This window comes from Protopterus annectens, chromosome 2.part0 (assembly GCF_019279795.1).
Source record: "Protopterus annectens isolate FY-2018-M chromosome 2.part0, PAN1.0, whole genome shotgun sequence".
NCBI lineage: Eukaryota > Metazoa > Chordata > Ceratodontiformes > Protopteridae > Protopterus > Protopterus annectens.
Genome location: NC_056728.1, coordinates 680,703,231 through 680,775,319, shown reverse-complemented (window position 1 = coordinate 680,775,319; position 72,089 = coordinate 680,703,231). Strand labels below are relative to the sequence as shown.

General features: G+C 37.4%; 1 protein-coding gene across 3 annotated transcripts; it reads right to left on the bottom strand.

Annotated features, from left to right (window-relative positions):
* Positions 1-35,624: 35,624 nt before the first annotated feature.
* On the bottom strand, positions 35,625-48,755 carry LOC122793187 (Krueppel-like factor 4). 3 transcript variants are annotated; one of them, XM_044061012.1, is made up of 5 exons: positions 48,444-48,753; positions 48,216-48,333; positions 46,567-47,362; positions 46,312-46,476; positions 35,625-36,235 (listed from the first exon to the last, which is right to left on the bottom strand). In XM_044061012.1, the coding sequence occupies exons 1-5, from the start codon at positions 48,446-48,448 to the stop codon at positions 36,060-36,062; spliced, it is 1,260 nt and encodes a 419-aa protein (XP_043916947.1). In that variant the 5' UTR covers positions 48,449-48,753; the 3' UTR covers positions 35,625-36,059. The 3 variants fall into 3 exon arrangements, with proteins under 3 accessions (XP_043916947.1, XP_043916945.1, XP_043916946.1); XM_044061010.1 differs by having other exon boundaries at positions 46,312-47,362; positions 48,444-48,755; XM_044061011.1 differs by having other exon boundaries at positions 46,312-47,362; positions 48,216-48,755.
* Positions 48,756-72,089: the final 23,334 nt, after the last annotated feature.

Genomic DNA, 72,089 nt, shown 5'->3' with positions numbered 1-72,089 from the left:
TGGAGAGTATGCATGCTGGTATTGTGTAAACATTTATTAGTACGTACAGCTTTTCTATGTATGCTTGTTCTTATTCCAGCATCATTTAGCTCCAGATCAACATCTAGAAAGTGTATGGCTTGTCTAGATAATGTAATTTCAAACTTCAAAAAATCAGTAGTTTGGATTAAATAGGTGATAAAATCATGAAGTTCATTCTCAGATCCCTTCCGAACTAAAAATACATCATCAACAAAATGTTTAAAAAATATGACTTTATTTTTAAAAGGCTCAAGGCCATTATAGACATATTTATCCTCCCACATACACAAAGTAAGATTAGCAATGGGAGTACCTGTTGCTACACCAGCAACCTTGTGGTAAAAATGTCCATCAGACATGAAAATATTATTAGTTAGAACAAGATCTAGCAATTCACAAACTGTTTTAATTTCTTTTGCTCTAAAATCACCCTGCATGCATAAAAATTCCCTGATGGCATCTATTCCATACTGATTAGGAATTGCAGTAAACATATATTTTATATCCAAAGTAACAAAAAAAATCATAATTGTGACAAAAAATCCCCAGTGTTCTTGATAAAACTTTTTACATAAATGAAATATTTACCTAATATGACCTGTAAATATAAAGATATTGATTCTGTGGCCCAACCCCTACCAGATATGATAGGTCGCATTGGGGGGTTGGATAAGAATTTATGGATTTTGGGTAAACCATGCAGAACCATAATGACAGGACAAGAAACAATAAAATAATTAAAAGCCTCCAAAGAAATGTCATTCATAATCTGGAGATCATAGATGCACATATTAATATTGTAAACAAATTTAGGGACATCACAATTATTAATGTGTTGAAAAGCTTTGTCGCTCACCAACAATTCATTCATAGCACACAATAATCATCCCTATTCATAATGACTATCTCTCCCCCTTTATCAGTTTCCTTAATAATAATAATAATAATATTATTTTTCTGAAGATTAAGATAAGCATCATATTCATTCTTAGACAGATTGTGCATCTTTTTAAAATTATTGTCCTCATAAAGAGTACAAATCTGCTTCTCACAAAAATTATAGAATGTCGTAACTATCAGATTACTAAAAGGAACAAAGGTACTAGATTTCTTACATACCTGGGTAGTAAGAGAAAGGGATTCATTAAAAATTAACTTCAGGTTCAGATTACAAGTAAAAAGTTTCAAATTAGTCAATGCAATAAACACATCATCTTGAGCAAAAGGAATAAACTTCAAACCATGTCTGAGAAGAGAAATATCGGCCGTGGTAAATTCCTAAGAAGATAAATTAATCACATTATTATTTAATGTTGCTAATAGTTAGATGTGCTGCGAGTTTGTGGGCTGTCATTAGTTCATCTTCCTTCTCTTCTTCTTTGGGACAGCCCCCTACACTGTTCTTGTCTGTGATTAGGCAATCTCTCCGGTTGATGAGGTTAAATTGGTAGAGGGTCAATCAATAAAAACCTATGTGATGCCATTATTGGAATTATTAGAGGTAATTCTTTGCATAAAAGATATGACAGTATTTGCTGACATATTATTATGTGAAGAGACAGAGACATTAATTGTCATTATACAACAACCCCCCACTAATATTCAAAAACGTGCACGCTGCTTGGTTAGTGTGCACGTTGTAAATCTGAGTTATAGTAATGGAAAAATGTCCGGTCGCCCAGACTTTTTCCATTACTATAACTCTTTTTTTACAGCAACACTGTCTTGCTATGTTAAACGAGTTTAACATAGTGAGGCAGCTTTAAAAAAAGCAACAGAGATTCTCTGTTGCTTTTTTTAAAGCTGTCTCGCTATGTTAAACTCCTTTAACATAGCGAGACAGTTTGTAAAAAGCAACGGAGATCTTGCTTTCTCCGTTGCTTTTTTCAAAACTGTCTTGCTATGATAAATGGGTTTAACATAGCGAGACAGCTTTAAAATAAGCAACGGAGATTCTCCATTGCTTTTTTTAAAGCTGTCTCGCTATGTTAAACCCATTTAACATAGCAAAATAGTTTGTAAAAAGCAACGGAGATCTTGCTTTCTCCATTGCTTTTGCCCACAGCTCTGATGTACTGCATAGGCATATGCATGAGCAGTACATCAGAACTGCCGCGGAATACCAGACAGCTGTGGAAGGACAGCAAAGAGGCATTATACAATGTCATTATTTAAGAAAAGTAATTTTTTTCCCCTTAAATAATATTGTATAATAGCAATAACCCACTTCTGGGTGTGGGTAATGCTGGATTTACCAACGGTTGGCTTTGTTTGGCCACTCGGGCTTCGCCCTCGTGACCAAACCAGACCAACCGTGGGTAAATCCAGCATTACCCACAGTGTGGGTTATTGCTATAATATATTATCTTGTTGCTGCACATTTCGATTGGAACTGGAATTAACAATATGAGATTGTGGCATCATGATTTCATCTAGATCATACATAAAGGTTCATTGTATCCCCATTCATTCATTGTGTCTCACAGATCGATGCATGAGACTGGGATTGGGATTTCTTAGGCCAAGAAAATAAATTGATTTAAAGTCCTTTACATCCCTCATTAATTTGTACTTTTTAAGATTCTCCAACTTATGATCAAACAGATGCAACCACTCAGGCATTTGCTCATATGGTGTAACATGATCTTGAAAGGAAGGTAACATGGAAATTTTACCTTCCGATTTCAAAATTTCTTCTTCTAGATCTAACTCAGTATTATGAAAAAAAATTCATTTATCAAAGTCATGTAATCAATACCCAATTTAAGATTAAGTTGTTGCCACTTCTTAAGAAGTTCAGGATAATGGTTCCCATTCAAGGGCATTTTTTAAATCCTAAGCCCTCATGGGATGGCACCAAGTTCAATGCAAGCAGAAAAACTAAAACGTTGCCAGTGCAGTTTTTTAAAAGTCCATACCTTATATTCCAAAGCTTGAATTAAGCGAAGGCAATTATTATCACTCGAAGTAGCAACTTCCGTCTCTATACTAGCAGAGTTCATATGGGTAAGCAAAGGATTGTTTTGTATTTGTAAAAGTTAATTAACAGAACAATTGGACTTAACCTGATTAATTCCTTGTGTGGAGGGCTGCGTCATTTCACAAAATAAGACAACGTCCATGATAGTCTAACAGAATAACAAAATAATAAATTAATTAATGGTAAGATTTTATTGATTGAGCTGTGTGGCTTTTACTAGTTAGAGTATGCTTTTGCATTTTACTTTGTAACACTGATCATGATGAAGGATTTTATCTGGAAGCTTTCTTCAAATAGAAGTTCTTAGACAATGTTGCAGAGTCCTCCTTTTTCCTTGCTGTTTTGAACTTTTGGATTTGGACTCGGCTTTGCCACAATTTTTGCCCTGTTTTGCTTTGAATATATAAGTTTGTATTATCCATTGATTCTCTGCAATTTATATGAACTGTAAGGTGAAAAAGTGCCTTTTATTGTTTCTTTAAGCATCTCTCAAATTAAGCAAGTAAAGTTAAATGATTTGATATGTCTCCTAGTAGTAGCTTGAATGTCAAGCTGCCAAAATGTCCAGCTAAGTCTGACCTTGCTCCTCACTTCCCTGGCTGACCTCTTCAAACATACAGTCAATGTTGAGATTTTTAGCAGGTCTTTTATCAGATTTTGTGAGGTTCTAAATATCATAATTTTATTTTGGAGGAATTTTGGAGTACCTTATGGTTGTTTAGTCAAGAACTAAGGGAGTGAAGGATAGATTGAAGCTGCATTTGAATAGCTGAATATGAGGGATTAATTGAAGGATAATCCTGAGAGTTATTCCTTATTTTCAGTTGAAAACAAAAATCACTGTGGGACATTGGTTGTTGGTTTCTTAACGATTAGATAAAATAGATAAATTAATAGGTAACAAGGCTTCATTAGCATTTAGCTAAATGTAGCTTATTGTAGGGGTAAAGTAGATGGGAGATTAGACACTTTGTGTCATGCTGCATATAAAATTTAGAGACTTGATGTTATACTTGGCCTATATATTTCTGCTTGTATAACACCTGTTTTGTATTGAAACACTACTCCTGAAATCTGCTAAAAATGGATTTCATCTTGTTAGGCATTCTGATAATCATAATAGCAATGAACAATTTTCTGTCATAACTTCTTTGGAATTTTTCAAGTTTCTAGTCTTAAATCTTTCTTAATATTTTTTATTTATTTTAGATTTATTCTTTTGTTGGCCGGGTTAGTTCCACTAGGCTAGTAGCATTTGTTTTCTAGTGAGACCTAAGCTGATATTGATACTACTAATGAAAATTTGGCAAGGGGATTAGGGAACTTCCCCTACTCTTTGCAGTAGGGAGGAAGAGATTATGTGTTACACAGCCTGACTTCCTATTTCATCTCCAGGCATGGGGGTAGCTAAGAGGAACAGGGAGAAACATGGCTACTGAGAGCCAATGCAATTTGGGAGTCAAATGTGTTGAAAATGAAGGAAAAAATGATAGAATCCCTACCAGAAATTATTTCAGGTGATGTGGGAACAGAGAAAATGTTTGCTGATGGTGATGAGATTGGGAAGGAGATGGAGGTAAATGCAGTGGTGCAGATGGATTCATAAGAAATTTTCCAGAAAAAGCTGTTTGATGCAGTAAAATCAGCAGAAAAATGTATTTAACCCCTCCAGTTGGGAGGTTTGCAGGATGAGTATCTGGATGAGCTAGTTAACCAGAGTGAACCAGAAAGTTGAACTGCTGTAGTTTGGAGTAACATTATGGAAAAAATAGAAGAAGGAGAAAAAGAGAAGAAAAAAGAGCCAGAGAAGATTCCAGAAGAAAATTCCTATGCTCAAACAGTGAAAAAAGGAGACAAGGAGAAGATAGATATGAAATAAGTAAAAAAATATATATATGTTATTCAGATGAACAGTAAAAATGAAAAAAGCCTGGACAGAGGTATGGGACACTGTTATTGCACCTCTGGGAGTAAAAGCTGAAAAGCTAAGAGCTTTTGTTTTAATTGACAAAGAAACATTTTTTGACTTGCTTTTTGAAACTGGCCAGGCTACGGAAAACTTTTTGGGGGCCTATGAAAAAAAGAAAGCAGACTTTCCATGGTCAAAATATCTCCAAAGAGATTATTCCCCATGGCTACAACATCCATCGACTTGACCGCACTATAAAAAAAAGGTGGTGGGGTAGCAATCCTCTATAAATCAGGGATGCAAATCACTGCCTTACAGGATAAACCTCCTTTTGAAAGTAATGCTGAAATCCTTATATCCAAACTCCAAATTAATGCCTACAAATCCATCTATATAATCTGCATATACCTGCCCCCAGGCAACAACAGTAGTACCTTAGAAGAAATCCTTAGCTGGCTGGCCATACACTTTCCACAAGAAACAATAGTCCTTGGGTATGTCAATATAGACTAGAATACCTGCTCTTTAGCTAACCCTTCCACCCTCTTAAATCTTCATGGTTTTTCACAAACTATTCTCTCCCCTACCAGAACAAATAAACCTAGCAACAAAGAAAGCATTTTAGCCTGGATCCTGGTAAATAGCCATCCCCAAACATATACAGTAGGTACACTGCCTGAGGATATAAGTGACCATGCCCTTACTTACTTAATTAGACATAAAACTGATACCCCTAATTTAACTAAATACAACATGGTTAGAACAACAAAAATTTTAACCCTGATAGATTTGAAGCAGAACTTAGGTCCTGCAATTGGTCTCCTCTTAAACACCTCCCACTGGATGATGCCGTGACATATTTTAACTCTAAATTCTTATCTATTCTTGATACACATGCTCCCACAAGGTCCATCAGACTTTCCTCAAGAGCCGCCCCTTGGCTAACAAAGGACACAAGACAAAATATTATTTTGAAAAATAAACTCTGGTCTAAATACTGCAGTACTAAAGATCCCACTGACCAACTCAACTTTAGACAAATAAGAAACATTACAAAAAAAGCAGTAATTCTGGATAAAAGAAACTACTACTGCCATTTGCAACAGGCTAACCTGCATAACCCACAAAAGTTCTGGGCAGGAATAAATAATCTCATGAAGCCTGGCCAATCAGACACTCCAAGCCCAGCAGGCACCTCCCAAGATAACCCCAAACAGACTGCCAATGCCTTTAACACCTTCTTTACTGAAACTGTCCAGTCTCTTTCCAATCAACTCTCCCCTGATATCTCCTGTCTTTCCTCCTCCTCTAACACTTCCATTCCCACATTTCAACTTCAACCTGTTCCCTCTTCACTCATTCGTTCTCTGCTACATAAACTTAAGCCATCCTCTCCATCTGCTGACCATCTACCTGCTCTGTATCTAAAAGTTGCTGCTAATGCACTGACCTATCCCATCACCATCCTGATTAACAGAACCATTGAAGAAGACTACATTCCTTCTCTCTGGAAAATATCTCATATTATTCCCCTTCATAAAGGAGGAAAGTCAACTGAACTTTCTAACTACCGACCCATAGCCTTGCTCTCTCCTCTTGCTAAAATCATGGAAAAATGTGTCCAGAAGCAACTTCTGAAACACCTGTTAACTAACAATCTGCTAGCTAATTGTCAACATGGTTGTAGCCCCTACCATAGCACCACCTCTGCCCTCCTCTCCTTCACAGACTGCATCAATAAAAATAGGAACAATAATACCCTTAGCTCTGCTATATTTATTGACCTATCCAAAGCCTTTGATATGGTTAATCACGAAATATTGTTATACTTACTTAAATCATTTGCACTTGACACAAGCTCAATTAAATGTTTCCACTCTTACCTGCACAACAGAAAACAGGCAGTGAGGTGGCAAAATAACTTATCCAACCAACTCACCATCACTCTAGGAGTCCCCCAGGGCTCAATTCTTGGCCCTCTCCTCTTTTCAATTTTCATTAATGATCTTCATACTCATATTTCTCCTGCCACCTGTATACAATATGCAGATGATTCTACTTTAATCTGTACTGTCTCATCTCCCACTGTACTGCACTCTCTCACCCAAAAGACTTTTGAAACCGTAGAAATTTGGTTCCTCAAACGATGCTTAATTTTGAACCCAGAAAAAAACAAATTATTACTCTTCTCACCAACCCGAAAATCCTCTCCACTGAATTTCTGTGTCACATCAAATAATGACACGAACATATCACCCGATCAAACTACCAAACTCCTCGGAGTTGAAATAGACAACAATCTGACCTTTGACACACACATCAGCAATACGATAAAATTAGTTAACAGAAAACTAGGCTCTCTCTATAGAATTAAACCATTCCTTACTCCACTTGCCAGAACTTCCATTGCTCAGACCCATCTTATCTCCACTCTCCTCTATGCCTCTCCCATCTACACTTTAGTGTCCAAAGCTAACCTCAGCAAACTGTCTGCTGCCTACAACAATATTGCCAGATTTGCCACTAATTCTACTTTTAGAACTCATCACTGCCAAAACTTGACAACTACAATGGCTCAAACTACAAAACCAAATTCTATTTCACCAGATCTCCTTAGCCCACAAAATCCTTTACAAACCCACAAACGCTCCCATTCTCACTTCACTTATCACTCCTTACTGCAATCTTAAAAGCCTTTGTTCCTCCGACAAACTACTTATATCGACTAGTAAACCCAATAACTCAGCTGGCAAATCCTTGTTCTCCAACACAGTAGGAAAAACCTGGAACACACTTCCTCACAATTTCACAGCAATCTCCTCTCTTCCCTGCTTCAAATTCCAACTCAAAACACACCTCAAAATCCACTGGCTCTGCCCCTGTAGCAACCCTGACTAGTCTACCTTGGATATCTAGGTACTCTCAACTTTTCTGCTGTAAATAACTAGCTTTCTTCGTGTATCTAGGTACTCGCAAAATTTTTTTTCTTTTTTTAGCTTTAAGAAACTCTTAACAAAATACACTCTCTATTTCTCAACTTCTGCTTTTTACTTAATATCTAATGATTTTTGACATATATATTATAACCATGCTTAATGTTTTACCTGTTATTACAAATGCTTACATGTGGAGCTTTTCTCCCCGGGCCTCTGCTGAAAATGGACATATATCCAGTTGGACTAGCCCGGTCAACAAATGTAAAATAAAAAATAAATAAAAAATTGTGCAGACCTTGTTCAGGCAAACAAACAAACAAAAAATAGTAATCTTGATTCAGTTTAGAACTGAAGTGGGAGCAAATGAATTGAAAGAATATTTGTTGACAATATGTAAAGAAGTGGTGGACACTACTAAAATCTTTGATGAAAGAGGATTATGGACTGGAGGTTGGGAATGTGGAATAATTTTAAAAATGAAAAATGACAATGTGATATACATACCTAGTAGTATTAATGTGCATGGTAACAGAGGTTTTCTGAGATACAGAGGACAGTCAAAGACTTGTTAATTTTCTGGAAAAAGTGATCATTTAATTTATGAATGTGACAAAAAGGATGTTATTTATAGGGTAAAACAGGTCATAATGCAAAGAAATGTGGTAATATAGGGCATTCATGGTTAGAATGTGAGGTAGAAATACAAGAAAGTTAAAAGAAAATGAAAATGAAAATAAACTGATATAAGAAAAAGAGCTAGAAAAGAATGCTATACAAGATCACATAACACAACAAGAAAAAACATAGAAATGGTATTTAAATTTAAAGGGAAAGAGAAAGAAAAAGAAGAGCCAGATGAAACAAGTGAAGAAAAGTTGGAGTGGCATATAGTAAAGGCAAGAAAAATTCAATAGGAAAGAGAGTTAGGGAAAGAAAAAGAAAATTTAAAAAATAAGAAAGGTAAGGGTAAGATGATTATTCTACTTACTGTTCTATAAAGCTGAACATTTTATCTTTGAATGTGAATAGTATGAAGAACATTAAGCAAATAATTAGTATTTTACAATGGTGTGTTGTAGTAGATGCTCAAGTAATAGTGTCAGAAGACATTAGAATGCTAACAGAAGAAGAAAGGGTTCAAACAGAAACACTTTGGAATGGTACCTTTATTTAGAATATAGGCAAAGGAACATGTTCAGGTATATGTACACTATGTCAAGAAAATATAAAATTTTAGATATTGCAATAGTAGAACTAGGCCAAATAGTAGTGGATATAAGACGGAAAAATATGCATATAGACTAACAGCAGTATACGCATATGTGACAAAAAGAATGAGAAACAATCTTTGAAAGTATACCTAATTATGTCTGTGTTAACATGGATATAATAATGACAGGTGACTTTACTTGTAACTTGAGAAATATAAAGAATAGCTGTAATGTTAAAATGGTTACTGAAATTATGAAAGTGGAAAATTAAAATAAACACTGGACTTACAAAAGAAAAGAAATTAAGACAGAAATTGATTTTTTTATATCAGAAGATCTAAAAAATACACAAAAAAAGGAATTAAATATAATGGGTTCTCTGATCGTGTGGCAATTTGGATAAAAATTCATGAAAATGGGGAATATATTAAAATAGGGAAAGTCATAAGAAGAGTAAATAAAAAAGAGTTAGATTCGGGAGAAAGAAAAAGTTACAGAATTATAACAAAAACATATCAGTATGAGAGATTTTTACAAAAATTAGACACTATGGAGGATTCAATTCAAAAAGAAATACAAAAAGTATTTTTAGAATGTATATAAAAGGAAAGGAAAGGAAAATAGAAAAAATGTAATACAAACTATTAAGTCAAAAATATTTAAAGACCTGATAGAGAAGAAAAAAATATTTTATGAAAAAGAAAAAAAGAATTATATAAAATAAATTAGGATAAGGTTAATAAATAGTTATATAAGCAAAAATGTTGCTTACAAGGAAAACAAAGAAGTAACACCATACTTATGTAAGATAGTAAAAGAAGGAAGGATAACAGAATTAAAAAAATAAAGAATGGAAACAAGTTAAAAAAGCAATAAGAAATATATGAAATAATTAAAGAATATGTATTAGATTTATATAGTAAAAAATGAGTTAACATAGAACAAGTTTATAATGGTGAGATATTAAAGAGCATGGATGGATGAAAGATATTAACATTAACATTAATTCACTGCAGGTTTGGACAGAATTAGATATAGTAGGTATAAAGAAATGTGTGACTGGCAAAAATGGTGTTATAAAGAAATTTGCACTGGTGTGATAAAATGTATATTAAAGAAAGGAGATAAAGATTAAATAAAAGTGACCAATTGGAGACCAATTGCACTGAATAATGCAGACTATAACATTATCATGAGAATAATAACTAAAAGACTACAATGTAAAATACAAAGATTATATGATTAGAATTTGTTTGTGAGAAAAGGAAAGGTGAGATAAGACCAATTACGGATAATAAGAGAAGTAATTGATGATATTATTAATAAAAAAGTGGAAACAAAAATCATTATTGGTGATGTCAGTAAGACATATGATAATATTCAGTGTAAAGCATTATGGGGAATTTTATAAGTATGCAACTTAAGTGAAAAAATATTATGTGTAATTAAATAAACATATGAAAAGAATTATGTGAAATTGAAATGGGGAAAATTTGAAAAGAGAATGTGGTATAAAACAAGGATATCCTGCAAGCAGTATGATCTTTGCTATAATCACGAACACAGTATTGGAAGTTAACAAAATGTCAAGTAAGGGAGGATATAAAATGATGTGGGAGATACAATTACAAGTAATGTATACTTACTCTGATGATATTGTAGAAATAGCAAAATAGAAAGTCTGGGTAAAAAAAAAATAAAAAAAAATTGAGTACACAGTTGAAGAAAATTGGTTTAAGCATAAATAATGAGAAAAGCAAGGCATTTGGCTACAAAGGTATTATATACATGTAGAATATAATGAAAAGTTTATAGCTATGTTAGAAATTGGATTTGGCAGGACAGAATACAGACATGAACAATGGAATAAAGTTATTGAAGTAATCAAAGATATGATTACATTCTGGAAGACATATAGGTTTTCATACAAAAAGAAATCACATTTAATAAATATCACAATAACAGGTAAAACTGCTTATATTACAAATGGTTATATATTGCCAATGAGATGTGAAAAAGAAATTATGCATGCGTTTTTTCATTTATTTGGGGATCAAGATTGAACCTGGTTAAGAGAGGAATTTTATATATGAAAGATGAACGAGGGGATTGGGGCTGATAAATCCAATTGTATATGCAGCTTTTTTAACTATGTATAAAGTACTAAAAAAAATGAAAAATAAAATATTTGACATAATCAATGTTGTATTAAAATATACAGAAATTTGGGAAGAAATGGAAATGAAAAAAGAAGTAAAATTATTACTAGTGAAATAAAAGAATTTTACAGTAAAATTGTATTGTGGAAATTAAGAAAGAATGTGATAGAAAAGAACAGAAAGAACGGTATGTTAACGTTATGATATCATTGTATTTGGGGGATCCACGGAAAGAGTCAGAAATAGATAAGAAGAAAGGAATAATGAGGAGATATAAAAATTATAAAAGAAATAAAGCATACAATGATTTTGTGTAGACATAGACCATAGGAAAATTACCAGTGGGGGCAAATATGCCATACAAAAAAAAAACATGGATAGAATATCTAATAAATGTAAACAACTGGAAACTACAGAACATGTTTTTTATTGTGAGAGAATTCAAAAACTGTGCAAAGAAGTAAAAAACATGATTTGATTAAAAGTTATTTAAATTTTGAAATGTTAAACACGGATATGATAGAGTATGGATTTTATGGGACAAAATCCCAGACTGAAGCTAAGAAAATGGATAGAATTATATTCCATGTAACATGGACTATATGGAGTGAAAGACTTAGTACAATCAGATACAATGGAAAATAAACATTGACAAAAATACTGGAAGAATATGGTTTTGGTTGTGGGTAAAAGAGTGGGGGGTACACTTGAAATGGAAATATCAATGTACTGAATGAGGTTAAAATATGTAAACATTGTAAATATGTAAAAATATGAATTGTATATATATACAAATACCCCCCCCCCCATTGTTTGGAGCTGCTAGATGATGCCAGAGGGCTCCTACCACAGCAAGGAAGAGGCCTAAGGGAAGCAGCAGCATGGAGGAGGAAAGAAAAGCAATGGAGAGTTTTGAGATGGGAAATGAGAATTTGGAGAAAATTGTGTTCAGTGTAGAGCCTCAGAATGTAAACAGTCTTATTGTTGATTGACACTATACAATAATTGATCAGGCACTATGATAATGGATTGGACATACTTATAATGTAACTGTATACATTAAGATCTGTTATAGTGTCAGGCTAATATAAACAGTATACATAGTTATTTAAGATGTTATGTATAAATACTATGGAATTTATTCAAATGCATTTGAAAAATAAAAAAAAAATTGAGGAAGAATGTAAACAAAGATGCATGTGTAGTAGATGTTACAAATGAGCAGCATTTATCTGTCTCAGTGGAGAATGAAGTGATTCTACTGGAGTGCTGCAGATAACAGAATTAATGTCAAGAGGGCTTGCATATGATGTTCTGTTAAACAGAAGTGAGCATGATGATCCAGGCGACAGTTCTGTTGGTTCATGGGGTGAGATGGCAGATAACATTTTCTTAAATGCTGAGGATGGTAATGTGGAGAAAGAACCAGGTAGCCTGGCAGCAGAAAATACAGTAGTAAAAACATATGCAGCAGTGATAGAAGGTAAAACATGAAATCAGCAACAAACTGAGAAAGTGATAATAATGTAACTAAAACTTATGCAGCAGTGGCAGCAGGCAAAAAAGGAGAGCAATGACAAACTGTGAGGAAAACTGCTTATAAATGAAAAGAAGACCACATATGTGAGTATAAGAATAAAATGTGACACTGTAATAGAAAGACGTTATGTGTGGGACAATCAGGTAAGTGTTCTGCTTTTTAAAGTTTAAGAAATTCAATCTTACATACATATAGGGACAGAGACACTTTCTGACTCACCATTTGAAACTGAGGGACTGGTGATGTAATTTCCAGAAATGTGAAACAAAAAAGGACATTTATCTGTGGAGCAATTATTTGTTTTCTGGTAGTAACATAAATGTTAAAACAAATGTTACTTTGCAGATTAGAAGTGAAGGATGTTATAAAAATGCATGCAGGTTTGTGTAAAACTCTTGATAACAATATGAAAGTTAAACATATGAGACATGTATTAAATGGAGGGTGGAGGTTGGAAGCTGTTTTGAAATGTGAAAAAAAAAACATGGTGAAACACTTGCCATCACTTTTATAGTACTTTCAGTAAATGTGAACAGTATTATTAACAATGTACAAAGGATAGCAGTAGTGGAATGGTGTGCTAAATGTGATGTGGATATTATTCTGTTAGAGGATGTAGGATCCTGACAAGTGAAGAAAGACTGCAAAGAGAAAAATCGTGGGGTGGAAGTATAATCTGAAAAATAAGAAATGAAACTTGTTCAGGACTGGCAGGGTTTTGCAAAACAAACAGGGAAAATATCAATGGGAATGTTGATAAGGATGGGAATGGTAACTGCTCTGGATGGGAGATGGAGAGAACATGTTTATAGAAGTTTAGCCATATATGGATATATCACTAACAAGGAAAGAGACAATCTGTTTAATGACATATTGCACTATGTGGTAGTTAACATGAAAATTGTAATCACAGTGGACTTTAAGGGAAAGAAGTAAAAAGAAAGGGAGCAATATAAAAAATATATACAGAGAGTTATAAAATGCAATAAATTATCTGCGTGGAACAAAAGACAATGGACAAATAGAAAGGGGCACTTGGATCTGAAATTGATTATTTTGTATTGTTGGAAGGCTTGGGGATAGCAGATAGTGATAAAGTTCTGACAGGTTTTTCAGACCATTTAGCAATATTGATGGAGGTGGTTGAAGAAAGGAAGTATATTAAAATAAGAAGGAAATAAATAGAATAAATGAGAAATCATGGGATGAAGCTTGAGACTAGGTAGTATGGCAGTTATAGAAGGATCATATAACCTTGAAAGACTTCTATAAAATCTGGTCTGAGTGGTGGGGTGAATTTAAAAAAAGAAGTATAAAATGTTTTTTTTCCCCACAGACAGGATGATATAAGAAAAGAAGAGAAGAGAAAGTTAAGTACGGGAAAATTTATAGACATGTATTAGAGAAATTAGAGAATAACATAAGAGAGTATTATGATGTGGAAAAGGAGAGATACAAAAGACATTGAGAACAAAAATATAAATAAATAACATTTTTAATAAAGACTGCTTTTTATTCAGTTGCTCTAAAAAGTAAAAAATAAGGAAGAAGACTGAAAACTTTGCAAAAGAAACACAGACAAGCTGATTTCAGAAAAGCATTCGAGGTTGGTTTGGCTGACTCCGGTAATGAGGTAGCAGAAGAAGTAGAAGGATTTAACAAAACCAAACTTGAGTGCTTTCCTGAAATCAGCTTGTCTGTCTTTCTTTTGCAAAGTTTTCAGTCTTCCTTATTTTTTACTCTTTATAGTGACTGAATAAAAAGCATTCTTAATTAAAAAATCTTTTTTTATTTTTATTGTTTTGTAATTTTATTTATTTTTTCTCATTTTCCTCACTGGATAGGATGTCCACTTCTGAAAATAGCCCTTTTCAGTGTTGAGAAGCACTCCACAATACTTGTACATCTAAACATTATCCAGTACACTTTTTTTTAGAATTGCTCTGGTATTTCAGGAGTGGATAAAGAACAGGCTCTTACTTTAAGTTGATGAATGAAGGGTTAGTTTTTCCTCCACCTTGTGCCTTCAAACTGAGAAGGTGGCTTAACCAAGTTACAGACTAGAGAAAACAGCCAAAAGTGCATGTCTGTTTCTCCCATGCTCTCAGTTTCCCTCTGTTCCTCCCACCATGCCAGTTGCCTTATGCCCTTCCCACGCTTCTTCTAGAGCTGCTGCTGCCACTGCTGCATCTCACCTCTGAGAATAGAAGCAGCTTTTGGTATGGGCTTTAGGAAGGGATGAATTATCTAGGTGGGATGCCCTGACTTCAGCACTTTCTGGTTCTCCTTCTGCTTTGCAGAAACTATTGCTGAGCAGGCAGGGATGAAATGAGACAAAGATGGCATCAAACTTATTCGCTATGTGATTATCTTTTTGTCTCTGTATAGATGCATAGTCTTGCATGGAAAATATTGTAGCATAAATAGTGACGTTACTGCATTTTGCTAATGAGTGCTTTGCATTTGAAAACAGTGGTTTTCACCTTTACGAAATTTGGTTTTGTAGCATGCGTCTCTCTGGGAGGAGGACGGTCCTCCTTACACCTTCCTTGATCTCTGCTTTCCATATATTTTATGGTGCATTGGAATATATCTAGCACATTCATAGTGTTGGGGAGTGATTTGTGTGTGTGTGTGTGTGTGTGTGTGTGTGTGTGTGTGTGTGTGTGTGTGTGTAGGAAATGATGTAGGGACATGCGAGAGTGTGTGTAGGTGTGTGGGTGTGTATGTGTGTGTGTGTGTGTGTGTGTGTGTGTGTGTGTGTGTGTGTGTGTGTGTGTGTGTGTGTGTGTGTGTAAGAAATGATGTAGGGAGATGCGAGAGTGTGTGTGTCTGCATCCCACTCTGTCCCCCTGTGGTTGTCTCATGTGTTTGTGGATGTGTCTCTTGCTTGTTGTTTTTTCTGTTGTCTTGCGAGACCATGACAGAACCACAGAGAGACACAGCCACAAAGCTAATTTCAATAAAAATAAATAACACAGATTATATGTTTATGGGAATAATACAGAGGAGACGGGGAGGAAGGATGAGAGATATTATGGAAACAAGTACATATGGTATAAAAAAGGAAGGAATTTCAAGAATTGTTACTGGCTGTGAGAGAAATTACAGATGATGTTATAAATAAAAGAGATGTTATGAAACTTAAGGTAGGGGATATTAACAAGGCATTTAACACAGTAGGACATGACGCCTTGTGGGATGATATTAAGAAGTATGGAATAGATAACAGAATTAAGAGAGTATGTATGTCAGCGTATCAGAATAATAGAGTGAGAGTGTTACTGAATGGGTGATTATGTAAAGAAATATGCATGAAGTATGGCATAAGACAAGGATGTCCTACAACTGGAATACTGGCCCCAAGGCTACTCTGGCTGTCTTCCTGGTTGCTGGTCTGTGATGCAGCTTTGACTAAGGCTGCAATAATTTCTACTTTAGTCAGGCTGGCATACACCAGTCTTTTGGATGGCACATCTCAGCCAACTGGCACCTTGTCAGCTTGCCATAATCCTCTGCTGACATCCTTGCCTGCTCTCCCTGACTAACTAAGCTAACACAAAATAAATAAAACTATTGTGATATGAAACTCTGAATGTCTACCGTGTGGCTGCTAGTGAGTACAAACACCTTCTTTAGTGACCACTATTTACAGGTCTACAGGAATTCAATATCCACACCACTGTTACCAATATGTGATATGGTGATCCCACCACTTCACACCAATATGTGACATGGATATCCCACCTGTGGGTCAGTAATCAAGGAGCCTCAACCTTTGTACAAAGACCGTGATGTGCACTTTGTGCCACTTGTTTTTTTTCCTCCATTATCCACTCCTCTGCTATACCTGTTCTGTCCTAATGCTGCACAGGATGGCTTATATAGTCATACATTAAACATATTGCTGAGTCCTTCAAACTGCCTGAACTGGATCTACAGCCAGTGCACTCTGTCATTGTTTGCATTTGCAGCAGCACCAACTTGTTTTTCCTCTCTGCTTTCGTGCTAACAGTTCCCTTTTTTTACTGTCTGATAACTTTGTAAATCATCTTAGCTTGTTCTGCCCCTAGGCAATTTTGGTTTGCATTCATGGCAGCATAGAGTGTTATCTGTAATCTCACCTTATTAATAACTGAAATATGTTTTCCCTTAGGCTTCACTCCATGTTTTAATGTCATTCTTCCTGTTGGCTTATTATCTGTTGTCATGGAAGCAACTAAAGTTTCACTCTTGTTAAGAAGAGAGGAGTAGGATGAACTAGATACCTAAGTTAGACAGGGTATTATAAATCAGCAGACTTCTACTTTTGTTACAAGGTATTCCCACCAGAAACTGTAAACGGTGCCGCAACTTGTCAGTCAACTTTGTTCTCCTGTAACTGAATCTGTTTTCAGAAAGAACTGCACATAACATAGTGACTCTTAATAAATCAACTACCTCCATGACAAAAAAAAAAGGAAGGTACAGGAAGAGACCTCAGTGGACTGCTTTACAAATCAGCATATAAATCATACACTGGATGAGTAACTGCATTTATTACATTCTTGTTTGTTTAGGTTTTGGGTTTCACTACCTGTATGCTTCATGGAAGGCTGTACAATTGCACTCATGACTTTATACTGCTTCATGTTACAACATCATTCTATTAGGTTAATAAGGGACAGTTAGATATTTATGGACCCCATGTTGATCTATGTCATACTCTTAATATCACAAATGTGAATAAAAGTCTAACAGATCCTAAAAGTCATAACAATTCTGTACTTGCATAAATCACAGGCTTTATAATCTTTAATTTATGCAACTACTTTTTCATTGAAACGAACACTTGCAAAAATCAAGCATTAGACTTCCCTCCAATGGTAGGTGTGACATGACACTGAATTTACATATTGATCTACTTACTTATACTGCATAAGGTAAAATTAACACTTAAGAGAAAGAAATATAATTAAAAGGAAGATGGGGAGGGACCGTGTGTATGCATGTGTTTGTGTGCGTGCATGCATGCGCGCGCGCGCGCGCGTGTGTGTGTGTGTGTGTGTGTGTGTGTGTGTGAGAATCACTACCCCTTTAATCTGTAAGCATGACAAATTACAGCAGTAGTCTTTAAAAAGCGTAACAGAAGATAACAAACAGGAACAATTTATTTTTCCAAAATAGAAGATTTACAGATATTGCAGCCCATTTAGTTATGTACATTGAACCTTTGTATAGCTTTAGTTGAGATATTTAGTAATGCATATACCCTTAAACAGGTCTAATGTTATGATAAAAAAGTAAATCTAAGAGGAGTATGTCTGTCTTATGATAAAAATCATAGTGAATTAATAAAGCTTAGTGGTTGAGAAATAACCATGCATTTGGAGTGGCAGTGGTGCAACAAGTATAACACTTGCATTTGATGCAGAAGGCTGTAAGTTCTATTCCCACCCCAGGTAGATCAATTACTGATACTTCCATGAAGTGGGGGGGTATGTTGTTCTTCAGATGAGTTGTTAAATCGCAGCACCATTTGCTTGAGTTGATGGTAGCTCAAGTGGCTATAAAATCTCCTGTGAAACTTATTGAAAAGAGTTGGGGAAATTCCTAGATGCCCTGGCCAAATCTCTCATAATACTATACATACCACCTTGTGTCTCCCCTGCAAAGAGCCTACAAGCCTAGTGGGACTAATCTGGTCAACAAAAATAATTATTTCTAGATTTTAATTATTTTACATCTCATTATTCACTTTGAATTTTGTTTTTAAGACTAATTTGGAGATTTTTTCCTTGAATGCCACATGACATTTCTGACTTTGTGTAAATTATTTTCTACTAGAGGTAGCATACTAAATAGCTTTTTAGTATAATATACAAACTTCTAAACCTAGATATTAGTTTTATAAAAAAGCTTGTGTAGTTTAAATTTAAAATGTTTGCTTATGCAACAGGTAGGCATGTTATGTTTAGTCCCCCAGCAGAAGCTCATAAATGAGCATGGATTACAGGGTCATTCACATCTAAATATGAGGGAATGTGGCTAGTGCTGGTGAAAAAGACAAAAACATCTAAAACAAAGACATACAGATCTGAAGCAAAGCACTCTTCAGCATGAGTATTATCATAGTGGGGGATATCTGTTAGTAACTATTCACTAATAAACTAACCTTATGTGCACAGACAGCAAGGAAAACATGCCAAAGCAGTCATTCTGCAGACGGCTCCATATGATTATTGATGCATCCATATATCACTCTGGAATAGGGTTACCACCTGTCCCAATTTGCGAGGGACAGTCCCTCTTTGGGCAGTTGTGCCCTGCAAAAAAATTGCTAAAATGGCAAATGTCCTGAGATTTTAGGGCAAAATTATTTCCTATATTTTATGTAACAGTTGCATAAAACAGTTATTCTGTATCTGAAACACCTAAATGTTATAAGAAACAGAATAAGCAACTAAAATGCTACAAGAATAAGCTTTTATTTAGGCAAAAAAGTGAAGTTCTGTCCTTTGTGCTGGCCATGGGTATGTTTTGGCATGCAAAATCTGACGTTTGTACCAAAAATATCCCACTTTGGGCATTTGAAAAGGTGGCAACCCTACTCTGGAATAAATACACGCATCTGCTTCTAGACTTGCATAACTTATGCACACCATACACATGTCATCAGAACATTTATGTATATTTTATGTATCTCAGTGGTTGTCAGCTTCACTACACAATTGGAACCTTTAGTCTACATCTGAATCAAATTCCTGTGGCACAAGTCTAACTTAAAATTAATAAAATTAAATAAATCAAAAATAATCCTGGAAATGGAAAACATCACAAAACTCATTGCTATGTTATATATAAGCTATACATAACATATTAGTAATAAATACACCTGCCCATAAACACACACACACACACACACACACATATATATATATATATATATATATATATATATATGTGTGTGTGTGTGTGTGTCTGTGTGCATGTGTGTGTGTGTGTGTGTGTGTGTGTGTGTGTGTGTGTGCCATGTTGTAGATGTAGAAATATAAAAAAATAATGTTGGATTACATTGTCCTAATAACAGCAAACAAAACAAACTGGACCCAATTATGTCATTGACTTTAATAGGAAAAATGCAACAAAAGACTCAAAACTGACGATTAAACATCCCCATTATGACTCAGCAATGTAACAGCCAGAACAGAAACTCAACCCAGAGAAGAATGTAAACAAGTGTTACATAAAAAATGTATTTTCTCCTATTCTGTTCAATAACTGGAGGAAAATGAGTACAAATGAAAACAAACACAAGTAACCAAGCAATATGCCATTCTCCACCTACATTCAGCTTAAATTATAGAAATAAGTCAATGAAGAAACTATTAAACTAAGTCAAAAAAGAAAAAAAAACTATTTGAAAATTAGAAAAGCAGCCAATCAAACCTTAGAAAAAAATCAGAATCAACAGGCAACATTAATATTTCAAAATACACATAAAATTCAGGGATAGACCAATAAAAGTACTAAAAGAATTAATATTCTAAAAACTTGGGTAAAAATATCCTATACACCTCTTATGAAAGACAGTACATGCAAAACTTAACCAAAAGCTCACGACCGAAGAAATCACCAGGACCAGGATACCGTACCAATTCCTTTTTTATCCTTTATTTTACGTATAACATCCACCAAAAAGCAGCTCATAAGTAAAAAAGACTAAAACAGACAATGCAGTCAAGCGCTTTCGCCTGGGCTCTCCCAGGCTTTATCAAGACAAGAAAACAGGGAATATGCATCCATTATATACATGTGCTGTCCCAATAATTCAATTATGCAATTATAATTAGTTGAATTATTCCTATTGTTTAAAAAGTTAACTTGATACTTAAAGGTACATATTCAAAAAGGTACATATTCAAAAAAGTACATATTCAAAAGCATTTTCAGAATTGTTAAAGAATTGTTGTGGCAAATAAAATTAAATGCCACAAGGCCGCCAGGGCTCAATGATGCCATCAGTATTAATAGTGCCCTTAAATTACGGAGGGCCAAATTATAACTAATTTACTAATTTCACAATTACAAAGATGTTCGGGTTTATGTTTACAATTCAATAAAATGATAGTTTAGCAATTTTTGGAATATATATGGTATTAAATGATTTTTATGTATTTATTATTTGTATTTAATAAGTTAACATACTCCACTTTTGATATTGTAACAAGTTGTAGTAGAAAGTTAGGAGCATTATTTCATGCACAGCACCTAGCTACATATATATTTATTAATAACTTTTTAAAATAGAAATAAAAATGTTTTAACAGTTCTTTATATAATTACATAATAATTTTTTAAATTAGCATATAAGTATTGGTTTTTAATTTTATAGCATATATTTAATATAGCATGTATTTTATAAATAAATGGTTAAAATGATTAAATTATATATTTATATAGGTTTGTTTGCATGTACAATAGATTTATCATTTAAAAATTTAATAATATTTATATGTTTATCTAATTTATTAAAAAAATTTTTAAAAGAAAAATTTTTTATGAATCAATTTGCTTATGGGACCCTGAAAATGCTTTTGAATATGTACTTTTTTGAATATGTACCTTTTTGAATATGTACCTTTAAGTATCAAGTTAACTTTTTAAACAATAGGAATAATTCAACTAATTATAATTGCATAATTGAATTATTGGGACAGCACATGTATATAATGGATGCATATTCCCTGTTTTCTTGTCTTGATAAAGCCTGGGAGAGCCCAGGCGAAAGCGCTTGACTGTATTGTCTGTTTTAGTCTTCTTTATGAGCTGCTTTGTGGTGGATGTTATACGTAAATAAAAGAAAATAAGGAATTGGTTCGGTATTCTGGTCCTGGTGATTTCTTCGGTCGTGAGCTTTTGGTTTTGTGTTGCATTCGTCCTTGGTTCTACATGCAAAACTTAAACTAATATAACGTGCTAGAATTACACCTCTTCAATTTAGAAAACTATTTTAAGATTTCTTTTTGAATAACTTAGACATAAAAATTTGAAAAAAAGGAAAGAAAGAAAGAAAGAAAGAAAGAAAGAAAGAAAGAAAGAAAGAAAAACTCCTCAATCAGAGCAGATCAGGAACATATCTAGTCTACCCCCTTACACACCTAGACCAGGGTTGTCACCTTTGCATCCTTCCATTTCCTGACAAAAAAAGCTGCATGATAAAAACACACCCCTTTCTTCAAGGTAGCCACATCCCTTTTAGCAAATTACACCCAGAAACACCAGTTCTTAAAAGCCCTATATACTGACTACATGAGTAGCCTTAGATGAGATGAATCCCTAGACAAAGTGTTCCATGGTAATCCCCACCCAGCTGTTTAATTAGTCACCCTGGCATACAACCTAGTTCTACCCTGTTTTCCTCCCATACTTTCTTCCTCATACTATCTAGATTACTTTTGTTTTGGTTTCCTCACACTTTCTCTTACATTTTAGCTTTTCTGTATATCCTTGTAACACATTCTAACTGGCCAAAACTGTACTGTAATAACTGTGGAGGAAAAAAAACATTAATTATGCTAGGTGTTCTAGGGGACACTAAGCCCACAGATGTTTTTGGAGTTCTAAATGCTCTGAGGTGCATTTTATAGCTTTTCCCCACAACTGTTTATTCCAGTGATGGCTTGAAAATAAATAAATAAATAAACTAATAAATAAGATGACTAAGAAAAGAAACTGACTAATTCTTTTTTTTTCCAAGTAAGAAATAGGTTGTATCCAATGATTAAGGCCGTCAACACAGCAGTAACCACAAAAATGAGTAGTCGTTATCCATAAACTGAGAATAAAATGCTGGTGAGGGAACATAAATCATATCTGAGATGACTGCCTTCTTAGCAAATGAAAGCAAAAATGTCGAGAAAAACACCTTTATAAAAACAATAGTAAAGCTTTCGGGTTACTACCCTTCTTCAATACTAATACAAAAATTCAACAAACCAATCAAGTTTAAATAGGAGTCAAAGCAGTCACATGACACGCAGCCCAAAAATCATATGACCAACATACAATATATAAATAAAAATCTATACATATGTATATATGAAAATTACATATATAATTTTAAAATACATAATAATATAAAACCAAAACATTTTACATATATATCTAACTGATAAATGAACATATACACAGAAATCTAACAGCATAACCTGGTTCGTTGTAATTTAACAAGAACCGGTTTTAGAGTAACGGCAGAGTTCAAACGTGGAGGATGGTCAGCTGCTAACCTTAGTATCCATTCATATTCTTTAATCTCCAATAAATTATTGGTATCTCCACCCCTCAGATATGTAAAAAGAATATCTATGAACCTAAACTTAAATCTATGATTAGAGCCATGTACATTAATATGTTTATACAAGGCATTCTTATCATTTGTTCTCCTAATTTCCGATTTATGTTCAATAATACGTTATTTTAACTTTCTGGTTGTCTTCCCCACATAAAAGGAAGAACATGCAACACAAGTTGCTAAATAGATCACATTGTTACTAACACAGGTAGCTAGTAAGTTGAACTTATAAACTTTGTCAGTTATCGGATGAATAAATGTATTACTGTTAGTACTTATAATGTCAATGCAGGATGTACAATTCATGCAGCAGAAGGTACCATGCTTAAGAGAGGACTGATGATTACAGCCCCCATTAAAGTCCTTATAACATAATTTACTTTTTAACGTTCTCATATTCCTATAGGAGAAGTAGGGTCTATCATTCAAGACGGCCCTGCCCTCTGCAGATGCCATCAGTATGACCCAATTTTTTTCAATAATCCGCTTAACCAAATGCGTCCTAACATTGTAAGTAGTAATATATCGAATTTTAGAATCCTTAGTTATGTTCTTATTCAAAACAGTACAGAACACTACTCGAAAAATCTTTCATCATTTCATCAAGCTGTAGGAGAAAACATGACTCATCAGTGTTCAATTTACTAGTCCTACTAAACTGAGCTGTTACTATTCCCTTAAAAACATGGGGAGCATGCATGCTGGTACTATGTATGTATCTACCAGCATAGACTTCCTTCTTGTGAACACTACTACTGTCTGAAAAATCCATTTTAACCTTCAAAAACCGGTAGTGTTGTTCAAATAATCTAGACAATCAACTAGTTGGGAAGGAGACCCTTTCCAAATCAAAAAGCAATCATCTACGAAACATTGGTAAAAACATACATTATTATTCATAGGATTAATATTACTACAAATGTATGTCATCTCCCACTGATGTCAAACCAAATTAGCATAGGTGTTAGCTACTGATGTACCCATGGCTACACCAGTGAGCTGTAAATAAAGTTGCCTATCAAACAAAAAAATGTTGTTAGTTAAAACTATGTCCAAAAGAGAACAAATATTCTCTATGTGCCTTGCTGGTAGAAAAGCTTGTGCGGTCAAAAATTCTCTAATGGATTCAATACCAAAATCATTCAGTATAACCGTAAACAGGGATGAAATATCCAAGGTTACAAATAGAAAATCCCCTTGCTTTACAGAAACGGTATTCAAACTATCAAACCAATGTTTTAATTTAATAATAAAGTCTAGTATCTTTCAAGATATTATGACACTGTAACAAAAAAGGTTGCAACTGTATCTGTAAATAAACCGAGATAGGCTCAGTTAACCAGCCATTACCAGACACTATAGGTCTCATAGGTGGATCACATAATGACTTGTGTATTTTTGGTAGACCATATAATTGTGGAATGACTGGACAAGGCACAGTAAAAAAGTGAAATAAATTCAAACCAATGTCGCCATTGATCTGTAAATCATAAATTATCATATTCACTGAGCTAACATCAACAGATGTGATGTGTCTAAATGCACACCCATCCTCAAGGATGGTGGTCATGGATGACAAATATTTATCTTGATCCATAAGTACCACGACACCCCCTTTATCAGCCTGCTTAATGACTATACTGCTATCAACCTGTAATGCTTTCAATGCCATAAATTCATCATATGTTAAATTATAATGTTTTAAATTTATAGAGTCAGAATATAAGCGTCTCAATTCCATTTCACACAAATCATGGTAAGCGGTGAGAATAAGAATACTAACAGGTATAAATGTACTACGCCTTTTACAGCCTGATTGAACTGATGCAGAATTGTTAAATAAAACATTTAAGTTTACATTCCTAACGAATTGTTTAAGGTCAGTCAAGGCAGCAACTAAATCGTCACTAGTTGTAGGAATGAAACTAAGCCTCTTTTGGAGCAAAGAATAATGAGAAGCTTCCAAAGTGAAGCTAGACAAATTCAAAGTACCTTTAGTTATCGTCGGCTCATTTTCTCTTGCCCCAAAGGGCTGTCGTTCTTGCGTTTGATTGAAGACATGGTCTGCTTTGTCAGGGATCTGCCCCTCGGTACAGTCCGCTCTTGTATCTTCTCGGGCTGGTCCAGCTGAAAACGCTTCTGTAGGAGATTTAAAGTTAGTTGGTGAGTTTTCATAGCGCTATTAGTATGTCCTTTATCACTTTCATTCCGTTTTCCTTCATCATTAATGTGTGAATCCACACTTACATCAGCTGTCTTCAATGTAATTGGAGTGGGCGTAGCTTCAGCCAAAGAGTTAGATGAAGTAGTAGATGCCGGTTCACGAAGAGATGAATGAGCGGGTGTTGACACAGGAAAAACATCCAAGGTATCTGAGGAGGCTTCATGGGAATAAGTCTTATTATTATTGTTAGCAGAAAAATCATTTTTCGGCCAAGAAAATATATGACCTCTCTGAAAATCAGCTATGTCTCGCATAAGTTTACACCTCTTGGTTTCTTGTTGAAATCCACCATAGTCTCCGTTGCCAAAGAACGAGTATTATCAGTATCCGTACAGGATACTGAGACAAAGTGTAATAATGGGTTTGTCTCATTAGCTAAAAGAGACCTGAGGGAATTTGTAGCTTCCATAAGGATAAACGGGCTGCAAAGAGACTCTCAAAGTATTCCCAACAAAGCAGCAAAATACATGAACAAATAAATCCAAAGTGCTGCAAAATGATAGCAAATGAAACCACAAAATGTCGAGAAAAACACCTTTATAAAAACAATAGCAAAGCTTTCGGGTTACTACCCTTCTTCAATACTAATACAAAAATTCAACAAACCAATCAAGTTTAAATAGGAGTCAAAGCAGTCACATGACATGCAGCCCAAAAATCATATGACCAACATACAATATATAAATAAAAATCTATACATATGTATATATGAAAATTACATATATAATTTTAAAATACATAATAATATAAAACCAAGACATTTTACATATATAGCTAACTGATAAATGAACATATACACAGAAATCTAACGGCATAGCCTGGTTCGTTGTAATTTAACAAGAACCGGTTTTAGCGTAACGGCAGACTTTAAACCTGGAGGATGGTCAGCTGCTAACCTTAGTATCCATTCATATTCTTTAATCTCCAATAAATTATTGGTATCTCCACCCCTCAAAGATGTAAAAAGAATATCTATGACCCTAAACTTAAATCTATGATTAGAGTCATGTACATTAATATGTTTATACAAGGCATTCTTATCATTTAGTACTAGTTCACAAGAAGGAAGTCTATGCTGGTAGATACATACATAGTACCAGCATGCATGCTCCCCCATGTTTTAAAGGGAATAGTAACAGCTCAATTTAGTAGGACTAGTAGATTGAACACTGAGTCATGTTTTCTCCTACAGCTTGATGAAATGATGAAAGATGTTTCGAGTAGTGGATATGATTCTAAATTACTGTTAGATTTAAAAGGTTATACCATATCTGATAGGTGTACAAGGCTAAAGCCAATTTTTTTATCAGCGGATGAATTCACTTCTATTTTGAATAAGAACATAACTAAGGATTCTAAAATTCGATATATTACTACTTACAATGTTTGGACGCATTTGGTTAAGTGGATTATTGAACAGAATTGGGTCATACTGATGGCATCTGCAGAGGTCAGGGCCGTCTTGGATGATAGACCCTACTTCTCCTACAGGAATATGAGAATGTTAAAAAGTAAATTATGTTATAAGGACTTTAATGGGGGCTGTAATCATCAGTCCTCTCTTAAGCATGGTACCTTCTGCTGCATGAATTGTACATGCTGCATTGACATTATAAGTAGTGATAGTAATACATTTATTCATTCGATAACTGAAAAAGTTTATAAGTTCAACTTACTAACTACCTGTGTTAGTAACAATGTGATCTATTTAGCAACCTGTGTTGCATGTTCTTCCTTTTATGTGGGGAAGACAACCAGAAAGTTAAAAGAACGTATTATTGAACATAAATCGGAAATTAGAACAGATGATAAGAGTACGTAGTGCTGTACAGGTGATAACAGACTTGCAAAGTCAACTCAACTTCTTAATTAGGATGCCGATATTTCAACCTATTTAATATTCTGAACATTGAACTTATAAACCGCATTTCTGATAGGTTTACCTTTATATATATATATATATATATATATATATATATATATATATATATATCGGTCTACTGTATAAGTTCAAAAATACACTTCTTCGAATTCACACAGTAGACCCTGGGTTATGCGAAAGTGCACTTTCGCGAAACCCGCTTCAGCGAACAGGCTACTACTGATTTTAGTGCAGTAGTTACGGACCTTAGGGTTAGGGCATGGATCATGGTAAGGGGATAGCTAGTAATGCTATCCCCTTACCATAACCTGTGCCCTAACCCTAAGGTCCGTAACTACTGCACCACAGTGGAGGACATAGCATGTTTTCCTGCTGTCCTCCTCTGTGGTGCGATTTGTTCGTAGAAGCTGAGTTTGCGAAAGTGCACTTTCGAATAAGTGCACTTTCGCATAACTGAGCGGTCTACTGCTCTTTTTCGAATACAATATATATATGTGTGTGTGTGTTTGTATATATGTATTGTAAGAATGTTTAGTGCTTCCTCAATGTTCATTCCCTACAGTAGACTCACTGATCTTCATAATATGTTAGAAAAATCATCCTAACATCTTACCGCTGAGATGGCTTACTGGTAACTTGCTGTGGCTATGTTGTGCAGGGTCCTGGGTTCATGACTTGCAAGTGCTGGTCATTTTGTTGCAAGGCAGAACACTTCAGCTGTGGAGGAAGGGGTAATGGCAATAATTACAACTGATCCCTATTTTAGGCCCCTTCAACCCCATTTACAGTGCCTTTGGTCAGATGTTTTGCAGTGAGAGGTTCAGAGTGTGGATGCGATGCCGGAATGCACTATATATATATATATATATATATATATATATATATATATATATATATATGTCTACATCTATAAATGTATATCTATATTTATCTATATATATATATATATATATATATATATAGATGTCTACATCTATAAATATATATCTATATCTATATATATATCTATATATATATATATATATATATATATATATATATATATATATATATATATATACATTTTCCTTACTGTTGAATGACTGTGCTGCATGATATGTTTGAGAAAACATCACCCAGAATGATACCACAGTACAAGGACAAAATGATTGACTTCGACAATTGGCTAAGCTTCTGGTGTCATTTTAAGGGAATCCAGTATCTGTCTGCCTGAGATGACATGATCGACAGACCACAATGCTTTGCCAGAGATGGCCTGCACCTGTCACCCTTGGGATTCTGGATACTGGCAAAGGCTCTTGACACCCCTATAGTGCCTTTTTTAGGCAAGGTTCAAATGACAAATTCATCACCGTAACAGGTACAAGCAAGCAAAGTCTGAGGGTAATGCTACTCAATGCTAGAAGTCTGAACCTCAAAATGCACTCACTCGAGGCACTCCTTAAAATGGAGAACATCGACATCTGTGTAGTGACAGAGATCTAGTTCAAAGCTCCAGATAACACCCCTGCATTACCAGGCTATAACTGATACTACACCTTTCGACCACCTAACCTGGACCGAAACACTAAAGGTGGAGGTGTGTCCATATTCATTAAGGATGTCCACACTTCCAAGCTAGTTGCTCAGCATAATGCATCCGAGATTATCCAAGTGCAATTAACTCTGGGCAAGACCGCAATCCAAATTGTAGCTAGCTACAGACCCCCCATTATGTCCCAGGATTCCAACTCCTCTTTTCTTGATATACTGTTAAATATTAGGGTACAGCCCAACATCCTAATAATGGGTGATTTCAACTACCCCACCATTAACTGGGAAAACTACTTGTGTACCAACTCTTTTGCTCAACGTTTTCTGGAATTCATAAATTCCAACACCATGGATCAACTTATCCACACCCTCCACCAGGGGCAGCAATATCCTAGACCTGGTCATTACCAACATGGGCAACTGGTGTTCCACACCAGGGGTCAATTCCTCGTTGGTCACATCCGACCACAAGCTATTCACCCTAGCCATCCACATCCCGTTCCCACCACCCATTAGGGAAACAACCATAAAAAATTTCTCCAAAGCCAACTTCACGCTTTTTAAGACAGAAGTGGCAAACTTCACGACACCCATGCAGACGGACAATAGAGTTATGACTGCTGAATCCTACACAAATGCACTTTATAAGCACTTACACGAGTGCATGGATCATGCTATCCCTAATAGAACCAAGATGCTATCCTCCAAAAAAAGGAAGTCGATCTGGTGGTCCTCTGCCATAAATAAACTCTACAACAGAAGAAAGAAACTGTTGCAAAAAAGAGTAAAATCCCATGACTGGAGGAACGCCCTGGTCAACCTCAGTAAGTAGCTGAGATCCTTCATAAAATCCTCCAAAGCTAGTTACAAAAACAAAATTGCCACTGACTAAAGACAACCACAAAGCATTCTATAGCTATATCAAGAATCTCAATGGCAACACTCAGATCTGCTCTGAGTTACAGCACAATGGCACTAAATATACAGAACCAACTGATATTGCCAACATCCTGGCAGATAGGTTCAGTGCTAACTTTACCCCCCTCTCACCCCCTAGAGGGCCCATCTCTATACCGGAAGAATGCAAAGTACCTGTAATCATGGCTGCACAGGTAAAAAACACACTCTCCAAAGCCAAGAACACAGCATCCATGGGACCTGGCAATATCCCAGGCTGCATTCTACAGGGACTACAGAATGAACTGGCACCCTACCTAAGTACCATGTTCAGTCATAGCCTCACTGAATGGTGCACTGCAACGGTTATCCCACTCCACAAAGGGGGAGCCACGACGGACCCCGGGAACTACCGCCCCATTAGCCTGATGAGCCCGGTCTGCAAGGCCATGGAATGTGTCATCATGGAACTCATAAACAAAGACATTGGTAATCTCCAAACTTTGGACTCTAACCAGTTCAAATTTGTAAAAGGCAGATCATGTCTCCTAAACCTGATTGACTTCTTTAAAGCAGTCACCAAAGCCATAGATGAGGGTAAGGTGGTTCACACAGCTTATCTAGATCTCGCCAAGGCTTTTGATACCATCCCCCACTCTGGAATTATAGATAAGCTCATTAAACTAGGTATAAATCCCTATGTCACAAGATGGGTTGCCAACTGGCTCTTGGACAGAACCCACACTGTGAAAGTAGCAGACTCCAAATCCGACTTCAGACCAGTGACAAGTGGAGCACCACAGGGTTCAGTCCTGGGTCCTCTCCTGTTTGGTATCTACTTCTCTGAAGTACAGGCTAACACAGAAGGTCTTTGGCTAACAAAGTTTGCAGATGACTGCAACCTAGGAGCCATAATCTAAACTCCTAATGATGTGGACATACTACAAAAGGGCCTCACTGAGACAGATGCCTGGTGTCAAAGCCATGGCCTCAAGTTCAATGCCAAAAAGTGTATTGTCATCCCCCTTTGGTAAAAGCTCTGTACCCATGAACTACCACATAGCTGGTAGTCTACTTAACGCCGAAAATATGATAAGAGACCTTGGGACACAGGTGGACAGTAGTCTCTCCTTTGATAATCACATCGCCACAGTGGTCAGGAAATCCTTCTACGTGGCTCACCTAATCACAAAAGGTTTCTCATCCAGAAAAAAAAAAAAGAGGTCATTGTTCCCCTCTGCTCATCACTCATTTGACCCATTATATAGTACAACGCTCCTTTTGGTATGTACCTCACAAGACATCTACAACAACTGGAAAGGCCACAGAAATACCTCACAAAGAGGATTACTGACCTCAAACAGATGCCCTACGCAGACAGACTCAAAAAACTCCAGCTTTACTCCATTGCATATCGCCTACTCAGAGACGATCTCTGCCTAACATACAAAGCTATGTCAAACCCAGAGCTGTTGGACATGCTTCACTTAAAGAAATCTCAATCCCTCTGAGCTACACACTCTACGGACCGAAACCTTATCACCACAATAAACAGAATATGCTGGAGGGATGGATTCCTGTCCCAGAGACTACCCATACGCTGGAACAGACTACCTATCTATGTCAAACAGAGCTCCTCATTAGCACTCTAAGAAAAATCTTGATGATTGGATGGGAGATAGGAAATTTACCGCGAGGATCACTTCTGTGGCTCTGCCCAACAGGGGCACAGGAAAATTATTTTCTTGGGTGGCGAAAGCCAGGGAACATTTTGGCTAGGCTTATATAGGCCCTAGTGCCACTAGCCTAGTACCCGCCTATGAACCTATGAAGCTATGTGTGTGTGTGTGTGTGTGTGTGTGTGTGTATGTAAATGTATTTTATATATACTTATAATGCTAAATCTGAGCTGAAGTATAGTACTCAAATTATATATTATATACAGACACACATATACTGAGGGAAAGAGACAGAGCTGTGCATTTCATGAGTATGCTGCTCATTAATCTAAACAAGTGGTACATTTAATCGCAGTGCATTACATCGACATGTTCATATCTCTATTGTAAATGTGAATATTAACATGAGCTGCTGACAAGCTACTTCCTGTGGTAGATCTTTTGATTGCCTTGGGCTCTTATTTTCCTACATTATAACTTTGAAGAAATCACTTAACCAGACAGTTCCCCAAGACTGAGTCCAGTAAAGGTCTATGTGGATCACTTTGATCTGCCCTACAAATATATAGTTGAATGCTATTCACTTACATGTGAAAGTGATAGCATGTTCTGAGATTAGCAACTTGGGATATTGTGGAGTGAAGAAGTTAATTTTTTTGCCCACTGTTGTGTGATCACAGACTTAACATTTTTTAAAGCTGCAGAGCAGTGGAGGGGGTGCCTGCTGCAAGACCATTGTCTTTAGTACTTATAGTTATTGTGTTTGATGGTTTCCAAAACATTCAATTGTGTGTTCAGCTACATTGAGTCTTGATGTAGTGCAATTCATTGATTTTATTATTTAATCTGACATCAGTATCATCTGCTTTCATGGTGAAAGCATACCACAAGTGAAAAGTTCTTGTGCATGTCAAAAAATGTACTCAAAATTAAAAAAATATAAACATTCTGTGCAGAAAAATTGTTATTATCTAAATTGATTTGAAGGACTTTGATTTTCCTGAAATATGAATACTAACCTCAGGGACTCACGAATACTAACCTCAGGGACTCACAGTAGTCATTTCATTTTTTGGGTAAAATCTGTCCTCTATCACATATTCCTTAAAATGCATCTTTACCATCCAAATGAATACTAAAAATAAAGCTTTATTTTTCATAAGGCTGTTTTAAAGATAAGTTTAAAATCATGTTATTCTTTGTGTCAGGGGAAAAATGCATATAGCGCTAGAAACTGATTTTAATTAAACTTGCTCTTGAAAGAGTAGCCCTTTTATGTATAGGACTCCATCAGTGACAAAGAGTTATTGCACAATTGTTCAGCAGTCATGAAATGTAATTACTGCATTGCCATATGATAATATTTTGAAATCTTCTAATGGATGCAGAAAAAAAAAAACATTTTGAAGGTACAACCGTCTACTTGGTCAAGTTGGACTAAATGGCTCAAGATCAAACATTTTATTAAGTACAAAGCTCCCAAATCCCCATACAAGGGGATATATCCCCTGTTATACTGTATTGTAACTGCATGTTTAGCAAAGATTAATGCAAATTACATATATTTGATTTTGTTTAATCTAATTTATTCAGCTTGATACAATAAGCTTCAATCAGTCTGGTATTGATGAAATATCCCAGCATCCCAGAGGAAACAGTTGCTCATTAGCACATTTCAGCTGGTGATTTATCATTATAAATAAATTAAATATTTTATAAAAAAGTAGATTAAAAAAGGCAACATTAAAGTAGACAAACTGCAATGCTGGAAAAGTACATATTGAAGTTGTTGGTCCTCAGATTGTTTCCCCTGAAGATTTTCTCCAGCACTTAAATGAGTTCATTGACCAGTAACTTTTTAAATAGACTTTAAGAGCAGACTACATAATATGCATGTTACTTATTACCCAGACAATAATATTTCAGAGTTTTATATACTGCACTACCCACCAATAAAAAGCATTCAAGACTTCACATTCAGCCAGTCAGATTTGTGATCTTTTGATTACTCATGACTGCAGCCATTTTGAATATTCTTCATACTACCCACTCTCGCCCAACAGTTTGATAGCATAACTAGCTGGCTAAGTGACACTGCCTAGCCAACGCACAGAGTATGCACCTATCACCAGTATCCATGCCTGGATTCCTGTTTTCTGAGGGAACAAACTACATTAATCAGCATCATCATCATCTTTCGGCTTTTCCTGTTAGGGGTCGCCACAGCGGATTATCTCTTTCCATTTCTTCCTATCCTCTGCATCTTGCTCTGTCACACCAACCGCCTGCATGTCCTCTCTCTCCACGTCCATAAACCTTATCTTAGGCCTTCCTCTTTTCCTCTTACCTGGCAGCTCCATCCTTAGCATCTTTTTCCCAATATACCCATCATCCCTCCTCAGCACATGTCCAAACCAACGTAATCTCGTCTTTCTTGCTTTGTCTCCAAACTGTCCAACATGAGCTGACCCTCTAATATACTGATTCCTAATCCTATCCATCCTAGTCACACCAATCCATCCTAGTCACACCAAGTGCAAATCTTAACATCTTTAACTCTGCCACATCCAGCTCTGACTCCTGCCTCTTTGTCAATGCCACTGTCTCCAACCCTTATAACATAGCTGGTCTCACTACCCTCTTGTAGACCTTCCCTTTCACTCTTACTGGTACCCATCTGTCACAAATCACTCCTGACACTCTTCTCCACCCATTCCACCCTGCCTGTACTCTCTTCTTCACCTCTCTTCCACATTCACCATTACTCTGAACTGTTGATCCCAAATACTTAACCTTGTCCACCTTTACCAACTCTACTCCCTGCATCCTCACCATTCCTCTACCCTCCCACTCATTTACACACGTATCTGAAATTCTAAAATGGTAACACTCATGTATAAGCTAGAAATAACTATTAGGCTTAGTACACATCAGCGTATATCAAACACAACCAAATATAAATTGGCAATTAAATGCATGTTCTACTCTTTTTCATAACTTTTGCCACTGAAGCAGTTTAAACAGATACAGTAAAAAAAGACACGAAGTTGTCCTTAAATATTTCATATTTAACAACTGTTTCAGAAAAAAATAAATACTTGTCTAAACTAACAAAAAAAAAAAAATGAGCCAACAAAAAAATTGTATGGCCATAAGTATTGTGAACAACTTATTTATGAACTGCTATATATTTATAGTTATTAGTCTTATGTCCGGGTAAAGATTTCAGATGATGACTCTAACGTATTGTTATTAGTACAGTAAGAAACAACTTGTGATCTTGGAGATTAAAGACATTAGAAACTACCATGTATGAGCATGTCATTTCATATGTAAGCATAAATAGATCAAAGCAAAGTTAGATGAAACTACCCAGTTTGCTCCACCAGTGTAAACACTACATATTTTCTTTTATCCAGGAAGAGACATAAATGGAAGCTGCGTGGAACAACTACTTGTTATACAGAATGCTGAAGTAAGCAAACATAATACAAAACAAACTGACTCACAGAGTGTCACATTATACCTTTATGAAGTAACATGACACCAACCCATTCTTTGTACTGAGTTAATAGCTGTGTTATGGCAACATCGTTCATTTTGCAGGTATATGGCTTTTCCATGCTTTCAACCTATTAAGGACAGTCTTGACAGATTTCTGATCTCAACGTTAACAGAAAAATGCAAATCCACTGCTTGCTACATCCTAGGAAACACATGGAATAAATATATAGAAAATCTGTGAAGTTTAATTCAGCACTCTTGTTATAATAAACCTAATCTGGTTACTTCTCTTTCTCCATTTCTCTGCAGCTTTCAAAGGGTGGTCTGTAAATAATTTTCTTCAAAGAAATAAACAAGCTAATGCTATACACGAGTATGGGTTAAACAAAGAGTAAGCAGGCTCATGTACAGATAAAATATGGTTTATTTAAACATATTTTCAACTTGAATATGCAAAATACAAGCTTCAACAAATGCTTACTTCATTATTTTACAAATATACAAAATAGACGTTTGCTTAAAATTATATTACATATTTACTATTTAAAGAAATTTATAAAAAATTGTTCTCCAACAAGGCATAGCTGTGAATAAACAACTGTACAAGGTTATTGCACATTGAAACCACAGTGCATTAAAGACTGCATTTTTAATTAAATAAATCAGGACCATGTATGTGTCCTGTGTCATAACTATATCTCAGGAGATAGTGATATATTTCCTCGTCAAAGATATGGCAGTTACTAAATCTTTGGTACCTCATTGTACTAAAGGTCTGGAAGCACCACAAGAATTGGGCTGTAAAATATTTTTGTACCTGATTTTTAAAATAATCATTATAATATATTTTATTATAAGATTAATGAGAACTTTGTACATATATGCAGACTGAATGAGTAAAATTAAGGCAAAGGGTAAGACTTTTTTCCCCCACAGATCCCAATGCACCCTGATATCCAAGTTTTCCAGTCAATGTTTTGGCATCTTCTATTCCAGGCATTTTCAAGTTGAAATAAAGAAACAAAAAAATTCCAGTCATAACATCAAGCTTCTTGGCAAAAGTTTCCAGTTTCACTGTCCCCATTTCCTGTATTAGATATTTGTATCTCACCTTTTGGAAGACATATCCACGATGGTCCACTGTAGTGAGTAACATGACTTCCCATTTTTTTTTTGTGGAAGACAAAATTGTTTGAGTGAATACTGATTTTGTTTTCTTATGGCAGTACAAGGAACACCCGCTGCTTCTGTTCACAAGTGTCGTTTCATGTGCAAGGCTAGGTGATCAGACCTAGAAAATGCCCTGTCACACCTCTGACACTGAAAGGGGCGATGACCAGTGTGCTTTCTGTAGTGGCGAGTTAGTTCATCCGAGCGTGCAAACTTCCACCCGCAGCCCTCCCAGTCACAGTGATATGGTTTCTCTCCTGCAAAGAAAATTGAGAAAGATAGGATTTAGTATAGAGTCTGCACTAATATAATCATGTGTTATTCACAATGCATTGCTAACTGTGTGCCTTAGACTTCAAGGAAACTTCGTAGTAATTTAATAAATATTCTACTGTTAGGTCTGCAGACAACCATTATAATTCCCATTACAATTAATCTTAAATTTTCCTTTGCAATTAAACTTTCAGAAGTAACTTGCTACATCAAAACATTCACATTTAAAATGAAACTTCAGGGAAAAAACTCCTCCAAATACTCACTTGAACAGAACTACTACTTAAGGTGAGCTACACAAACATGAAAACTAGCAACGGTTTCCACTACCTTAGGAAAATAAACGTTCTTTTTCAAAACTTTGTGAAATCCATGACAAACTTTTAGTATTGTCATGAGCTTTAGTTTTAAAAGCAAAAATTAAATCCTAAGGTTTTTGAGCAACATGGCTGCATGACACAAATTTCACATTGGTTCCCTTCTGTATGGGATCCCAACACAAATGTTACTTCTCCAAGTCTGTAGTGAGTGTCTCTTGAATGGCAGTATGTGAGTTATGCTCATAGAGTACCCCTGTACTGCAATACAGTCAGCCACTGCACTCTGAGAAACACAATCACAATACAAAAGAAATAAATCCCATGAACATTCAACATGGAAGGCTTCTCACAGACTACTCACATACCTTTTGCTCTTAGCTCATTGCTAATAGCTCTGCTTTTGCTCGTTCAACATATAATTTCTATAGCAAGTGCAGGTCACTGAGGGGTAGTATCTGTAATGAAAGGAAACAGAATCTGAGATATGCTAATGGGACGAGGAGGAGCCAAAGTGCAGTTTTAGTGTTGTATTTTGTTTGTGCTACAACTTCGCACTTTGGTGTAGAAACAAGGAGAGGGTGATAAAATTGAAAATGTATGCACTGGTCCCAACCTAGAAATAGCACTGGCAATTGGGAATTGACTTCTTTCTTCTCTGTAAGAGACAGAAGAATCAAGTTAGTACCGTACACCTCACACATCATCTGTGGCCTGTGTAATTCATTTAGATGGAAGATAATTAGATCAAAGAATGAAGGAACATCAGTCAGCCATTTTTATTCAGAATCAATAGAACGCCCTATATAGACATTCCACTAAGTGCAAAGGGTTCAAAGATTTACATTTTTGTATTAGAAATACCTAATGAGAAAGGAGGAGACCAAGATGATGTATTAAATTATAAGGAAATCGAATGACAGCTACTGTTACAGGGCACACTAGCCTCTCCTGGGCTAAACAAACATATAACTGTCTGTAAAACTATTTTTGAAAATGGGCATTATCAAGATGATGGACACTGCGCAAACAAAACATGTAATGATTAACAATTTGTGTTATTGATTTTATTGTAAGATTCTGGTGCTTAATTGTATAATTTGATGTTTTATAATACAGCTTCAACTTTATGGCATGTTTTAAGTAGTAGTTTATGTCACTTCAGTATTTACAGTAATAGTTGGTTAAATGTGGGAGCATGGACATTTTGTTAAATTGTGTATAAAATAGTTGACAATGAATTATTAAATAACTTGAGTACAGTGACTACTGCACAAGAAAATATGAATGATACAATATGAGGTGAGCAAACCAACAAACAACTAACACATAATGTTAACATGGTAACAATGATGGATAATACCTGTATATGACAAACCCAGTGGAAACATCTGCTTGTACTTTAAAAGAATGATATTCACACTGGCTACATTATATCTGCCTAGGACAGCAGAGAAATGCACATAGCCTGTACATATGTAAATATGTGTGCATGTATACGTCAATATTTCTGCATTGCAATTCTTGATTTGTTTTACTTTTCTAAAAACTTTGAAGTATTCCTACTATTTTTGCAAAGTGTCATGTGATCTTTTACACCACCAACCCAGACAGGCAGGGATTCAGTTTAATGTTTCAGCAGAAGGCAACACTGCATCGTCAGATAACCATTTTTAAAAATGACATCTTTAATTTGGTTTAATGGAATCATTATATGCATTTTATTGTCTATAATGTGCGAAGAATGTACACCTGAATTAATATGTTTACTTTAGTGGCAAAACATGCAAGCAGCAAGCAAAATCCATTTCCTATGATATAAATCTTATGCTTCATTTTTCATCTACATAAATACGTAACTTACAAAGGTAGGTAAGAATAAATATGACATTTTTCCTTGAGATTACCACCCCAAATACTGCCAGTAGCTTTCAACTGTATTCACCTGTACTGAGATACAATACAGTATTACCTGGAGTTCAGCCATAGGTAAGAAGTCATTTTAACCAGGTGATCAGAAGGTGAGTCACTAGAGTACAAAGCCCACGTATTATTGTCAAGTAAAGTAAATTTTCCATCTTATGGGATGATAACATTGTGTCAGCTGATTTTAACTTGACAGCTTTTAAACTGATAGGTATATCAACTTCGGGACATGTGCATTTCTTTCCAGTGAATAGGTAGTGTACAGTAGTACATTATAAACACACCTATAAATGCATCTGTTTCACTGCTCTGGGTAAATTTGTATCAAACAAGTAATCAGAGAATAAAATAAAAATACAATTTGTTGTATATATAACTTTAGCTGTAGATATGCATATAAATACATTTTTTAGTTATTATTTTTATTTCTCCATAAGTGATACTGCATATTCTACATACTTAAACTACTATGTACTTGCCTGCATCTGTATGATTGTAAATTGGTGATGTCATTTGGATGTCATCATTTAACTGTAAGGTTTTTATTGTACTGCTTTATATTTTATTATGACTAATGTATAATGCTATTGGTCATACATGGCCATGCCAAGTCATGGCAAAAACAATGTTCAGACCACACCACCTATATATCTTATTTTAATTTATTTTATATGTGTTTACAGGGGTAGTACACTGACCATGACTGACTATTTCAGGTGTTGCCTGGGAGAAATAATTCACAAAGAAGACCAAAGTGTAACAAAATAGCACTGAGCTATACATATCAGAAACAGATTGAAAGTGATAATATATAACAAAAACTGCAGAGCAGCAATTAATAGATGTAGCAATAATTCCAAAAGAAATGTACATTTTACAATTTTACATGATTCGATTTGAGGCTGACATCATAGTGGATATGCTGTGAGGTAATGAGAGTCAGGGCAGGGGAGGGTGAGGAGGTGAATTTAGGAGATGGTAGTAGCTGAGAGAAAGAGTAAGGCTGGAGACTGAGAAATCTTTGCTTGATGTGTCCAGATGTTGGGCAAAAACAATCTGATTTGGTGTGGAGGAGTTTTTTTTTTTTTTAAGCACTGATGGTGGGGAAAGGTTCATAGGTTCATACTAGGCTATCTGCCCTAGGGCATTTATAAGCCTAGCCAGAATGTGTTTGGCTTTCGCCACCCATTTTAAATTTATTTTGCTATGCCCTTTTTCGAGGTTAGTATACTGTGACTCTGTCTAACAGTGACACAGAAGTGATACCCGGGGTAAACCTACGATCTCCCAGCCACTCATCAAGATTCCTCTTGAAGAGAGTCAATGGGGGACTCTGCCTAACCTGGACTGGGATTTTATTCCAGAGTGAAGTGAGCCTCTGGGTTATGAATCTGTCCCTCCAGCATGTCCTATTTATTTCAGTGCTGAGGTTCAAGTCTCTCGAGCGCGTAGCTCGATGGGATTTGAATTTTCTGAGGTGCAGCATGTCCATTAATTCCGGGTTGGACATGGCTTTATACGTCAGGCACAGATCACCTCTGAACAGGCGGTATGCCACTGAGTAGAGCTGGAGTTTCTTTAACCGGGCAGCATATGGCATCTGTTTGAGCCCTTTGATCCTCTTGGTGAGGTACTTTTGGGGTCTTTCCAGTTGCTTCAGGTGTCTGGTAAGGTAAATCCCAAAAGAGGCATCGTACTCAATTATGGGCCTGATGAGGGATGAGTAAAGAGGCACGATGACCTCCCCTGATCTAGATGTGAATCCCTTCATGATTAGGTGGGCTATATAAAATGTTTTTCTAACCACTTTGGCCACGTGGTTGTCAAATGAGAGATTGCTATCAACTTGGGTCCTCAGGTCCCTAATTACTTCTTCTGTACTTAATGGATTACCACCTATGTGGTAATTTGTGGGCACTTTGATTTTGCCAAAGGGGATGACTATACACTTTTTGGCATTTAGCTTGAGGCCATGGCTCTTGCACCAGTTGTCTGTTTCTATGAGGCCCTTTTGGAGGATGCTTGTGTCAGCTGGGGAGTCGATTATGGTGCCCAGTTTGCAGTCATCTGCGAACTTGGTCAGCCACAGTCCTTCCGTGTTGGCCTGTACCTCCGAGAAATATATACCGAACAAGGGAGGTCCCAGGACTGAGCCTTGTGGGACACCACTTGTAACTGGTTTGGAGTCTGACATGGCTCCAGCAATTCTAACCATGTGGGTTCTGTCCTTGAGCCAGTTTGCAATCCATCTAGTGACATAGGGGTTTATATTTAAGCTGGTGAGCTCATCTATAATGCCCGAGTGGGGTATTGTATTGAAGGCTTTTGCGAGGTCCAGGTAGGCTGTGTGGACCACCTTCCCCTCATCAATGGCCTTGGTGACTGTTTCAAAGAAATCAACCAGGTTTAAGAGGCAGGATCTGCCCTTAACAAAGCCGAACTGGGTAGGATCCAGTGTCTGTAGGTCCCCAATATCTTTATTTATGAGGTGCATGATGATCCTTTCCATAGCTTTGCAGACCAAGCTAGTCAGGCTTATGGGGCGATAGTTTCCAGGATCCGTTGAGGCACCACCTTTATGGAGAGGGACCACTGTTGCTGTACGCCACTCTTTGGGCACATATCCTGTAGTAAGGCTGAGATTGAACAGTAGTTTTATGTTTGGGTTTAGCTCTTCTTGGAGTTCGTGTAGGACGCAGCCGTGGGACACCGTCTGGTCCCATTGATGCTGTGTTTTTTGCTTTGGAGAGGGCGGCTCTTACCTGAGCATCTGAGATGTCAGGGGGGCAGCACTCTGCTGGGATAGATATTTGCCCTTTTGGTGGGGAGGGGGGGGGGTGCGCTGAACCTGTCAGCTAGGATGTTGGCAATGTCTGTGGGTTCAGTGTATTTTTTGTCATTTTGGACTAATTCTGAGCATATCTGGGAATTACCACCCAGGTTCCAAACATAACTAAAGAAAGCCTTGTGATTATCCTTAGTGTCCTGTGCAATTTTTCTCTCAGGGTCTGTGGCTCCTTTAGGCTGGGGGTATCCCCATATTTTAGAAATAAGGATGGAGAAAGACTGGTTGGTACAGTGTGGCCTGGTTTATAGGGGCTGAAGTGTGGGTGGTTGCTTGGGATAAGGATCTGAGTTTTAACTTGATTTGTTTAGTACAAAGTTTGGCAGTAAAGTGGTAGGAAAGAGTTGGGTTGGACAAGTTGAAGATGAGATATCCTAGTATCAGGGCTAGTGTGCTGCAGTGGCAGCCAACAGTTAACAAACAAGCACAAATAAATAAAATACTACCTGATTTACTGTTTTCAAGAGGAAATCTCTGCTAGCAGTATTTCTGTGCACTAGTGGGGATTCCTTTATTTCATGTTACAGTGACAGTAAAGTTGGTATGGCTTCCCTAAAGTTGCTGGAGGTGAAATTGCTCAAGCATCAGTAGCACAAAGAAAAGCCGGATGAAACACACAACACTGAGTCCATTTTCGCATAGGAAATCATTGCAGGTGCAGTTTCTAAGTAAGCTTTAACAATGATTCACTTAGTTTGGGAGAGTTCACCCTACTTTGAGTTAGTGCAACTGTGGAGTTGGTATGTATAGGTTTGACATTGTTTTTTGTGGGGGAGGGGCAGGGCCTCCACAAAGTACATTTTTGTACTTCTGTATTTCGTGGATTTTTCATCCTTTCTGTTCATCTGTATTCAGGAAGTTGGTGTTCCACATTAGAACGAGTTGGTATATCTAAGTTCAGGGTTTGCAAAAAATACAGTTTCTTCAGGGGGTTAATTTCCAAGCAGTTTTTCTCTGCAAGCTGAATTTTCATTGAGTTAAAACTCATGGATTAGTAGCTGAAGAGGGGGTGGCACATGAATGACAAACACTGATACAGATATTGTTATTTAGTAATTAAAACAGGTATGTTTACTTTGTTCCAAAATATTTTAAGTTTAGATCAGAATACAAAGAATGCACTGTTGAAAATTAAAATATGTCATTTAACTCGTGAAAATTTATGTTGTTTATCCACTGTGCCACATGGCCAACCCTTCTTTGCCTGACTGACTGCTGAAAAGGTATGTTTGTGAGTATCTCATTAAAAAAAAAAATCTTATCAAACTGCACTAGTACTCGAAGATATGTACAAGGTGCTTCATCATTGTTAAAGTTTTAATGTGCAAGAACTGCAATTTTTGATAGGGAGGCATTAAAAAACTGAAATGGATATACAGATATAAAAGCTGTCAATATTTTCTTTAGAATAACTATTTATTTATAAAACCGAATACATCTGAACTTTGTTAAAAGACGTCTGAGCAGATTAGTTATTTTGCTGTGCATTAACTGACAAAAATATAAGTGCTTTCTTTCATAAAGCAGATCTGAATTGTACTGCCAAACTGTATTTCTTTTTATGTAGAGATACTACTAGACACAGTTTTCCAAATGAATGTCAAGTTTGGACTATCCCTTTGTGTGCCATGGATTTGCAAATGTATGTAGCTACAGGAATATGTATTTCATATTATAAGGATTTTAGCTCAAGACAAATGTGTTAATATTATTAGCAATACATTTTATGGCAAATTGTGGATTTCAGTTTACAGACCTAAATGTCTTATAGAAGATATGTTCAGACTTAGAGAGAGGAAAAGAGGTAAAATAAAACATTGTAGATCAAGATGAAAGTATCACAAAAGTGAAATAATGGCTATAGGTAGTATTTGTTTATGTTTATCACGTAGAAAACATTGTTTCATTGCAGGTCTAAATCACTGGTTGTTACTTTTATAAGATTTCTTTGTGATTTATGAAGACAGAACAAGTTACATAGTCATCCTGCTGGTCAAATATACTTTAGATGATTCGAAGCATGTGTTGCAGAAACACATGTCCGGCTAGTAGACATCAACATACTAACATCATTCGAAGTAAAGAGAATCACTTCCACCTCATGCTAAATTAAAAGCAGCCTAGAACATCACGCATTCAATCGCACTAATCATTTTGACCTTAAATCAAAATTTGTACTGGAAATATACTTTGTTACAAAATCTATTAAAATGGTTCCTGTGTAATATGTATAAATTGTTTTGTGCTCATATGAGATTTCACTCAGATCATGATGGCCATGCATTTAGGATTTGTCTAATTAGGTTTGCATGACACTTATGAGAGATCCTAAAATTTCTTGGTGTATCCAGAAATGTAATAGAGGACCATTTTTTTACATTAGGTCATATGGACATTTCATAGTCAGATAATGTGGTCAACATGTATCCATGCCACTCACAGAGATGCAGAATGCTAATACTAGGCATTTAAAACAGGGTAACAGGATCAGTCACCATGTCTGTTACATGACGCATCAAAGAATGTCAGAAAGACTCTTTGTCACAAATATGTATACATACATGCATAAGTGCAATGGGTTATAAATCTCTGCATGTGGGGCTGCATTGCCTGGGTATGTGCTTTTTCTGTGCATGTATTTCCTATTACTAAGTCCCTTACAATTGAAAATGAAGACATTGGGTAGGAATCTACTGAATGACAGCAGCTACTGAATAAAATACTGAAAGCTGTATGTCAAACCTGCTCCCCTCAGGTCGATAGTTTTAAAATGTAATCCAAAACATTTTAATTATAAACAAAATGGCAAACCAAAGGTGCCATAAGCCACTGCAAATTTTATACGGAGCTCATGTTTCTTTCCTAAGTTTCATAGCGATCCCCCCCCCTTTTCAATATGTTATTTTTAATTTCTACCAGAAACCATACTGCATACTAAATCCCTGATCGACACTATGCTCATACAAGCCGAAAGTTGTCTGCGGATGTTAAGCCAGTCTAAACTCTTCTTTGACACATTTCACTTACCCATACTATTGTTCTCTACTTAATTCCTACATTGTAAAAAAATATATATATATATATATATACATATACATATATATATATATACACACACATATATATATATATATATATATACACACACATACATATATATATATATATATATATATACATATATATATATATATATATATATATATATATATACACATACATATATATATATATATATATATATATATATATATATATATATATGTGCGTAATATATATATATATATATATATATATATATATATATATATACATACACACACAGAGAGAGAGAGAAATAGATATATACACACACACATATATATATATATATATATATATATATATATATATACACACACACACACACACACACACACACACACACACACTGCACATATTTTCTAACATTAGCATTATTTTCTTACTAATTATCATATTCTCAGCATCTTGAAATGTGTTAGTTTATTAACTTGCTGTTCCACTTTATGAAATCTGGAAGTTAATGCAGAGAACTAAGGCTCTGATAAATTAAGGAGTTGTTCCCTGTCTACACAGTTTTGCCTATTGTATGAGACTAAGGAAGTCACTTAACCAGATAGTACTCAGAGTTCACTCTTTAAAATGGACAACTATGTATGTCCAGAGGGGTTACTCAATCATCAAATTGGTAAAAATGAAATACAATACATTCTTGATTTTTTTTAAACTCTACTGGACTGTTCTTAATTTGATGCAACACATTTCTTCCAGTACTTCTGCCTGTTTAGAAAGATTATCTTGATTAAAGAATAATATAACAATCAAAACGATAATAATAATAAAATAAAATACAGAACAAAAGAGTAGAATAACATGTAACTAATACACAAAGTATCTGAAGTATAAAGAATACAAGAAAATAAGTTATTCAGGTTAGTATGGAAATATTTCTGGTACGAATCTGTAGCTGTGTAAACCCCCATAGAATACACAGTTGGAATAGGTACTATTTCATATCTAAAGTTATGATTTGGTTAGGTAGGTAGAGTAAAGCATAGACTGTGACAGCAGCTAACTAAAGTATGTGATTTATTTTAAAATACTGAGCTTTGCTGTCATTGGTCTGAAACTGCAAACTGGAAGTCTTCTGCATTTACAGATTTCAAGCCTTGCACCTTATGTTTTGGTAACTGCACTGGCGATCAAATAAACTAAGCAAGACTAGATGGAGTAAAACCATAAGTTCCATTTTTTATAAAACAGAAATGATATTTTCCCTCTGAAATATCACTACTGCATATGGACATGCACCTAAATATTTTCTAGAGCAGCTGAATGCTATTGAAATTTAACATGCATTTCTATATAGCTAAATCTAAGAGAATGCTCTTCTCAAAAGGTACAGCGAAGCAGCAGGTGTACTGCTAAGCTAAGCTCTATTATAATGTAGAATCAAAATAAGTTTGTGCATTTCCTGTTAGTATAAATGCAGAAAAAATGAAAAATGATCATTTGTGATTATTTCTGCACTAAAACATATACTATACAAATAAAATATGCATAGTAAATGCAGCAGTTTAAGAGCAGGTCCATGTTGTCAAATCATTCCACAACCAAGAATGAACATTCTGGATAAGGAAGCTCTGAAGATTCTTACAAACCATCATTCTACTAAAGCATGTGATTCACACAGACTGGAGCACACATGGACAGTAATGGAAACTAAAGAAAAATCTTGCAATGGAAAAATGCAACTTTACACTAAAAATAACATACAATGAAAAGAAATGTCATTACATAGTTCAGCTATTTACCTTTCTATATATTATTTGCATAGTCTTTCATTTAAAGATCTAAAATGTACCTACATCAATTACTTAAGGACAAATTATTTTTAAACAATATAAATAAAAAATATATCAAAAAACATAATTTTGTATTATTAAATTACCTGTATGGGTGCGCAGGTGTGCTTTAAGATGAGAGCTCTTCGTGTAAGTCTTACCACAGCCTGCGAAATCACATGTGTGTGTTGCACTCCTTTTCCTAGGCCACGTCCGTCGACCCCTCTTTGGCTTGGCTTCTTCCGGCATACCACTGCCTGAAGGTAAGAGCTCTAAAGGTGAAGATGGTGGAGTCAGCATCACTCCTTGTACCAAAAGCTGAATGTTTAAAGGCTCTTGAAAAATATTTAGATAAGACTGACCTTGATAATGTAGTGGTGGAGGTTGCTGCTGGAATGGAGGATAGCTGCTTGCTGTGCTGTAACCAGGTGGAACAGGCAGTGAAGGATGCGTTAGGCCTTGTGTTGAAGAATGGCAGTCTCTGTTCATCATTTCTTCTGGAGTCACTGATGGTATAGTCCTACCAGACATTGCCTGAACCATGGGGAAGTCACGCTGACCCTGTTGTGATCTTTGGCTGTTCCCATGAACTGGAATACCTGAAACATGGGACTCTATTGGTCGTGCAATGGTGCAAGATGGAGCTGTTTCCTGTTTGATCTCTGGGCACACCTGAGGTATGTGGCTTGTAAAAGTCATGGGGCTGTCACTTTTGCTAACACTGATGGATTGGCTATAGTCTGCCATATCCACTGCTGTTTTCACCAAAAACTTCCCATGAAGGCTAGTAGGCTGCAGGTAATCTGTCTCCAAATCTGGCCTCATAAGTTCAGCTACAAATCCACCAGGAGAAACAGAGCTGATGTCAAGACTAAAATGTCCTAAAGGGTCTCTACTGTAGACTAAACTGTTGGCAGTGTCCTGAGATGAATGCATTGGGTAAGTGAAATTATCACTTGTAACCACGTTGTTGGAACTGGAACCTACTTGGTCTTGTTGGCTGATAGTATTAGATAGAATGAAATCAAGGTCCAGTTCACTAAGATCGTCGTCTCGCCTCTGTATTAACAATGGGTTTTCCTGTTCTGGACTGTCATAGTTTTGTCCACCAGTGAGAGAAGGTCTCTTCATGTGTTGTGACAGTTCATCTCTCCATCTCTGTAAAGTAAAAATTCATATTAATGTACCGTGCAATATGGACACATCGGCAGTTCTAAATGCATTTTTTTATTTTATTATATTTTGAACTAAAAAAATGAGCTTCTTCTAAACAGTTAAATATTTCTGAAGCAGGTCTTGTGACCTTAGTCTAACCTCGACAGAGTTTTGTTTGATACAATGTAGTAGTAATTTCGGATTGTTTAAGTATCTTTTCCAACATATTTCCACAGTTAGAGATTATCATTTTACAAAAACATTTACGACTTCAGAATACAAATGGCAGAGCTTGTACAAAGTTGGAAACAAAGTGTATATGAGGCACAGTCCTCCTGCACTCCACCCATAATGGAGGAAGCACGACTGTACACGTACTGTAAACGATCTGTGTTTCATTCATTCGTGGCTGAATCAAGACTCCAAATAAAATCACACCCTCTGAGTATTTCAAATGCCAAGCAAAGTGGCTCACCACATGCACACGTTCTATGCAAGTGTAAAAATATGACTCATCAAAAAGTTTAATAAAGTCAGTTAAGTTAGAAACGCAAGCTTTTAAGCAAATTATTACAGTAGTTATTTGTTGTTATGCCTGTTAGTGTGGATATCTACTAAACAGTTAAACAAAAGATCTCAAAGAGGAACCATTACAGCAATAGTTATGAAAACTCATTACAGCCACATATTCTGCGATGAATAACTTTGTTGTATTAACTACTGGCTACAGATGACATGAAGCTAGAAATTAGTATCAATGTCAATCTTATAATAAAAAAGAATAATTACACTGACTAGAGCTTATGGCAATGACAGCAACAAAAATATAATTTCAGAAAAAAATAAGACTACTCACGTAGTTGGCGCCACTCTGTCCAGCAGGTTTATCCTTGGGACTTGAACCACCTCTGAAGGTGGAGATGGAAGGTAATAAAGTCCTGGACAAAGCCATGTCGAATTCACTAGGTGCCTGCCTGCAACGATGAAAGTCTTCTTAGAACATTATGTATGTGTAACACTTCTGCTTACAAGGCATCTGAGTTATTCTGCAACAGTAAACTTGGGGAAAACTATCACAACCCACCTCATTAATATCCTTGGAAATTAATATAATTTATTTAATCCAGTTGGTGACAACGTGAAACACCTGCTTTGCAACTGTAAGGCATATATGATAGTAGATTGTCCCATAGACCCTGGAATAGCACTGTTGCACACTGTAATGCAATGACCAAGGGCAGTGTATAGAGCTCAGATGCAAGGCGTTGCTTCCTGGGGATTCCCTTCTCGCGCCGGTATAGCTGCTGCCATAGAGGAGCCACAGCCGTACGTCTCTCCCAGTAGAAGTCTGCATACAACTTACAGTAATAAGCCAAAGCGTTTGGAACCAGCGCGCGCAAGGATCTCCACCTCTTATAACTCATTCCATCGCTCCGCCTTCCATTTGGGTCTCACGGCAACCGGGCAAACAAACTGCAGCGACAAGAGGGAGCGATAGAATGAGAGCTTGAAAAAAAGGGCTCGGCTTGAGCGACGTCAGCAGAGCAGCTGGCTGGCAGGCACCGGATTGACGCCAGCAAAAAAAAAAAAAAAAAAAAAAAAAAAAAAAAAAAAAACTGGTAGAGCTGATTGTTTGGGAGCAACAAGAAAAATATGGATAGCAACACGGGTAGGGCACTGTCAGCTTCAGCAGGGGGAGCAACGTTTGTTGGAGGAGGAGCACTACCGTTGCTGTTTATATGTTTTTATGTTGTAGGTGCTTTGCATTTTTATCTGAAAGAAAAGAATAAATGAACCGAGAGCAGACTGGTTTAGCAACACAGCCAGTTGTTTGTGGGCAAAAATAGAAAACGGATTTCCGACGGCAGGAGCCAAAATACCTGCCAACACAAGAGTTCAAAGTCTTTCTCCTTCTACCAAGGGGAGGTTTCCCCAGACGGGTGTAGAGCACTATTGCAACACAGGAAGTATGGTTAGTAGTTTTAACAGTTAATAGGGAATCCTCAGTCATGTCACAGTCAGAAGGAGTATCCCAAGCTTGAGTGGGTTTGCTGCTGTGTGAAAGTGTTACTTTACTTATCATACTGTTGTTCATTGGAAACAAAGACTGAAATGTGTATTTAAAATAAATAATTGTGTAATTAATACATGCAACAGCGGCAGCTGCATTTGGTAAGTAGTCATTTAATCCATTAATCTACTGATGCAGATTTCTCACGCGTGGAGTGCATCTAAAAGTGAACACGCCAAGATCAACAGTCCCATTGTACTCCAATGACAATCCAGCACCCCCTCATGTCTGAGCAAATGACTAAATGCAAGCAACTCACATTGTAGCTGAAATATGCATTTTCTGTATGCTTTGGAAGTAATTATTACTGTGAATTATGTCTGCAGTAAAATTCATTTCTTCGTGGAGACACCCTTAGTGTTCGCCTGTTATACTTGTATGTTTTTTATTCACCTGCCAAGTAAATCTTGATACTTTATCCCGATGGCTGATAGTCTGAGCTGTAATTTTCCTGCTAGTTGTACTGCATCGTACTGTATTTTGTTCTACTAATTTCCCTCCCTTATTGTAATCTCCGGGAATATTTAATGTTATTTTCTGTATAATCTCGGGCATGCAAGTCAACAGATAAAAGGGTGCTTAAACACACACTTCTCTGGTATTATTCCAAGGATATATTCATACCAGGACGGTTACAGTAGGGATATTTCAAACAGCAAATATTTCAGCTTGATTGTACACAAGGGGAACTCGGCGGGTACAGGTGTCGGTGAGATGATCCAAAGAATTTGAATTTTGGAAATTGTCAGGTCCTGCTCTTCCTACTCTGGAAAACACCCGGCAACACAGAAAGTGATACCTGTAACTCACCTCTTTGCAGAGACAAAACGTGAGCTGGATGCATGCATCCTGGCATCTGTCCATATGTTGTAAAACTGAGATGGGTTACAGTATTCTGATAATACATCGAGACAGCGACTGGCCAATGGATTCTATATTTGTCTCTGCTAAGCTGGTAGTCGATGGTTTTGCGGAAAGATTCAAAACCGACGTTGGCTAGACAAAAACCCGGTATCGTTATAGTTTTTGTATTTTTATTCTGCGCTTAGATGTCAGTGTGTAATTTCGACTTTTACTTACCTGTCTGGGTATCCCTACTCGCCTATATAGTGTATGATAAGCAGATACTAATTTGTTTCCTAAATTTTAGTCTAGTCTGTAAAGCGGGTCTGGGACCTGGATCCCTGTACCAGTGCATTCAGGCACCCGTTTTACGTTTAGATTTTTGAGAAAGGTTACCACGAGACATGACACGTGTCTACGAAATCAGGTATGTTTTCATGTGCGGATAATTCATTATGTGCATCCCAAACCTCACATAACCTACCTAATATGTTGGTGATTCCCAAGTGATGGAAACCTGCCAGAATGTTGTGTACTGCTGTGCTGTCCTGTGTTCCCACTACATAGGATCTGTAAACTGAATGCTTACCTCAATCCACCACTAGGTGACGCTGCAGACGGCTTATGCTGTGTTCCACATGCTTGATGAAGACTTGGCCAGTGCGATGACTGAGAAGGACATTAAATCATCAGCGTCACCCCCACCATCTATTTACATAGGATAGTCCCTCTGTGATTTTAGGGCAAACATAATATCTCAAATATAGTTCCATAAACACTAGTTTTACATCTGCTATACCCTAATATGATATGAAACTACAGAAACAATTCACAATGTGTAAAAACTGTCATTTTTACAACAAAGTCAAATCTATCCCTTTTCACTGGTTGTATGTATGGTACATCCTAAAAAAACCGCACATTTCTATAAACAACGTCCCACTTGGGTATCTGTACAGGAGGCAAACCTCGTGCAACGCGCGCGGGCATGCAATTATTCTCGTATCTTACATTTTAAATAATAAAATAAGTCGATGTGGTGCTTTAAAAGAAAAGCAAATAGCAAGATAGGCAATATGGTATGCAATATCTATCGATCGGTCTATAAAATAGTTGTATTCCGCATTTGTCTTTTTCACAGATATGATAGGTATTTTTACAGCACGATTTTTACCATGTTTTTAGTAGAACCAGGGGCTCAACAAATAATAATCGGGAACTTCTTCTTCTTCTTTCGGCAAGGTCCTAAATACAGGACAGTTTTTTTTTAAATATAGGTATTACTGATTTTAAAAATGATAGCAAAATAGGGTTTTAACTAACGTTTATTTTCTGAAGTAAAAGAAGTATGCAAACATATGAATGCCGTTACTTGTTGACTGTACACCTTCACATTTTCCAGGGCTGGTGTTAGCATTCTGGGGACACTCCAGTAAAGTTCAAGTTTGGGACCCTATGAACACTTCTTGTATAAGCATCACTCTGTCACTGCCAGTCCCCCTACAAAACTTTTAGTACATGGTGCAGTTTTAAGAGTAGTACTCACAGACTGCACTGTAGCTACAATGCTCTCTTACAGGCTTGTGTACTACACTATGTTGGCTCCTCTCACAAGGGGGTTATTCACAGTGACAGACATTTAATTACAATAATTCTATGTACAAGGCTGGACTTATGTAAAATTATGCTGTAGGCACTGCATACCTTTTTACCCCCCCCCCCAATTATGCTGTAGGCACTGCATGCTTTTTTACCCCCCCCCCCATGCACACATCCTCTAGTGCTCCCTGCTGTCTCTCTCCCCTCCATCCCTGTAAACACGTGTATTATTTTTTTCTTCATTTTCTCATGTTGCCTTACTCTTTAGCATTTTCAGTGAAACCATGACTTTCTGTATGCTCTACAGAGCATTTTATTTATTTTTTCTTTTTACACAACCTTTTCATTTAATACTGGCTTGAACAGAAATTATGATTAAAAAATAAATCCAGTTTTGCAATTTATCTTTAGTTTTCCTTGCATCCTTTCAACACTTCTTAGTTTACCAAGCCAGCACAGTAAAAAAAAAAAAACATTTAAGAAATAACTATTAAGTCAGAGCCACACGAAGCCATATGAGGTTATAGATGTTTTAAGGTGCATGTTAGAGCATTTCCCAACCTTTTAATTCAATGGGGTTCTGAACAAAAGTCATGAGTAAGAAAAGAATCCCAGTCTTAGTTTTTCTTAAATGGAAGACATAAGTTGTGCCCAAGATTTAATGTTCAAAGCTGACAAAATAGTAACTCAGCAAATAAGAGCACTAGTGAAATCCTCCAAAGCTAACTTCGAGTCCAAATTGGCCATATCTACTAGAGACAGTCATAAGGACTTCTTTACATATGTCCGCAATCTCAAAGGAAGAACCCAGATCAGTTCAGAACTGGTGGTCAAGGACACCACATATACAAATGCTGTAGATATAGCAAACTTGCTGGCTGACAGAGTCAGCGAAAATTTCATCCCTCTGTCCCCCCCATCAGTAAATCAGGACATTCCCAGTACCTGCCCCCTTTCCCTTACATCTAGGGATCATGTCATCACTGCATTCTCAAAGGCAAAAGATACAACCTCCATGGGACCCAATAACATCCCAGGCTGCAACCTACATGAACTCAAGCAGGAACTTGCAGCACCATTAGGTGACCTTTTCAGCCAAAGTCTAAGTAGCGGCTTTGTCTCAGCTGAGTGGAGGACAGCCACTGTGATCCCTTTACACAAAGGTGGAGCATGCAGCGATCAATTATGGCTATGGAATGGAATATCATGGACTTCATTAACAAAGACATTGGCAACCTCCAAACACTCGATCCCACACAGTTTGGCTTCAGCAAAGGGAGGTCATGTCTCTTAAGTTTGGTCGACTTTTTTGAGACAGTCACCAAAGCCTTGGACGAGGGGAAGAAGGTGCACAACGCCTACCTTGACCTGGCTAAAGCCTTCGACACTATTCCTCACTTGGACATAATAGATAAACTCTCTCAACTGGGCATCAATCTGTATATTACCAGATGGGTAGCTAACTGGCTCACTGATAGAACCCATCTAGTCAAAATAAGGGAAGCCACCTCAAGATGTAGACCCCATATCGAGTGGAGTATCACAGGGTTCGGTCTTGGGGCTTCTGTTATTTAGGATATACTTAAGGTGTAGGCCAAAACCAATGGGCTAAAGCTGACTACGTTTGCTGATGACTGCAAGCTGGGCGTTGTCATCAATTCCCCTCGTGACGTGGACATCCTCCAAGGGGGTCTCACCCAAATGAATGACTGGTGTCAGAAACATGGCCTCATGCTGATACCAAAAAATGCACCATCATCCCCTTTAGGGAGAGTGATGTCCTCACAAATTATCACAATTATGACAATGTCCTGAGCACGCAATCAGTCGTGAGGGATTTGGGCACCCAGATTGATAGCAACCTTACTTTTGACCACCATGTTTCTTCCATTGTACAGAAAGCTTTCTACTTGGCCCACCTCATAAGTAACGGTATCTCATCTAGGAACAAAGAGGTCATAACATCCCTGTATTCTTCCCTTATAAGAACCATTATTGAGTACAATGCCTCATTCTGCATGTACCTCGAGCTACCCTACACAGGTAGGCTAAAAGACCTTTCCCTCTACTCAGTTTCATACAGACTCCTCAGAGGTGACCTCTATGTGGCATACAAGATGATCTCGGACACCGCCTTGATGGGAGTGCTGCATATCCGCAGGTCACACTCCACTTGAGAAACCCACACGCATGGCCTCATCCTTGTCTGTGACATCAATAGGACTTGCTGGTGAGACAGATTTGTGTGCCAGAGACGACTCCATCTGTGGAATAGACTCCTTCTCCACATCAAGCAAAGTACCTCTTTACCCCTTTTTAAGCGCAATCTGGATAACTGGATGGGAAATAGAAAATACATCCCTGAGATTCCACTCGTGTCCCTGCTGGACAGGGGCATCAGGTGCTGATTTGTCTAAACATGGGCTAAACTCTTGGCTAGGCTTATACGGGCCTCAGGGCCAATAGCCTAGTAGCCTCCTATGATGCTATGAACAAACTAACAAGGCAGTTGTTTGTGAAGATACATACATCCTATCTAAAATTACTGCCTGCCACCCAACTCCCCCCATGCATCCCTTTGGTGTTAGATGGAGATGAAAGCAGTGGTTGAAATGACCATAGCCATGTATTTCAAGTGAATGCTGTCATAGATATACACTGCATACCTCTTAACTATTCATCCCTATCCCTAAACCACTTGCCTAATGTGCAATTGTGAGGAAAGTAAAAAAAATAATGATTATAGTAAAATATTCCACTTTGTTGCTCCAAGACAGTACACTGCCCATACGCAAGCTTTAATGACCTTCTGGGCATACCTTTAAGGGTTGATTGTGATGAAAATTTAAAAAAGTAATGACCACACCATCCCCATCCCATTGTACAAAGTACAGTAGCTTTCTGTACATGCCTGTGAACAGGTCTGGTTTTAGAATGGATGGCACAGAGTGCAGAGGCTACTACTTAGTCTGTATCAAAATCCTCTTGTACAGCTTGAGTGTGAGGACCACCAAACCTATAAAATCTCTGAGTCTGATGCTCTGCAGTGTAGTGTATGCCTTATGAAATATGATTATTTGTTAAATGCATCTTTTGCTGCTGTCCAGTAAAGTGCTGTATGTACTTGGCTTTATTGTGTGTGTACACAGATAAAAGTCACACACACTGTACATTCATCTGCAGAAAAACTGGAGGAATTCTACTTCACCTGCTGAATGTTTTTGAGGTGCTGGGGTGAACCAGAGATCATGGGTGGATGTATACACAGACAAGGGAGGGCATGCGGACTCCAGACAGAAATAAAAAAAACATAGCTAAGAAGTCAGCCAGAGCAAAGTACTGTTACGTGGCAATGTACAGTTGCTTTCACACACAGACCACCAAGGATAGCTAGGTATCCTCTGTAAGATCTATGTTTGTGATGCTAAGCGAAAGAAAATTTGACCAACTTGCTACTCTTAAATATACTGCAACCGTGCCATCTCCCACAAGTGTAATGTCAATGTTGATAATGTTTGTACTACAAAGTGAAATTTGCTAGCTTGTTACTCGTACACAACAACACAGAAACATAAGCCATAGCAGTACTACATTTACATTGATTTCAGTAAATAGCAATACATTTTGCAGCACTAATATTGTCAGACCAGGTCAGTAACTATTGTTTAGCAGTCATCAAACAACAGCAGGAGTAATTCAATTTTATTTACCTCATTGAGGAGTAATGCATGTCTGTTGCTGTCTCTCATTTTACAATGTCCCTAATTTTGCTTCGTAAGGTAGCTTTGTCATTTGTAAAAAGCTTAATTTGCTGGTAAATAATTCAGAATTACAGTCAATAATTCCAAACATCAGAGTTTCATACTTTTTACTGTCCAAAAATGCATGTTAATGCAAAATGTGTTATTCTGTTAACTTTTAAGTTACTTGGAGTAATATTTAAATAGTATTTCTGACTTTGAACCTTTATTATGATGTTCTGTTGGTATTTGTAAATCATCGAAAAGAAAACCATCTCTGAAGATTGGGAGCATCTGCTCTTCTTAAACTACCAAGTGAGCACTGAGATTGGTCACTCTGGGATGCTTATCTCTAGCACTTACCTTGCTCATGTTTCTTCACTGATTACCGACTTTATACTAACAGGAAATATCAGAATCCTGTTTCGGGTAAAGTGCATAATTGGAAAATCAATAATATTTTTTTCCCCAACAAGCAGCAACTTTTGTAGGATCCCCCATGTACAGTTGTGGATGATTAGAGGGGCCCCTGCCACCACCGGTACTGCAGCTGCCTAAAGCTGGTTATGATTTTAGTCTTAGAGGGGGGGAAACACCCACTAGATGGATCCAAGTCAAGAGCACAATGTCAGTGACAAAACTCTAAATGAAATTATGAAAGCTGTTATATCTTTAAATTTGAAAGGAGCTATAAATAAGAGTTATTATTACCTACCTTGTTTATCAAGTATGCAGTTTTACTGTACTAGCTTTTATTGGCTTGACAGACATGTTACAAAATATCAAAATAAGTTAACTTGCTTTGGTTGGGGCCACCCTGTACCTTGCAGCCCCCGGTGACCACACAGTTTGTGGGTGCCTAAAGCTGGCTATGTAGTTTCATAAATATATAATTTAGTTTAGGAAATACAGATACAGAATTCTTTGCTAAAATAATAGCATCCATGAAAATCAGGGAAACTTGAGGGGTATGCTTACAATGCAAAAAACAGAAAAAGAAAATATATTGGATAAATCTAATGTATGATCCTCAGGTACAGATCAACATTAATACCATGTACATTTTTGGGGATATGTGCAACAGTGCAAAAGAGAATATACAGTTATGTAAGTTGCACTTACTCATAACAGTAGAAGTTCAAATTCCTCACTGCTACATTAGTCTTTAGGCTATATGGATTATGTCTGGCCCAAAACACAGCAACCAGCCAGCTTCCAAAAGCTCTGGCTCCCTGTCAGACTTCCACTCTGACTGTTAACTGGACAGCCCTGAGAAGGGAGAGTCAGCAGAGAAAGTTGAAAACATTCAGGACTTTCTTTTGCTAAAAGTGAAGACGTAGAGTATTTGTCTAGCTTGGTGGGAGGGGATGAACTCCCCTGAAAGGAGTTATTTGGATCCAGTGCAAACTGTATCCTTTCTGAACCAACTTTAACACCAATGAGTCTGTCATAATCTGTTGCTTAAGGGGAATGAACAAAGCTAGATGTTGGTTTAGGTTTTAGGTTTAAGGGAAGGTGGGGGATCTGTTAGTATAGCTATCCTAAAGGTGAAGGCTTTCCTTTTATTGTACCCAGGCTGACAGGCACCATTGTCAGAAGATGCCAGACTTCCTGTGGAAGGGGAGCTGGGAAGGGTTACAAGTAGACAGTTGAGACAGGCTTAGCTGTCAGACCTTACATTGCAAGGCCTGAGGCAGGTAGCTAGGGAGCCACCTGATTCTCAAGGAAAGGGGGAATCTGTATACTGGGACAAAGGGTTACTGTACAGAGAGTGGACCCCCTGAGGGAAGGCTAGAAGGTGAGAGCACTGCAGTTGGTAGTGCCTAGAGCCTACCATCTGGCGCTTCTTGCCATAACCCTTGATATTCCCTTTGCAGGTGATATGGGCATAAAACATACAAAGAGGCGTAGTATGCAGAATTTCTATTGGCCTGACATTTCCAGAGATGTAACAGGGTACTGCAGGACCTGTGAGCAGTGCCAAAAGGTAGGCAAGGCAGGAGACAAGGTGAGCGCTCCTTTGATGCCTTTGCCTATGATTGAGGAGTCATTTCAGTGGGTAGCTATGGATATTGTGTGTCCTCTGAGTACCCCAAGTTCCACAGGGAAAAAGTATATCCTAGTGACAGTGGATTATGCTACACGATACCCTGAGGCAGTGGCTTTGTCCTCCATTGAGGCAGATAAGGTGTAAATGCTTTGTTAGAGATTTTCAGCAGGGTAGGTTTCCCAAAAGAAATACTGTCTGACAGATGTGCCGATTTCATGTCAGACCTGCTGGCTTGTCTGTGGAAGTACTGTGGGTTGAAGCACATGAAGACCACCCCCAGACTAATGGTCTTGTTGAGAGGTTAAACTCTACAATCAAGTCCATGCTACGGGAATTTGCAGATCAGTTTAAGAGGGAATGGGAAACATATTTGCCCCATCTGTTGTTTGCTTACAGAGAGGTTCCCCAGGAATCCACATGGTTTTCACCCTTTGAGTTGCTGTATGGGCATAGGGTGAGGGGACCTCTAGATTTAATATGAGATGAGTGGGAAGGTGAGTGTGAGTCTCACAAGGAGTCTGTTGTGGCATATTTCCTAAACCTCAGGACAAGTCTCAGGGAACTCATGGGCTTGGCCCAGGAGAACCTGGCAGAAGCCCAACAACAGAAAAAGATGTGGTATGACAGGAATGCTCGAGCTAGAGAGTATGCTATGGGGAAGCAGGTAATGGTTCTTATTCCTGTCGGACACAACAAGCTGCAAGCAGCTTTGGAGGGACCCTACAAGGTGGTAAGAAAGGTAAATGATGTTAACTACATGGTGGAACTGCTAGGCAAATGGCAGGGGCACAGATTGTACCATGTTAACATGATGAAACCTTACCATGATAGGAAGGCCCTAGTGCTGAGCATTTGCAGTGGATTGCAGGAGGAGTCTGAGGGAGATCTGGGGACTGATCTCCTCAGGGAGGCTTGGACTGACACCTCAGTAGAAGGGGTAGCAATGTCCTAGCAGCTATCTCCTACACAGGTTCGAGAAATCCGAGCAGTGTTGCAGGAATTTGGGGACACGTTCACTGAGAAACCAGGATGCACCCACCTGGTGCAGCACCAGGTGGATACAGGACCCCAAAGGCCTATTCAGCAGGCCCCTTATAGGGTGCCTGAGAGAGTCAGACAGACTGTGAGGGAAGAGGTACAGGAGATGTTAGAACTAGGGGTGATTCAACAGTGCAACAGTCCATGGGCTTCCCAGTGGTACTGGTGCCAAAGAAGGATGGCAGCACCAGGTTCTGTGTGGATTATAGGAAATTAAATAGTCACACAGAGTCGGATGCTTACCCCATGCCTAGGACAGATGAGGCCCTAGAGCAGCTGGGTGGGGCTAAGTATCTTACAACCATTGATCTTACCAAGGGTTACTGGCAGGTGCCCTTGACTCCCAGTGCTAGAGAGAAGTCAGCCTTTTTGACTCCTTTTGGCTTGTATGAGTTCACAAAAATGCCCTTTGGGATGAAAAAATGCCCCAATGACTTTCCAGAGGCTGGTGGATAATATCCTAGCAGGAGCAGGATGGTTTGCCCTTGCTTACCTAGATGATATTGCCATCTACAGTCATTTCTGGTCAGCACACCTTCAGCATGTCAGGGAGGTGCTGGACAGACTACAGAGGGCAGGGCTGACCATTAAGCTGAGTAAATGCCAGGTGGGTATGGCAGAGGTCTTCTACCGAGGACATAGAATGGGGAGTGGTAAGATAAGGCCAGAACCTGCCAAAGTGGAAGCCATTCAGACATGGCCTGCACCTGTTACAAAAAAGCAGGTGAGGGCATTTTTAGGGACAGCAGGGTACTACAGAAAGTGTGTCCCTAGTTATAGTACTATAGGTTCTCCCCTCACAGACCTGACAAGGATGAACAGGCCAGGAAAGGTAGTGTGGACCCCAGCATGTGAGCAGGCATTCCAGAAGCTTTGGGAGGACCCCTTGTGTTAGCCAGTCCAGATTACAGCAAAGAATTTGTTTTGCAAGTGGATGCTTCAAACCATGGGGTGGGGGCTGTACTTAGACAGATTTCTTCAGAGGGAGAAGAGCACCCATTGGTTTATCTCAGTCATAGGCTCCAACCCAGGTAGGAATGCTATGCAGCTGTAGAAAAGGAATGTCTAGCCATAGTGTGGGCAATGCAGAAACTTCAGCCTTATCTCTATGGAAGAAAATTCACTGTAATGACAGATCACAACCCTCTAACATGGTTAAACAGAGTCAGTCAGCAAAATGCCAAGTTGCTAAGATGGAGCCTGGGGTTGCAAGCATATGATATGTTAGTGTAACACTGCAGTGGAAATAGCAATGCCAATGCAGATGGGCTCTCAAGACAGGGAATGGGGTGAGGTACCCTCAGATAGACCTAGCCCTCTCAAGCGGCGTTTCTCAAGGGTCACTTGAAAAACTAGCCGGGGGGGGGATGTGAAGACTGGTAGAGAAGGGTGAAGGCTACCAGCCTAGTCAAATATAATTTGATACATAATTCTGGCATTTGTAGATATAAATATAAAATACAGGCTTGTTTCTTAAATGAAATAAAACAGTGTCAAATGTGAACTTCAAGATTGTAGCAACATTGCCATCTACTGTAAGGAAAACTAAGCCAAGCATTTCAAATGTTCTTTGAAATTAAAATTATGTTTTGTATGTCCTTTGAAGTTAGAATTTGGAGTCAATGAGTCTGGAGTAAGCATCCTGCCTATTGTTTTAAGGCTAAAGTTAATGACCAGAATTTACATATGGAATGTCCTTATTGCTCTAAGTGTAAAAAAATGTAAATGTAGTTTCTGTGGCCTGGGAACCAGGAAAGTGTAAACAAATGATGTAATGTTTTATCAGAACTGCAGTTTCAATTTAAACATTGAGAACCAGAGATTATTAAGCATTTTGCCTTGACTATTCAACTCAACACTGCCTTGCTGTATGTAAGTAAGTTATCTTAGAAGTATGTTTTCTTGTAGAAATAGCTAGGACTATAAAGATTAGACTGTGTTTTTCTGTTATGTCAGAACTGTACTGCTGATTTATTTTAAGTTTCTGTGGGATCTCTGAACTCTTGAGTAGCACTGTGGTGTAGTAATATTGTCTTGTGTTTTAGTATTTATTATTAAATATTTTAAAACCTTTCAACTGTGGCTGGTTTATGTAGAGATAATGAAGCTCTAGAGTACATTGCATATTTATAGAGTTTATTGTACAAGAACACTCTAATAAGCCTTGACTGATTAGTCACATTACCAATTGGATAATAATATTGCACAGTAATAATTGGACACTCTTTTAAGGGCCTTTGGGTAGCTGATAATTATTAGCTGGTGGTGGCAGTAATTACTACCTTATAGTCTGGGTATAGGGGCACAGCTGGAGAATCTGTGTCAGCCTTTCCCAGGAGTGTCCGTGAAGTTGTATAAATACTTATCTCAAAGTGTATCAGCTACTTTTGCGTGGACACGAAGCACTGGTTGGACAGAGAGGGTACTGGATATTATCTTGCCAGCTAGGCTGAGATCTGGACCCTATAGCTGTGCCAGTGGGGAGTCTTATTGGTGACCTGGAGAGCAAGGGAGCAACCAACCCCAGACTAATTGTGATCTCTGTGTGCACTTAAGGGAAATTGCACTTTACTGTGTGTATTTGTTATCCTTTCCTCTCATATGAGATGTCCTCTCTGGTGTTAGGGTAAGGATTGAGGCTCTTTGATGACTGGCCAAGGCACAAACGTCACATCTTGCTTACTTTTTTATAGTGTAGATTCATAGCTGTGCACACAGTGAAGATGCAAATGAGATGTGAACTCATTATAATTGCTTAAGACCAAACTTTTGAATTTGTGTAGTAGGTGTAAACATAGTGTAGGAACTACCTCACTGTTAGTTTCTAATGGATTGCAACTATAAGTGATTAGTGGGAGGGAGAATGAAGACAAAACAGAAATTTAGACTATCTTACCTGCATTGTGTGTGTCACCCAGGATCCACTTATAAAGGGCAGAAGTAACTTTAGCAATTTCTTAAATGGAAGTAAACAGCACACAATTATCATTTTTGTTCACTACTACCCAAACTCTCTTGACTTTGCTGAAAAATGTTTTTCACTGTCATGTATTTTTATCATACATTTAAAGGACAATGATACAAAATGCACTATAGAGTGCATGTCTGAGAGTACAGCACAGATAAGAGAAGAATGAACATAATACAAAGAGAAGACAGAACTGCATTGGTGCAAACAATGCTCATAAATGGTTGTGTGATCACTTGTTGCACTAAATATGTAAGCCAAACATGTACAAACAAATGAGAGTGTACAAGTGTATATGTCTTGTTAATACTGTGGAGGAAATGGAAATTGCTTGTATGCATGTGATTTCCTTTCTTGCTGCAAAGCTATTTTTGTGGCAAAGAGATAAGACACTACTAGCGTCTCTTGTATGTTCATCAGTATGACAGTTGAAATCCAGAGATGTGTAAGAATCTGTAACGTGTTAAAATATATTTTGTAATATTGTTTTATAATTTAAAATAAATAAATAAATGCTATTTGCGTTACACATATCTTAGTGCAAATACAGTGAAACGGATAAATATGTTACAATTAATGAAAATTTCTTCAATTATAAGAACAGCATAAATTAGACCTATGAATCAACTGTGTGTGTAGCACACCTGGTAAACACAATGAAACACGCAGCACATAGGATATGTAGATCATGGTTCAAATCCCCCATTTTTCTTTCAATGATAAAATTTAATAAGCACTCTTTTACAATAATAATGCATCTTGGGATTTGCCTGTCTCATTTGCGCATTACTAAACTATGCACAAAGATAATGTAATGCTGCAGACAATAAGGAGACATTGTCAGTTTCAAAAAGGTACATCATTACATCTTTTGCCTGCCATAGAGCAAACATGCTAAGTGGAGTTGCATGGCAGTCACTACCCACACACAACACCTGCAGTTCCATAACACCTGCAGACAATAAGGAGACATTGTCAATTTCAAAAAGATACATTGTTACATCTTTTGATTTCTATTGCACAAACACACTAATAGGCATTGCATGGCAGTTAGCATGCTTCCACAAGACCTGCAGCCAATAAAGAGACATTGTCAGTTTCTTAACAGATACATTGTAACATGTGTGGTCTTCCATCACACAAACATGGTAAGAGGCATTGCGCTACAGTCAGCACTCCTACATAGCAATCAGTATAAAAATTACTCCTGTTGCCTAGCTCTACCTGTGGCAACAGATGTATGTTAATTGGCAGATGAGCCGTGGGGTATATTTATTAATGTTGGTCCACTGTAATTTAGATAAAGATTAACAATATAAAAATAGTTATACATAAAAATAACTTTCTATAGAGGCAGATTGAGCATACATATGATATCATATATATTACATGTCTAACTGTGGGTATCAGTACAATTATGGTTATATAATTAAAAATTCATTTTCTGAACTCTTTTGTGACATGCATACATGGTTAACCACTCAACTCTTTAATGTGCATATATAACTAAGAACATGCCTGACAAGTCCTCAGTGATAATGAGCACTCTGGACAGTAATAAATGTAAAGAAAATAACTGTCTCTGTTGCAAATGGTGTAAGTTCATGGCCCCAATATGGGTGAATTGGGGTTCTAATCTAGCGCACTGCAAAATTTATTAATGCTGTTCCACTCAATTGTTTAAAGTAAAGAACAGTATAAAGACAATTATACATAACAATATTTTATTTTTTATTTATTTTCCATTTGTTTACCTGGTTAGTCCAACTGGACACAAGGTGACCATTTTCAGTGGAGGCCCGGGGAATAAAGCTCCAGATACATAGTAAAAAATTATAAAAAAATAATAAAAAATTATATAAATATAGCTAGTTTGTACAAAGAGCATAGAACATATAACAGGAGTAAAAATCAGAGTTTTATAAATGATGCAGCATACAGAGGTTAGAATATTCAGAAACAAATTAATCAAGATATACAACAAATATAGAATTGCTTGAACATAAATTCAAAAAGAAGTTTCCATACACAAACAGGGTCATAAACTAGAAATCATAACTATAAAGGTGTCCTAAACACCTGGTTCACAGTACTATGCACAATAAGTGCACATAGCAGTGGATATCAAATTAATTATATGTGTGACTGAGGATATACTGACAATTATGTTTCTGTTATTAAACGTTTTGTTTTTCTGTCCTGGGATGGACTTCATACTACAGTGATAGCCATATACACATGAATGTATAAACCAGGAGCTTGTCAGGGCACACACATGCATGGATAACCACTCACTTTTTAATGTGTGTATATAATTAATGACCATATCTGAGAAACATTTCTTTTGTGGCAAGGAGGAAAAAACACCTATGTGGAATAATACTTATTCTCTATTTTACATAGGTTTAAACCCAACATTGTACAAATGACTTGTATCAGTGTGTAAAGCCACACAAAAAATGTGTAAAGTCATAACATTTATAAGGCCCAATACATGTCTGAAAAGTTAAGTCTTCTAAGATCTACAGCAGCATACAACCCATAGACTAATGCCAACTGCGACATTACCCTTCCTATTTCATAAACGTCCTGTCTGTTTCCATTTTTGACTCTGCTTAACATTGTGGACACATGGCTGACATGGTTGTGAGGGTTTGTGCACTAGGTGTAAAATGCAATATCACAAATTGACAGGAAAACACTTTAACTATTGCATTTTAACTGGATGACCTGGGTGGAAATGGCAGGAGCTAGGAAGAAAGGACCCCAATTTAGGGTTCAAATATGAGGTGTAGAGGAGTCCAGAATATTCATTGCATTCCTTATAAAGTGTCACAGCCGTAAGCTTTTGCAGGAGGGGGGACTATACAGGGTCTCAATATAAATCAAAGGCATAGAATAGTCTAGACAAGGCTGTGCGAGTGCAACTGGCATTCCACATCCTGGACAACAATGCAGAGACCTTTACACTGACCTGAAAATGTGTAAGCAGGAGCAACTCAACCAGTGGCTGGATGAGTTTAGGACTACTGACATCCCACAGATGTGTAAGTATACAGACAAGGAAATATAAATTATAAACAAAGCTAGAGATAACAAAGACTGGTGTGCAAAATGCTCTTCTGTTTTTCTCTACTCTTTATTGGGTCTATATTAAAATGACGAAAGTTCAAAATTTCAAACACTCACATGAGCGGAAATTCAAGAACTCGAAATCGCTATTGTGAGGGCTGCACCCCCCCCCACTAAATATATATTACAACTCTGAAATCGCACTACAGTGAGGAAAGGGCAAATATTCCAATCTTCACTGTATTGCGATCAAGAAATAACATTGAGTTCCTGAATTTCCACTCGTGAGTGATTGAAAATCTGAACTTTCGTCGTATTAATATAGATCCTCTTTATTTTACAGCTACCCAGGAGATTTCAGTGGACAGGGAAACTGATGCTGTCCACTTAGAAAAACTGAGAGAAGCATGAGTGTATGCAGCACAAATTAATAATTATTTTATTAAAAGTATTACTCTTCCATACATTAGTAGCAAATTTAGCATGCATATCATAACTGTAAAATCAAGCATGCATGCCTTATTTTGTAGCTCAATGTAATTGAAGGAATCAATTGTAATAGTGTATTAAAATGTTGTGGGTTCAATCCCACAAGGAACAAATACATATTACAATAATAAAAAATAAATATTAATTTCAACAAAATTGACAAAAATGTCATGTTGCTAACTTTTTATTATTTTTTATAAGTATATATGCAATATATGCATATTACCAGGATTGTTTAGAACAAGTCTCAGGCCTATTTTGGATTTTTTAAAAATATAGTTAACATAAAAATAAAAATATGTTTGTGTTGTAGTAATTTATTGTATGTGACATATGATGGTTCTAATCATCTTTTTCTTTTTGTCTGTTACCCTACCCCTTATCTCTCTTTTTTATTTTGATATGTGTGGTTACAACTTTCTGATGTTATAATTTTCTGACAACTGACAAAATGATTTCCTGCACAGGGAGGTAGGCCAACCAGTGCATCTCAGCCTGCCACCCCTCCAATGGCTGCCACTCCAATGCCCAGCACATCTAGGATGCAACCTGGCAGGACTACCTCTGCAGCCCTTGCACTTCTTGGGCCCTCAACATTAGGTAACATTACCCTGGCAGCTGATGCAATGGTATCCTCCAGGAGTATTGGTGGAGGTGGTGATTTTGTCATCTGCCAGGAGCTGCCAGGAATGGTGTGTGAGGTTGCAGAAAGTACCATCAGTGCACACCTCAACTGTATGGAGAAGATGCTCATTAGAATACAGAGAAAACAAAAACATTAAACATTCCAGCAGGAAGCTGAGGAAGGGGACACTGATGACAGTTCTGAAGATGAGGAGTAGATTTTCATCTCCATGCTTGAAGAGCATGGGCCTCCAGTGTCCCCTCCCTATCCCCAGTCATGGTAACCTCCAAACTTTTGTGTTCCTCAGCATCCCTGTCTCTCTGCTTGTCTTGTCTGCACCTGCTTCCTCACCTACCCTACTTTCCTGACCCTGACATACCTATGTCCCTTACCCAACATTTCTCTCTTACTGAAATAATAAAAAAAATGTTCCATACATAGCTCTCCACTTCGCACAGGTGTCTCTCAACACACTTGATTCATTCCAATTGGCTCTACAACATAATTGCATTGTTGTCACCCATCTGTGTTGTGGCGACAATCCAAATTCATCCAATTTTATATTACACTATTGAAGAACTGGATAGCTGTGGTTCTTCATAATTCCCTCCTGCAAATTTCTATATTGCTTCCCCTTTGTTCTTTCCCCTGCTTCTCCCCCATTTCACCAGTATCCTGTCTACATCAGTTTCTCACCATTAATCTGGTCAAAAAAATAGAATCACACACCACACACATTGCAGAAATGCCCCATAATAAAGATCTTTACTTTTGTCCTTTGCATATATGTGGAGTTTGGCACTGCCTACTAATGCCAAATGACTGTGAATGTCTCTTCATATCCTATGACATATTGCAGTTACCTCAGTGGAATGCTGCTTAAACTCACTGCACCAAAGGAGGAGTTACATCAGAGTAAATACAGTAATATGAAATATTCACTCTAACATTTATTTAGACAGCTGAATGTCTAACAGTGCAAATCTGTATATATGCTGTTGACATAAATCAATTGACTGACATACATTTTTATACAGTACTTCATTGCAGTCATTGCTTCTCACATTTCCAGAAATTATCACATTTATTTATGTAATGCCATCCTGACAACGTGTGTAAAACAATTAGATGGAGCTGGATTTGAGCCCTGTGTCTTTTGTATTAAAATATGCAGTCACTGCTTTTACATCTGCTGCCACCAGGAAAGGTAGATGACAGGTATATTTTTTACACTCAGTACTGTCCAGAGTGCTGACAGCCATTCCTCGCCACTTAGTGTGTTTGTGCAAAGGAAGGTGAACCAATAGAAATATATTAACATTTTCCCATTTCAACAAAGAACCACTTCTGATCATTGCTTAACTGTGCAAATGGAGAAGGCAATAGCAACAGTCCTTAATGTTATAAAAGTTATAACACAACATTTGCAATATAAAATACATTCTGAAAACTATAGTATATGTCGGCTAGTTCTACCCTATCATACATGCACAAGTAATTCTCAAGTTCAAATTATATTCATTCAATGTGAATTTTGCATGTGCAAACACTTTGGCATCGATTGCACAAACCAGTTCCTTGGTGGTGCATTATGGAAAGAGCTGATTGGCATGTATTAATATGTTTAATGCCCAGTTAGTCTTCATCCCATTAAAATTCATGTAAAAACAGAAACAAAGGAAAGGGACTTGTTAGTTAGGGTGCCATTAGCTCCTGCAGCATATTTAGGAACCTTTCACACTACAGGAGCACCGATAGCCTATTGAATCAAGGTAACATGTAGGTATTATCCATCAGCAGAGTCATGAAAGTATGCAGAAACCATGAGATGACCTTTACATCCATCAGCCTAACAGATAAACACATGTAAAGATGGTTGGAGTGAAGGGATAAATACAAGGAGAGATGGACATACACATAATGATTGGTGTGCTGGAACATTCAGGGACATGTTTTTGGTGTGTTTCCATTATTAACCTGCCATGCTGTGTAGCATGACATGACTGATGTAGGGGTAAAGATGGGTTAGGAGAGGGACAACAGGCTTGTGACAAGCAGAACAAGGTTGGATAAATATTTCATAGTTGTGGGGATGGATGTCACTTCAAATACTCTTTTTTTGGCCCATATTCAATATATGTCCATGAGAACTCATCACTGTGGCAAATGTCAATATATGGGTGATTAAACATATCATAAACATATAACATCACACTTAGAAATGGTATGAGATGCATCCGGTATCGAACTGTTGATGCTAGTGCCAAAAACAATCAGTTAAATGATTTATGTCAAAACTCCACACCGGAATTTGTACTTTATTACATCCAGCAGTGTAAGAACTGTTAGAGTAACTTTCAAAGTAGTGCCTTTACACTGCTTTAACTCTTCCCCTGGATTCAGCAAGCAGCCATGCAGAAATAGGTTATTCCTGCATGGCAGGGACCGTTCCTGTTCAGCACAGCAGTGGGCCAGCATATGCATAAAGGCTTGATGCCATGCTCTAAAATGGACACGGTTCCATGTACAAGCACAGGGGGTGTGTCTGAGAGCAGAGCTCTCACAATTCACACACCCCCTGCTCTTTAGAATTGCCTTTCAGCAATTTAAAATGAGCGAGAACACTCATAACACCCCAACCCATCAGGGTAAAAAATCTGGTCAAAGCCATAGGGGCCATCATCCCTACCAAGGCAAAAGTGGGTAGAGTAACACATGTAGCATAAGCACATAGGGCACACCTCCCAACCTGTCAGAGAAAGGAATGTGGACAAAGCCAACAGGGACAATCGAGCAGAAAGGTGATAGAATAACAGGTTCAGCATTAGCAGGGATACTCTGAAGGGTACAAATAAAAAAAACACAACAAATATTTTTTTTTTTTATAAATGCGATAAAATTTAAGCATAGCTGCACGGGTGTGCCTGTTGCTTAGCTACACTTAGTCCAGCTTAAACAGCACAAGAAGTTAAATAGCAAGAGACATCTAACTTAAGCAGTACTACAATAGTGTAGTGGTTAGAGTGTACACTTTGCAAGCAGCCATTCCTGGTACAATCACCATTGTAACCAGTTTGGATTTTACATGTGAAAGCAGTACATAAAAATTTTTTTTATAATTAGCTACTAAATAACATATATTTGTTAACCAGATTACTGTAGTAGGTCCAGATGTGAGGTGTCAGTTTAATAAAGTTGTGAAACCCCCATATAAACACAAGTGCCCCATACAGTATTGTCACACATGAATAAATGTAATGAAAACACATTGGGGAATGTCAGGGACAGTAAACAAATTTATAATATGTAATGAACGATGAATAAATCCCATACGACTGATAGTCTATAAAATAAATAATAAGCAATGCTAAGCATTGCACAGCTCTGCCTACCAGGTGTAAGCATTGTGTAAATATGACTGCTAAGCAATGCGTAGCCCAGCTAAGTGGATTTGCCCATTGGTAAGCAGTGCTGAACCTGCCCCTTTAAGCACTCCCAACGTTAGCTAAGCAGGTTTGCCTGTAGCTTAGCTTAGATCAGCATATTCAAAACCATCCAATCATGGCAAAGGGCAGGAAATCAGCTATATTTAAACCCCACAGGCAGGAATACATCTCATAACTGGTTACAGCTTCCCACTTGGCAGGTGTTGGTGAGGGCATGCACTTTCGGGCACAGTGCTGGGGCATACAGAAGTCAAAGGTCATGGTAGGACTCATGGTAAATAACCATGATGAGAAACTGCTGCAGGGCCAGTACCAGGGCTCCCAATATTAAGAGAAAGCCTGGAATTATCTCGCCCATGATCTCACCAGTGCCACTGGTATCCCTCGGGCTGGTGATCAGGTTCAGCACCACTATGCCGACTTGATGCAGAGGAAGAGGGAGCTCTTGGATGAGTGAGTCCAAGAAGCAAGGCAGAGGGGTGATGTCCCAGCAGTGTGTAAGTATTCATATCAATAACTGTTTACCAAAGTCCAGCCTGTGTATGTGATGGATAGGTATGGCTAAATATTTCTATGTTTCCTTTACAGCTGCAGCTAAATAAGCTGTGAATCAGGAAGCCCATGCCAGTAGGCTGCAAAGGCTGCATCACGAGGCTGGTGAGTAACAATCCTGCTTGTAGTAGTCATACCAAATAAATATAAAGTAGTAGAAAGTCACCTGGCAGTATAAAAAATGTGTATGGGTTGTACTGAATAAACCAGACAATATGAGAGTAATAGTCCCATATAGGTGATATTTCAATAAAACCATAACTGCCTGGCAATAAAGTTCTAAATCCTGGACTGGTTATGTTTACTCTGGTATTGTATGGCATTTAGTATTGCAGTCTCTGAATAATAATGTTGTGTTAACCACTGTTACCCACACTGTGCTACAAAAAATATGTCTAGGAATGTCTGTATAAGACTGTTGTACGTACAAGGTCTGATTGTACAACCAAGAGAGACTTAGACAGAAAACACTGAAAGAGCAGACATCAGTTTCTAAACAGCTCACTCTGATGAAACTCAAATTGTTGTGTTTTTAGCACACACAGCCATGGTTTGAATCCTGGGAGTGGTAGCAAGCTGTATGCATAATCATACCTCTCAACTGTACAGATGTTCCCAGAATGTCCAGATATTTGGCTCATATTCTTGGCGTGTTCCTCTTTTTTCCTGGCAAATCAGTGGGATGTTCTCAGGATTGTAGTCACCAGATAATGACATACATTTGAGGGTCAGACTTCAAATCATTCAGAAAATGTGTATTAAAACAAATCCTGCTACTCTAGCAACTGTCTAAAGGTTTGTAAGAGCAATATTCAAAATATGTCCCTATTTGTAGCCCCACATTGTCAAACTTTGTCCACATGGTGTGCATTAAGAGATTGAAAAGCATGTGCATAATTACAACTAGGAATCTGGGAATAGGTGTAGAAACAGTCAGGTAGTGTTAACAAACATTACCTCCACAGGTCTAGAAGTAAAATTTAGCTATAAGACAGTTGATGTATACACTGTGTACAAACATACCACTACCCAAACCAAAGCCATAGGGTATTGTAATAATACCTGTAGAGTAATGATTAGAGCAATGATCATTAAAGTTGTGAGTACTGCAAGGATATGACATCTCTCTCCCCCCCCACCATATCTGCAACAATAATCTAAACACACAAATCAATGGGTATGTTTACACCAAACCTACTGGTGGGACATATGTCCTATTGTTCAACAAATATTGAAATGTGCTTCAATTAATGTTCCATGTTGAAATACTGTCATTTGTGGCCTGTTGCTCTCAGTGTAACCTGCATGCTGTTGTAATGGCCACTGTGGTTCTATATATGCATGTGTTCTGTTTGCTATGCAACTTTTCCAAATCTGGTGTTTTGGGTTAATGGGAATATCTGTGCATGCTTATAACTAATCCTGGATTGTGTTGACTATTACTAACCCACATATGTTCTAAAACTGCAAAACCATAGCACGTTTGGGAAGGCCAGTCCTAGCAGACCCACCTTTCCCACCTCATCTGGCTGTGGCACCAGGCCCCAGCAAATCTGGGACCCACCCCAGGACCTCCTCGTCTGCTGGTCCTGCACCACCTTTGGGTGGAACTGCCTAAGGGGATGAGGCTTGTTCCCTCCTCGGGAGTGGGCGTGGACAGGATACTGTCACCTGAAGTCAGGTCCAGGAATTGGTGTGTAGTGAGCTCCAATGGGAGTTTGGAGATCTGCTATGCCAGCTTGAGGGCCACATGGTGCAATTAGAGGGTCAGCCTGCCCCTCCTGCTCAGCCCGCAGCACAGCCACTTTCAGGGCCGTGAAGGTGCAGTGGTGACTGCCCATGGGTGGGGATGTCAATCCCGCTCTTTCCATTTGGGGGCTCATGGGCTTCCGATTTCCAAACACCCCCCTGTCTAAAGTGATTACCCCCACATGTGTCATATACCGCCCCTGTATGCTGTCTTGTCTGTCTTTTCTGTCTTTCTAACCAACCTAGCTCCCCAAATATACCTAGTATCCTTCTCCAATATCCCACTCTCACCTTAAAAATAAAAAAGGCAATCTGTTCCCATAAAAAAATTTCGCTCCATACATAGCTGTCCATTTTGCACACATGTCCACTGGACGCATGTAATCTGGTCTAATTGGCTTCACAACACATTATTGTTGTCTTCACCCATTTCACAAGGGTTTGAGTGTCCAAATATACCTCCAAATTCAGTATATATGCACAGCTGT

Coding starts and splice junctions, on each gene's coding strand:
- LOC122793187 (XM_044061010.1), bottom strand. Junction 47,363..48,215: donor GACAGAGTGGCGCCAACTAC/GTGAGTAGTCTT, acceptor TTTACTTTACAG/AGATGGAGAGATGAACTGTC. Junction 36,236..46,311: donor ACACCTGCGCACCCATACAG/GTAATTTAATAA, acceptor TTTTCTTTGCAG/GAGAGAAACCATATCACTGT.